Genomic DNA, 72089 nt, shown 5'->3' on the forward strand with positions numbered 1-72089 from the left:
AGAACAAATCCTTTGCCCCCTTGCACTGCGGAATGTAGAGGCCCTCCGCTTCTTTGAAACCTTGGGCATTGGCATCACCGATCTTCTTCTTCAGATCGGCTATTTCGGCGTCTTTTTTGCCTTCGAGTTTGGCCAACTCGCGCAAGTATTTATCTTTCACCGTTACTGCGATTTTTTGTTTTTCAGCTTCAGCCGAGCTAACAAGTCCGGTCAAGCAACCGTTCTTGAACTGTAGCTCGGCTATCTACTTCTTCGCTCGCTCAAGCTCAGCTGTCTTTGCCTCGGCTTCCGCCATGGCATGCCTGGTTGTCTTGCGGAGCTTCAACACTTTCTTATGTGCAATATTGTTCTTCTGAATGGCCTGCAAAAGAGTAGTAACTCTCTTTAGCCGGATTGACAGTTGGGAAAAGTTAGACAAAGAAAAGGAAGAGCCACTTACCAGGATCATTGATTTTGTTGAAGACCGGATGGCCTTCAGCTCAGTGTTTAGTTGCTTGTTGTGGTGCTCCATATATTTCGGAAGGCAAACACTCTTGGCTAGATTGAAAGCCATCAAGTGATCCTTCTTAGCAACGACCGAGTCAGTCTCTTGGATATTTCGGTCTTGAAAGGTGAGATTTGGAGCCCATTTGGAGGAGTCAGCTCGGTCAGATTGCTCCGGTTGAAGGATGGGTTGAGGACTTGATGGAGTGATGGATTCGTCCTCATCCACAAGCTGTTGTCCGGTCGGGGTAGATCGGGCGCGCTTAGAGGGGCATGATGAAGAAGGCTATTGAGAAGGGAGGGCCACAACGGCGGGCTGCGTTTGGCTTGGTGGCGGCACTTCGGGTCTGTTAGTTTCGGTTAGAAGCGCCCTTGCTCTGTTCCTTTTAGCCATTTCCTCTTCGGCAGTTAGTGGGATTAGTCTGATTTCTGGCAAGGTTGGGTCCGGTTCTAGGGCCTTCTCAAGCAGAAAGTCGGTCACTCTCGCTTTTTGGCGGCCGCTGTATCGGTAGGTCGGCTCGAACTTTAATAGCTTAGCCCAACTACGTTCTGGATACCGTAGTGCGGCGCGCAAAGTCGCTAGATTGGGGTAGCTGTATAAAGAATGGAGGTGGGTAGAATCTGCGAAAGAGGGCAACTGTTAGTTCGGTTGAAAGATTGACAAACTGAAATATAAAATAGTACGCAAGAAAACCGAAGTAAATTTACCAAGTTCTCCTTTTTTCTAGTTTATACGTCAGCCAGGAATCTGGGCTTGATGATCCTCAAAATTCCTAGACACCCAGAAAAAATCGTCGTCATTTAAGTCTTTATCCGGTGTGTTTTTTATTATTTTCTCATGACGGCGGCGTATTCTGAGATAGTGTACTCAGCCGTCTTCCTTCGAACCAATGGAGTATTGGTGAAAGATTTCGGCCAGACCAAGGTTGAGACCGGCTTGCCGGTTTAGTTCGGCTATTCCCATTCATATGCGGTATGAATTGGTGGATAGTTGGGTAGGGCATAGTCTAGTTTGCCTAAGAAACTCGCAAATCAAAGGTTGGACTGGAAATCATAGTCCGGTTTCAATTATGGATAAGAGGGTGACGGGGACAAAGCCTTCATTGCCCCAAGGAATGACATCCTTTTCGGCTAAAATCAGGTGGACGTCATCGGGTATATTGTAGTCTTTTCTGAATTCGGCTAGACCGCCCGAAGTGTCTACTAGATATCTATACTTCCCCATTTATTGTATAATTTATGAATAAATTAAAGTTCGGTCCACAAGATTGTCTCAGTAGCTCGATTGAGCACGCAGAGGAGTGCCTGGGCAACCTAAGTCTGCAAAGTAGAAAACAAAGGGGTTAAGCACAGATCATTGGACCGTGCTACAAAATAAAAGTACAAAAAATAGGAGCCCTACTTCGGTTATGTGGATGCTACAGGTTCTAACTCGGTTTCTGCAAGGTGATTTGTAGCTCGGTTTGAGCAAGGCTTTGCTAAGTTCGGGCACGGCAAGCGTCTAGATATCTCGGTTGAGGAAACGGTTCTGTTTGACCGGTTGATCGCCTAGGGGCAGCTTTCTGAGTTCCATCTAAAAAACTAAGAAAGATGGTTTAGCCCCAAAGGCCTAGATCGGTTGGGGTTCAGGTATCTCGGCTAAGGTCTATCAAGAAGTGGTTTGACTTATTCAAAGCTACTAGTGTAAACATAAGTACTAGTCCGGTTGTAAGCTAACTAGACTTTTACCTAGCTTAAACAGTATCCTAGTTCGGTTGCATCAAGATTCTGGATCAAAAGCAAGTTTTCTATAGGATATTTCATATAGTCATATATTCTATGGTTAAGTTTTTTCCATAAGAGTACAGAGCAAAGCAAAATGGAAGAAAATGTTTTGCAAAAACACGGAAAACAGAACACAGAAAGCAACATATGAAACAAAGTAAAAGTGCAATACTAACCAGAAGAAGAAGCAAGAAGCTGAAGATGGAAGCAAAAGGCAGCAAAACACGAGCTCATAAAATAGATAAGTAATGAAGGTTGACAGAGAGAAATTGGAAAGTGCGTTGAAATGATGAGACTCGTTTTAGGTAAAGGGAAAAAAAAGACGGGACTGTTCAAATTGCACGAAGTACGAAGACGGCGTGACAGCCGTCCTCAATCAATCAGTACATGCCACGTGTCCCAGGAAGGAGAAACGATTCAGTTGCTGTGATTAAGGAGACGTTTTGACCGGACAAGCAGAGCCCGGTGTAAAATTAGCTCGGCTGGAAGACTTAAGAGTTTTAGCTCGGCTGGAAAGGCTAAGGGTTTTAGCTCGGCTGGAAAGGCTTAAAAACTTCGGCCCGATTGATAGACAGGTAATCCCAATCATGCTGTGCAGATGGAATTAAGGGGCAATTGAGAGGGTAATTTTGGTGAAAATTGGACCGAACTATGAGATGGTCATTATGGCCCAAAGTACGAAGGGCTGGGTGAAAAGGCCGAAAAGTTACTCCAGGCCAAGAGAGGTAAATATTACTCCGGCCCAAGAGAGGAATAAAGTTACTCCGGTCCGGAAGCGACTTGGAGCTAGGCCAGTCTCAAAGTTAGTCCGGTCTTGGCGTATTGTGGATAAGACGGACAGAACCTTGCTACTCGGTAGCTCGGTCTAACTATGCCATGGGTTGTTCATGAGAAGCCGACGTGAGAGCAGTAAAAAGGAAGAACCGAGCTAAGGATAATTCGGCCTACTCTGCGGCTCAGCATAGCCATGCTTATTTCGGTCATGTTGAAGTTCGGCCATGGTAAAAACCATCTCACTTGGTTTAAGCAGTGGGGGGGGGGGTGTTAGAGGATAAGCATTATCCTTTAGGAGTATGAATCCTAGGAGGACTCTGCGTGGAGGAGTAGAAGTCCTACTAGGATTGTGTCACACGAAACCTATAAAAGCTCACAAACATCACCTTTGGAGAGGTAACACACAACTTTGTTTTCTGAATACACAGAGCTTTTGTCTATTTGTCAAGTTTACTGACTTAGGCATCGGAGAGGTTTCCGGCACACACCCGCCGGCTAGCTCACATTTGTGTTTCCAGGTGATAAAGCGACGACGTACGGAGGAGAGAAGACTTGGTCAACAGGATTATACGAGAAGGTTTATTTTTTTCCCGTACATGTATATTGACTTAAAATGTATATTTATTTTTACTGATTTTAAAATCTACTTATCATTTTTTATTAATTTGTTTTGATTATGTTAATCTTCTTCTTCTTCTTTTCTTCTTTTTTTTTTTAAAAAAAAAGTCAATATAATTATGTTAAGAAGTGCTATTTATCCAAATATTATTTTAATATGAGGTCGATTATTTACAAATATCATAAATAAATCATTTTTTTATCATAACTAAAAAATAAATAAATCATAACGAAATAACTTTTTAAATTAAATTAATATTATAATATTAATAATTAAAATCATAAACTTTTCTATTTTTATAAAGAAAAATGATTGATCCACATAAAATAAAGAGAAATTACATGCAAGTAGGAGTTGGCAAAAAATTACACACATGAGAGGTGCAAGTGTGTCTGTAGTACAGTGTAAATGAAAATTATGCGGGTGCAAGTGTCACTTGCACTCTTTCATGTGTTAATAAATTTTTTTTTTCTCAACTCCCACTTATATGTAATTCCTTCATTTGTTAGTAAATTTTTTTTTCCAACTCCCACCTACATGTAATTCTTTCTCAAATTTCAAAATGAAAAATGTTTGGTGGCCACAAATTTTGTAGCTCAAATGGCCCGAATATATCAAAACGACGTCGTTTTGGGTGTTTTAAGCCATTTGGGCCACCAACCATTGCCGTTTCAAAATTTAGGCTGCAATCCCGCTACATCCACACAAAAGGCCCAATTCAAATCCCATGACTTAAGTGGACTGTGAGGATGGAATTTGTAAACCACATACTATGTTGTGCATGAGACACACGCACAACAAACCCGTCTCTCTCTTTTCTTTTTTCTGAAAAAAAACAAACGGTCCTCTCTTTTTCAAACAATGACTTGAAGCTCTGGTCCTGCAGGTTCCTTTTTGGAAATACTCTTGCATTGTTTGGATCATAACTTTGTTTAAAAAAAAAAAAAAACCCTAGAAATTGAAGATCCAAATGAACACACCATGGAACTAACTTTTTCTTTTATGGAATATATATATTTTTTTGGGTTTTCTTATTGTGATTTGCATGAACAACTTCTGGATGTGTTTATCCCAAGTTTGGCTATAACGCCCTCAAAATAATACATATAAATCAATCCTTCAAGACATCCACAGTCATAAAAGAATAAAACATAATTCCATTCATCAGAGTATTTAGTTCAAAAGTATTACATGTTGACAACAAAAGTAAATGCCCTACGGGCTTACAACTTTCCAAGTTAACACTTGGGTCCAACAAAAGAGAGTTTTAACTCTAAACATATTAAGCCCTTAGCTTGAATTACATGTAATACACAAAATAATCACAAAAGTAAGCCTTCAACTTCGACAACCTCCCAAGCTATATCCTTGGAGGCGGCATATCACCTGTACCTAAAAATGATGTCCCATATAGGGTGAGCCAACGCCCAGTAAAGATATGTTAAACCTAATATGAGCAATAACTAAATCATTAGCATTTGATAAATGTTTAACTCATATAAACAAACGTACATCCATTTCATAACCAATCCATAATCATAGATACATATACATATATATATATATATATATGATTTTCATTCCTTTCCATTCCATAATCCAAACCAAATCATAATCATGATTCTCTGTTCATCCAGACAGTATATAATGAGACTACAACTCATATCAACAACACTTCAATTCCAAATGAGATTACAACTCATATCAACAATACTTCAATTTCAAATGAGATTGCAACTCATATCATTAACACTTCAATACTTCCATTTATCTACGTTATGCAAACGCAATAAAGATTTCGGGACTTTCACCCTGGACACTCCGGCCAACTTAGTTATCATTGGAGTCTATCCCCTATCTCCTCCCATACATTCGATTTAGGAGTACATCCCCTATCTCATCCAAAACCGTGGAGTACATTCCCTATCTCCTCCCAAACAACATACATATACAATGTATTAAACACTTATCATATAAAATGATCAAGCAAAGCACATATTCAATGTGCTATTCCATCCGTCATATTCATGACATATTCAATTGATTAGTTTTAATTCGCTTAATCATCATGCAGTAACTACAATAATCAGACTATTCTTCACCGATAGCCCAAAGTAATTATTTCTAAATAGATAACAAATGTGTCAACAGATAAATTATCCACATATTCAAAAGTGAGTGATTAATCAATCCAACTCCACTATTCATCCTCATAATATCCCAATTTCGTTATTTCCAAACCAATTTCACCTTCCCATAATTAATTTCATTAATTACACAAATTACTCACTTATACCCAACTAAGGTATTTTTCCATTTTTCTCAATATTGATCCAAAGGTCCAAATATCATCAACAAACATCAATAAACTCATTTTAAGACCCAAATACACATGTATAGTTCAAAGGAACAAAAACCTCTCTTTTATAATTTCAAGTTTCAAAACCCTAACTCCCAAAATTTCCTAACTTTAATATCAAACCAAAAAGACAACATGTTTATGTCAATGACCATAAATATGAGTAGTTATCCCTACCTCAAGTTTAGAAGGGGAAGAAGGAAGAAAAACCCAAAAGTCGACGGAGGAGAAGCCAAGCTTTGATCCGATCAAAATGAAGCCCTTGACAAGTTCTACACTTTATCTTAAAGGAGCAAGGTGAGTAGAGGTCTTCAAACAAGTAGATCTAAGGATCTTTGAGTGAAAAGTGCCTTAAGAGAGAGAGAGAGAGAAGGTGTCTCACGGTTTAGAGAGAGGAAAGGGAAAAAAAAGTGAGAGAAAAAGCCAAGTGAGGGCCTTTATATAGTACTAGGTCAAAAATAGATATAAGCCCTAAAGTCAACTCAAAATATCTAGTCAAAATATTCCCAAAAAGTAGGCCCAAATTGGCAGAAAAATCTGGGAAAAAGTCACAGGTGTCGACCCCTACAACAGTGGTGTCGACACCAAATAGGAAAAAAAATCTGGGAAAGCTTTGACTGCACTGCAGGTGTCGACACCACCCCAGACTGGTGTCTACCCTATCTTCCAGCAACCAATACACAGACAGAAGATGGTCGACCCTCTCCCAGTCTGGTGTCTACCCTATGTTCTAGCAACACTTTCAGAACTTCATCAACAGGTAAGGGTCGACCCTAGGAAGGCTGGTGTCGACCCTAGAATGGAATTTCTAAGTCTCCAAGGAACTTTTGACAAGAATAAGTGTGAACAACCAAACCCAACAAGTTTAAATCAATTTGTACTCCTCCAAAACTAAAGTACAACAACACCAAAGGTTCCCAAAATAGAATAAAGGGTTCAAATACATTTACCAAAAGCTTTAAACAACACAAGTGCTACATTGGCTTTTTTTCTCATGTCATGATGATATTTAGCACTTTCACTTTCCAACCTTTCATCTTCCTCTCTATTCTCTCCCATGTTCTTTCACTTTCCTCTATCTTTAATAGCTGCTCTATACCCACAAAGGCATTAAAAAAAGTTTCAGAATTTTTAATTTTTTTTTTCTGGGTTTGTGATGATATGCCTGGAATGTTCAGAAACTTGATTTGGGTATGAAAGGGCAATTTATGTCTAAATAAGGCCGAGCTAAGGCCATCCATTGCATGGACCGAGCTGGGTTCACTCTTGGCCATTGTGCCGCACTACGGTGAAAGTGGAAGTGGTTTTAGCTCGGTCGTGGATTGGAAGGGTGTTCGGCCCAAGGCTTGAACCGAGGTGGTTATATCGGAACAAGACTGGGGTACGGTGGTGCGGGCGTCCGAGGTGGTTATCTCGATCAAGGACTACCCTGGTTCTGTCTGGTATGGGGTAAGGCCTACCTAGCTCAGTTGAACTGCTACCGAGCCGAGATAAAGAGACTTGTGCCATCTCACTTGGCTTGCAGTAAGAAGGGTGTTAAAGGATAGACATTATCCTTGGGAGTGTGAGACTCTTATAAGGAGAGTTGGAGTCCTACTAGGATTGTGCCAGGTGGAATCTATAAAAGCTCATGACAGAACCTATGTACAGGTATCACAATTCTTACTCTAAAATATTAAAAGCTTATTGTGTCATTGTCTATTTACCAACTTAAGCATCAGAGAGGTTTCCGGCACATAGCTGCCAGCTAGCTCATGTTTGTGTTTTCAGGTAGTAAAGCAACGACGTTTGGAGGAGTGCAAACTTGATCAACAGAATTATATAAGAAGATTATTTTACGCTCGTACAGGGTATATTTCACAAAGCTTGATTTTTTTGGATCTTCAAATTCTCACTTGGGTTTCAACAATTTATCAGGTAAATACAAGAAAGGAAAGTACAATTTGGGACTTTCGAATCAAGAAGTTATGAAGGAAATCCATTTCTTTATGGACCGCCATTGGAGAAAAATTGCACAACCATTTCTTACTTGCCATCGCCAACAACAGCATCTTCAGATGAAACAGAGGGGAAATGGTATGATGTTAATCCAATTGTATTTTATGCAAGTTTTGTCTGAATGGACATCACTTTCTTGTTTGGATCTGCTACTCTTCTTTACATCAGCCCATACTAGCAACAAAGGTGGTTCTATCTGATTAAGGGAAGTATGTATGCTAGTTATTATTTTGTTTCTGATACTCTTCACAAGCTATTAAGACTTTCTATATAATTAGCTATGATTTGTTTCCTTGGAAAATATGGCAAATGTTGTGTAATAGCTATTATTTTGTTTCTAATACTTTTTACAAGCTATTAGGCCTTTTGCATTATTAGCTATTGTTTGTTTCCATGGACCAGTATGGCAAATGTTGCAATAGTGCTAGCTTTGTGTTGCTTATGAGTGAAGAATAGTGAATTAGTAACCATTATTGATAACTTTAGTTTCATTTCCTTTATTTGCTAATTGGAATATTGCTAGGAGCTTTTTATATTATCCTATTTATTGTTACTCATAAGCATGCTGACCAATTAAACAAATACCTTTACTGTCTCACTGGTGCTTTTGTCCCTCTACATTCATGCCATTTTTATTCTGATTTACTTGTGGCGAAAGTAAAGGGTGGAAATCATGTTGTGTTAGTCACATTCATGTTGTGTCATTTAGGATTTGTGTCAGAATTTTCTCAATAACATCTCAACTGATTTATTTTTTGTGTTATTGTGTCATGTTCGTATCTGTTTATGCTGTGTTAACATTTAATGTATTAAAACTAAATTTTGAAACTGAAAATTGAATTATAGTGCCTGAAGTTCCCATGCTGTCAATTTAAACTGAAATATTAACGATTGTACTTTAGACACGGCTTCTGTTAAACTTACATAAACGAGTATTTTACAATTAGTTATATGATTTATTTTGTATCGGTAAAATCCTTGATTTCCAAATACCTCTTTCAAACTTGAGATTGTAGTCAACCCATCCTAATTGCTTTGTTGTTTCCCTCTCCAACATGTAATGTAACTCACCCTTTACCCCTGCTACTTTCGACTTTCAAGGCTTTTGTGGCTTCTTGTTGAATAAAATGATTAAAAAAATAATTTTCAAGAGGCATGAAATTCTAAGTGATGATTCAATAAGTATCAGTTGAGTAAACTTATAATTTTTCTCCTCAAAGAATATCATACTTGAAATTATTTGCTTAAACTTGGCTGCAAACAAACCGAGCTATTCATGAACAAGCTCGAGTTCGGCTCGTTAAGGCTCGTTCGAACTCGGCTCGATTAATAAACAAGCCGAGCTCGAGCGTAAATTTCAAGCTCGATTAATAAACGAGCCGAGCTCGAACTTAACATTGCTCGACTCAAACAGGCTCGCGAGCTCAAAATATAAATATTAATTTATATTTTTATATTTTAAATATATATATTATATTATAATAAAATATGTATATATTATATTATATTTACTAAATTAAAATACTTTAACTGGTCCATCAAAAATGATGATGCTTATTATTTTAATATAAAAAATATTCAAAGGTTTGCCTTGGCTTTTCTTTCGTTGACAACTGTGCCAACAATTCACCACTTTATAAGCATTTGGACACAAAAGTGTTTCCTCTCCCAGTGATGTGGGACTCAAAGAGTGGACGAAAATGTTGCACCAAACGACGTCGTTTGGTGCGTTTGTTGGAAGTCCCACGTCGATTGCAAAATACATTTTAAGGTGGACAAACTTCTATATAAGTGAAAGTGCAGAGGGTTAGCTTATGGCTTCCATGGTTCTCTCTTGGCTTAACGAGCCATTACGAGCCGAGCTCGAGTTATATAAATTTTAGACGAGCCAAGCTCGAGCTTAGATATTGTAGTTCGTTTCGAGCTCGAGCCGAGCTCGAATATTGTAGAACTCGGCTCGGTTCGGCTCATCTCGTTTGCAGCCCTACTTAAACTATAGCAAAGGGACAAGATGATTTACTGCCAAATTGTTTGTAATTGTCCAATTATATAGTTTATGGGAAGACTAACATTACGTAGGTTTTGTTGGAAAATTTTCACTGTATTTAAATAAATAAATTCTGTTTGTGTACTAAACTACAAACAAAATACAAAAGAAAAATAGGAAATGAGAGAGAATGTTTGATTACAAAAATCAAACTAGAATTAAAATAAAATAAATAAAAATAGATTTGTATTTTGTTACAAAAACAAAATTAAAATCTGATTTAAATAAACAAAAACAAACAGAAAATAAATTAACTTACTCAATTAATTTCTTGAACAAAATTCTGATCAAGTCCAGTGTTTGACACTGTGTCCTTAAGACAGATTCGTCCTCTCTACGTCTATCTCCCAGGATAAAATGATCTATCAACGAATAAATGAAGCTCTACAATTTATTCGAACAACGAACACACTAAGTGTTTACACTCTTTCTTAGAAGGAAAATAATGCAGCAAAAATGCAGAGAAGGCAGGCAATATTTAGAACAAAATTATTGAATGAAAACATCAAATGGGCTAGTCTATTTATAGATGTATTGGCACCCTTTTATTTTGAATTGAACAGGTAGCATACCTGTTTGAACAGGTACTGAACCTGTTGGTTTGAATTGGTACTGTTTGGATTCAAATTCAAACAGATAAAATCGAATTGCACAGATTTAATTATGTCCGGGTTTTTTTGAAATTTAAACAGATCCAATTTTGTTCGGGTAAGAGAAAAACGGACCCAATTTTGAATTTTAATTTCTAAAAAAAAATTGAAAAAATTTGAATTTAATTTTAGAAAAATAAAATTCAAATGTTTTTTCCCAAAAAGATAGGGTATTGGGCCGAACAAGCCCAACCTCACACCATGCACCTGATCCCAGGCTCAGCCTAGCCTGCCTGGACGGAGGCAGCTTGCGCTTGTCTGGTAATTTTTGGGTCCAATGGGTCTAGCCCATTTTGCCCATAACCTCCCTCTCTACAAAGCTTGGGGGTCCCTTGGGGCCTACCCTAAGTTCCAACTCCAAGCCTTATAAACTCATTCAAAACTTCTCACCATATCAATGTGGAACAAGCCATTTTTCAAACCTTTAAGGATTTTCCACAAAAACTCCATTTTCATTGAGCACACTTTGACTTCAATTTCCCATTCAACCGATAATGGTTTTGAGCAACTAAATATACCACGTAAATCACAACGCGGCATAGAACGCATTATCACTTAGACCCGCTAACTTTGGTGTACGAGTCCCACCTAAATAATAGACCAAAGTTAGGAAAAAAAAATTCTATTTTTCCAGAATTTCCAAACCGTTTCTAATAGGTTTGGCTCATTTTCTATGCAGAATCAAATACAATTAAGACAAATATAACTTCTTCTTTTTTTTTCCTTTTTTCCAACGGAAATAAATATATTAAAATACTGATCAATATAAAAGACAGTCACTCTTGTTCTAAGAGGACTTATTTATTCAACCAATCAACAACGAATTCAAAAAATATGAGTAAAATTTGACCTTGCATAAAAGGTTGTTATCGGCAGCACAATTAGCGCTGAGCAGAAAACAAAATTTACAAACTGAACCGGTTCAGACTAATTTGGCATGTTTGAATTAGTTTTTTAATTCTTGGTTCAGTCTTGATTTGAAAAATTGGGAAACTAACTTCGGTGGTCTTGGATTAAGGTTCATGATTTCAAATTTGAACCGAACTATATCGTATAACTTAAACCATATATATTTATTTACTAGATATTATATTTATTTAAGTTAATGGTAGAATAATGCGCATAGCTATGTTTTGAAAGTTTATGTTTCAAAATATGATGACAGATTAATGTTGAACAATATTTGTTTAATATTATATTTTTACAGTGAACAGAGTAGTTTGTTTGAAGGGAATGTTATTATTGTTTTATAACTTAGGATAAGTTAATTTTTTTTAAAAAAAATGTTTTATGATATTTCTTATGAATAGATTATGTGAAATTGTGTTTCCAAATCAAATCGATCCGTGTTTAAAAGGTTTGATTCGGATTGATTTCATAATTTTGATGGCTTTATTTGATTCCAATTTTTATGAAATCATAAACAATGAATTGATCCTAATTTCATCCCAAACTAATCCAAACTAATTTCATCCCAAACCAATCAACACCAAATGCCCCTAAGCACAACCGTCGATTCTAAGCAAGAATTCCCCCTCTTTTTTTTTACCACGCCGCTCTTCCCTGTATTGTTGTGCATTCAAAACAACAAATTATGAAAATATCTGAATTTTTGTACTTTTTAATATATATATATATATACATATATATCTGTATTCAATAAGTTTTTAAAAAGAATTTGGATAAATTTTTACTTTTTAAGTATATTTAGATTAAATGAGTTTAAAAATTAAAAAAAAATTGATTCAAAATATTTTTAGAAATTCACTAAAAATAAAAAAATATGGATTAAAAATTCAAAAATTTATTTTTGAAAACTCCAAATCAAACAGATTCACTACAAGAATAGTGGGATTTAACGGCGTTTATTTAACGACGTTTAAAAAAATGCCTCTGTTGTTAACATTTAACGGCGTTTTTATAAACGTCGCATTTTGTTTAACGGCGTTTTTATAAACGTCACATTTTGTTTAATAATACGACCCCGTTTTAATTTAAGAAGTCGTTTTTAAAACGCCTTTGAATGTGTTCTTTTATTTTTTTTTAATATGTGAGAACATAATGCAGCGCATTCACTCTCAGTCTCCCTCTTTCTGTCTAAACCTTGATTTCACTCTCTCTCTCTCTCTCTCTTCAAACCCCTTCGTATTTGTAGAACCGCAGCTGAACCCGATTCATGTATTCGAAGATTGATTTATAATCTATTGATCGATTCATGTATTCGAAGATCGATTCAAGTATTATTCACTCTCAGTCTTGCTCTCTCTCTCTCTCTAAACCCTTGATTTCAATCCCTCTCGCTTCAAACCCCTTCGTTTCAGAGACAACCCTTCATATTTGTAGAACCGTAGCTGAACCCCTCGTATTTGCAGATCGATTCAAGTATTCATAGATCGATTCAAGCCTCTTCTCTAGTTCGTGTTTGCGTTCGCGTTCGCAGCTCTTTCTTCATAGTAAGTATTGATCAGTCTCATCTCTAGCTTCTTACTGACGGAATCATTCAATTCAAGTATGCTAGGTTTCATCTACTTTATCATTCTTAGATCAGATTGAAGATCTATTGATTCGATTCAAGTATGGTAGGTTTCGATTGAAGATCTATTTATCGATTGAAGATCATAACGTGTATTGTAGATATTTGTATAGTTTTCACAGGTTAATATTCATTTGTTTTCTTATCAGATGGATGATTTGTAAATTTCTATGGTCTCAAAACATAATATGGCATTAATAGGATGTTTCTATGATGAGCTACTCTTTGGAATGTTTATGCTGCTAAAAGTGTTAATCCCAAATTAGCTGGGTTGGCTTGGCTTGGATATCCATTTTTTGCTGACAATCTTGACTGTGAAAGTAAAATGGCACTATTATTGGAATAAGTAATGTTCATACGTTAGTGCTTAATTTGACTCTGTTCATGCAGATGGTGATGGCTGTTTTCGCATACATCTATCATCAGTCATTTGTTGCATCAAAAAGTTTATCGGTTGAGATGATTTTGGACCAGGTAAGTTTGTGTACTAGAATGCTGATTTGCTTGTGGATATATTTTTACATTCAAATTCAATCAATAAACATTGGGAATTATTTTGGTGGCATTTCTGTGATGCAGATATTGATGAACCTCACTTCACTTTTTTTTTCTTTTATTTATTTTATTTTATTTTATTGTTTGTAGGAGATTTCAGGGAAACTCCTTTGGAGGTCCAATACCAACAACATTTTCCAACTTAACCTTGATGGAGGACTTGTGAGCATTAACTCTTTCAACATCTTTTGTTCATATTAGCATATCAATAAAACTAATCTTCTTTTTTTATAATAAACCCATGCTCATCTAGGAGAATAAGTGATTTATCTAATGGAAGTTCTTCATTGGCGTTTCTTAAGGATATGAAGTCTTTGAATCTCTTGTAAGGCGATATGGTCAAAGATTATCAAAGATTGTGGTTATGGTGTGGTCTATGATTATGTGTTACTTTCTGTTTACATTATTATTGTTGGTAAAATTGTCATAGGCTGAACTTTCTTTTCTTGCATTGTACTTGTATAATTTGAAGATATTGATCATGGTGGTTGTTCATTTTGAAGTGATGGCTCTCATTTCTGTACGATGTTGAGTGTTTTATTTTGATTTGAACAGGGATTGTGGGCAACAAGTGTATCTGGGTAAGGAACTTTGATCTCTGAATTTGATTGGACTTACATATCAATCTGGTTAGAAACTTCGTATTGTTACGACTAATGTGTTGCTAAATGTGCTTCTTCCTTTAAATATGAATGATTAATTGCGTAGGGGGATTTGACACTGCACATGCCGCAGCCAGGTAATAATGGTATTGGGTTGGAAGTTTAAACAATTTTATCCTCTGAAGTTTTTCTGTGATATGGGTTCGGAAAATTATTTTCAATTATCTTTGTGATCTCAGGGCATATGATCGAGCTGCAATTAAGTTCCGTGGAACTGATGCAGATATCAATTTTAATATCAGTGATTATAATGAAGATCTTCAACAAGTGGTTGGGGTTGATAAATGTCTAGTTGATACAAAAGCTTTCTTTCTATAAGGAATGTAATTGTGTTTATCTGGTTTTGATCTTTATGCAGATGAAGAATTTGACGAAGGAAGAATTCGTGCATGTACTTCGTCGCCAGAGCGCCGAATTCTCCAGGGGTACTTCAAAATACAGGGGTGTTACACTACACAAATGCGGACGATGGGAAGCTCGAATGGGGCAGTTCCTTGGCAAGAAGTGAGACAACACTGAACTGATTTTTTACATTTTCTAGTCAGATGTGACTCAAAATTCTATGTGATCTCCCAAATTCTGTATCAATTTTATTAACTTATATTATTAATGAACTGTGAAAATGGTCTTCATTGGTTTGTATCCAACACATTGCCTACAGGTATATCTATCTTGGGTTGTTCGACAGTGAGGTGGAAGCTGCAAGGTCATGATGATTAAAATTTTACTTTTCCTTGCTCTATATGTTATATTATATTATCTATTCTCCATCCGATCCAATTTAACTTTATGTTAATCAGGGCTTATGACAAGGCTGCAATAAAATGCAATGGAAGGGAAGTGGTGACCAACTTTGAGGCAAGCACATATGAAGAGGAGTTAAGCTCTGAGATTGAGAATGGAGGTATCACTTGTTTAATTTTTTGTGCTAAATCAGAAGTAGCAAGTTGTTGTTTAGATGTCAAAGCCAGTAATGTTGATTCTCGCCTAGTAGCATTTGATGGATGCATCTCTTTGAAGAGATTTTACAGTGCAACACATGGTTCCCCAAATTTCTTTATGGGGTGTTGCAGTTTTTCTTCACAGGCTGACTCAAAAAGCAGTGCACAAGAAGAAGATGATTTGGAGGATGGGTTTTCTGAGCTTGAGACTGCAGCTAGTGCTGCTGATATGGTTCAAGACAGCAATGTTGACGATTTAAACGAAGATCAATTGATTTCCGAACCAGAGCTCTCTGAAGAAGAATATGATGGTGATAGTGCAGAAGAACCTCAAAATGAGCTGGAATTATTTGATACTAAGGCAGAAGTAACTGAGAAAAGACCTCCACAAAAGAGAGCTTATTCGGCATCGTTCAAGGCTATCATGGCTGCTCCAGGTTTGTCTGTTCAAAGTGCTTTGGATAAGTGGGTTGAGGAGGGAAATGACTTGAATCAACCTGAGATAGCCTTGGCCATGCTCAACCTTCGGAAACGTCGGATGTATGGGAGGGCCTTGCAGGTAATTTGTCTCAATTCTTTTGTTGCATATGATTAATCTGAGTTAGCTTGTGTTAAGAGTATTTGTGCTTAAATCTTCACTTTTAAATTCTAGCAGTCTGTAATCTGGTTTCAATAAGTAGATGCGGTATACTGAATGTGTTAACCAGCCTTTACATTGATTTATTTATTATCTTTCTTTTTAATGTATTGTGGCTCTAAATCAGGATAACAAAGTTGGGAAAACTCTTAAAAGAATAAAGACCCTTCAAAAAGTTTTCTACCCAGAAAAACTATCATCACACCTTTATGTTTTTTAGAAAAGAATTCTAAGTTTTACTGTCGTACTGAAGATAACACTCCTGAGGGTTTCTGTTTACAACCTAGCAACAAAGCCGTAATCGCAAGTCCTAGGGTTTAAAGGATAATTTTTCCTCTTATGGAGTAAATAAAGTTTTAAGATTTTTTTTGTCCATTATTAATCAATCTTAGCCACTACTTCATGCAGTGTGGTTCTTCATGGTAATCTCTTTATATAATCATGCAACATGATATTATACATTCTTAATAGGGTGGAAAATATGCTGCTTGTATCTTTCTTCATCAATTGAATTAGTTGTCATTCTTTTTTTAAGTTGCAATTCATCAGAGATTAATCATTTTTGCCATTTGATTTTTATCAACAGCAACATATTTTTTAGACAACCCTGCTATGTGTGCAAGAAAATCATGTAATAGGCAAGGCAACAATCCTAGTACCCTTGAAACTAAAATTGAAACTGACAGTTTCTACATTGACTTGTACCCTTGAAACTGAAACTGACATTGAGATTTGCTGAGGTGTTAAATGCAGTAATTTAGTGGCCAACAACTTCACAATGGAAAGTTCAAACAACAGGTGATTCTCTCCCTGCTGTATGCTTTTGTTTTTATTACATACGATTCTGAACATTCAGTGAAACAACAACACTAAATGAAAGTTAGTTTCTTTCCCGTTAAATTGTTTTAGCATTGAACAACATGAGTTGGTTATCAGCACCTGCTTGAGCAGTCAAACATACGTGACAGTGCTGCTGAATGCAATAGTTTTTTGAACTTTTCATGATGCTGATGTGTGCTCATAAATTTATGTGAAATAATGATGATGGCACCTTTCTAGTTTTGAAGATATGGAATATTTCATTGATCTTATCTGTAGCATGCTGAGACGACCTGTAGAGGAAAGAAGAGCTTGCCAAAAAACCAAACATGACATGCTTGGTCTCCTAATGAATGGGGGTGAAGAAAACAGATATAATCTAACAGATGAAGAGATAATTGATCAAATGATAGCAATTTTGTATTCTAGATACGAGACTGTATTCACTCAAAAAACTCACTATATAAGATTTTTATTGGAAATTTAGTCCTCTTATATACAATATATTTTGACTGATAGCAATTTTGTGGCTTTGTATACAAAGTAGTAATTAATTTTTTGGTTGAGAATTGTGAATACAATTTTTCAATATGTTATTTTGGGGGTAATATTAAAATATCATTTGTGGATATGTTATTTTGTGGATAATGGTGATTGGTGAATGGGAAAGTGAATTAATGATGCATTTGCTATTTGAATGTAAGTTATTATTTCATATTAGTGTTATTCATTTTTATTATATGTATTTTTTTAGTTTAATCACATAAATTAGCACAATTTCAAAAAAAAAAAAAAAAAAGGAGATATCACGGCGTTTTTAAAAAACACCACTTAAAACTCAAAATATATTTTTTAAAAAAGATATGACGGCGTTTAAAAAATGTCGCTAAATATCATAATGACGTCATGGTATTGTCAAGTAAGACATTTAGCGGCGTTTTTAAAAACGCCGCCTATACTAATATAACGACGTTTTTAAAACGTTAGGAAGTTATAGCGACGGCCGCGTCCTCGGCGCTTGATGCTAAGCGTCACAAAAAGAATTGACGGCGTCTTTAACACTTATAGCGGCATTTTTTAAACGCCGCTAAAAGCTGAATTTCCTGCAGCGATTTTAGAATAAAAATGCTCAAAAATTAAAAGATTAAAAAATACTAAAAACAGTTTAAAAGATTGACTGAAAAATAATTATATATTTCAACTATTTACATCTTCCTAATAAAACTACACTTTGTTTGTTTCGACGAAAAATTTTTGTTATAAAAAAAAAATTAAAAAAAATATTCTCCACAGAAAACGTTTTCTTATGTTTGGTTGCATTCTTGAAATTAATGTACTAATGGTTGCATTATTGGTGGTGATAGTGGCGGCAGTAAGATAGAGGTGATAGTGGCGGTGACGCGGCCGTGGAGCGGCGGCGGCGGTAGTAGTGGCATGATGGTGGTGGTGGTAGTAATAGTAATAATGACGTAGAGATGATAGTGGCGGTGGTGGCGGCGATGGTAGTAATGGTGGCTGTGTTCAAGGTGGTGGTGGAGATTATGGTAGTGGTGGTAATGTAATGGCACGAATAAAATTTTTCTTCAGAAAATGCTTTTTGTCTTTTAAAAGTGAAGTTTTTTTTCCATCGAAATAAGCTTGTCTTCCATTTATCATAAAAAATGTTTCAAAAATGCTTCGGACCCCCACTGGGGGTCGACCCCCAGTGAGGTGGCGCGCGGTGATTAGGCAAAAAAAAAAAAAAAAACTGTTTTATTTTTTTTTCTTTTTTAAGTTTCAGCCAGTGGGGGCACGCCACCTCACTGGGGGTGCGACCCCCACTGGGGGTCTGCAGCATCATTGAAAATGTTTTCCGCTAACTTTTGTTTTCCATTGTACCAAATGACAAAAAATACGAAAAATATTTTTCGTCCAAACAAACAGAGAAACAAGTCATTTCCAAAACAGGTCTTTTTTGGATTTTGAGTTTTTGAATTTTTTGTTCTTGATATTTTTGTTTTAGTAAATTTTTTATATTTTAATCAATTTTTTGTACGATACATTTAAAATAGGGGGAAAAAAAATCAAGACAACGAAATACAAAAAAATAAAAAATAAAAAAAATAGAAAACTCACAAAATGTATTTAAAAATTCAGAACTAAACAAATGCTTAACTGTTTTTTTATCATCATAAAAAAATAAAAATAAAAAACTCACTTAAAACAAAAATAGATAAATTACAAATACAACATATAAGATTTGCTTAAAATATAAATTGTTTCCTACAATCTAATTACATAATAGATGACTTATTTTATTAATAAATTATGAATTCAATTAATAATTTTTAATAATATCATAAATATATTTTAATTAATAATTCAAATAATTTTATTATTGTTTAGGAAAGTAGTTATAAATTTTATTTTTTCTAATTAATTATGTTAATTCTGTTATTTTCCATTGGATTCGTAATTGAAACAAATTGAATTGATTCTAAAGAGAGAGGGAGAGAAATGAAAAAAATAAAAGGATTTGTTTGTTGTTGGTGGTGGTAAAAAGAAAGAAGAGGGAAGAAATGAGATGGGTTGATTAAGATTTTGATATCCATTATGATTAGTTTATTTTAAAATATAATTATTATTAAAATAAAATTTTATTAAGTATTTACACTGAGATAGGTAAGTAAGCAGTGTTTGAGAACAAATTTTTTAGGTTTTTTTTTTTTATTTTTTTCACTAAAAGACAAATTGATTAAAAAAATTAAAAAAATAAATCGAAATAAAATATCATATTAAACTCCATAATTATTTCACTTTTCTCTTACAAACATCATATCAAATTATAAAAAAATCTAATTATCTTTCCAAATACAAAAAAATTTCTTCAATAAAATCCTATAACTAAAAAAACTTACAAAAAAAAATTTACTTTCCAAACGGCCACGGTAGGTGTGTGGAAATAAACGTTGCACGCGTTTCCACTCCCTATTAGCAAGGCTCCTTTGCGTGGGACCAATAAAGGCTGTCCATCAATTTATTGGGTGGGACTTCTTTGGCGAAGGTGTTATGTTTATGGGAAAGGAAGAAATATACTTACTCAAAGTTTTGGCTTCTTCGATATATTTTTTCTTTTGATTTGATTTGAATTTTTTAATTTATAAAAAAATATTATATATTTGCAACTACTAAGACAATGATAATTTATTATTTAAAAAATTTAACAATATATGTGTAAGTCTAACATTAAAAAATATGACATAATATAAGAAAGACAAATAATAGGAAAGAAATGAATAATTAATTTTATTTTTTATATTTTATAATAGGTAGAAATAATTAATTTTTACATTCGACAATGATTAATTCTTGATTTGTCAATTAAGAAGGCATGCATGAATTTAAAAACAAATTATTTTCAATTGTGACATTGACACCTTTATTTATTTATTTATAATTTAATAATTAAAAATGCATTAAAATAAAAAATAATAAGATTCAAAGATAGATTATCCCGTATTAATAAGCCTCCGTTCGGGAAGTGGGTTGATTTTTTGGCTTTTTGACATTTTTGGCTATTTTAGCCTGGGCTAAAAAGTTTGGTTTGGGAAGGGCTTTTTGGTTTTTTGACTTTTTTGACTTTTTTTATGAGAGAAGAATGTAATGATTATGGATTGGATGTGATATCACTACTAGAAAATTGACCTTTTGCGTCTAATTTTTTGCAACTGACTATTTAACTGTCGCAAAAAAAGAAAATATTTGCAACCGTAAAAAAGATGGATGCAAAAAAATAAATGAATGAAAATAGGCCAAAACTACCTGATTTTACTTTGGTCAATTTATTATTCCTATTTCTTTTATTTATTTTATATACCAATGCCCTAGTCCCTTTCACTCTCACGACATTCACAAACTGTCTCTCTCGCTCTCTTGCTCGCCATAGTCGTAGCTCCAGCGGTATGAATCTCTGTCTTTCGGTCTCTCACTTTCTTTATCATGCTCTGTTTCTTTGATCTTCAATTTCATTTTCCGACTCAAAATTTGATTTTCTAAGTTGAATTTTCTCGAGAAAGATGCAGCCTCTACGAGATTTGATCGACGATGAAACAGAAATTGTTGAGTGAAATTAGGTTAATTGTTTGATCGGGCAAAGAGAAAAAAACAGAGAGATGAGAAGCACGAACAACATCGCTCTAGATACGATAAGTGCTGCTGTGACTGCGATTGCGTCAGCTGGGACTCAAGCTTCAGTTCAGGTAAACAATTTGATTCGAATGTTAACTATAATTTACGTTGCTTGTTGTGGTTGATGATTTGATTATCTCAATTAGATACATGAATCTCTTGAGTTTCGATTTCTAATTCAAAGCTCTGTATAATCTGAACATTTAGGTTCAAGGTCTGCTGATTATATATATGTTACGTTGATCATTTCACTTTGTTTGATGTAGTTTTTGGAAATTATATTTATTTAATGCTTTTTAATTTTTTTATTTATTTGTTGTTGTTGTTGCTGCTGCAAGTCATCCTCATCATCTTGAAATCGAGAAGGCAAAGAAGCTGCTGAATGTAAGAACTGAGATGTATCCTACAATATATATATATATATATATCACTTTGTTAACGTTATTGTTTGGCACTAAGTGCTTGAATGAACAAGTACTAATTAGCAATACAAATGGTAAATTATTATTTACGATAGCCTTTGAAGGATTTGGTTATGATAAATTTTATTTTTTTCTGTTTTGGAGGAAATAGCCATTGACATTGACAACTTGAAGCTCATCTTGTCATAATAGCTTGTGGCTTTGCTTTGGAGCTAATTTATATTGTTGTTATCTCTTTTGATAATGTTAATGTTGGCCTAAATTAAGAGTTAATGTATTCTCTGAAGCTCCATCATCGTTACTCCCAAAAAGAAGCACTCCTCGATTGCCAGACTTTCAAGTGCGTGCTCAAACTTGTGTACTGCTTGTGCATCTATGCATGTACAAATATCATTGTTTTGAGTCTAAGTTTGGGCCATATCTTGTGCAAATAAAATCTCTTGCCTCTTTGTGTGGCTAAAATATTCCTTCATCATGTTCCTTCTTAGGAATTTCACCTGAAGATGGTGGAGAGGGCTATGCAACATACATTTGCAATTTCATCATCTTCGGTTTCTTGCAGTGATACTGATAAGGTTTGTGATTGAATTTACCTACCAAAAAAAAAAAAAATTGTTATTGAATTTAATGGATACTTAAGTATACTCTGACACAATTAATATATTGTGTCCTTGATTGCGACTCTTGTGCCTAAGAAGGACACAACCCAGTTCCAATTAATATATGTATGTTTATGTTTATTTTAAAATGTTGTTAAATAAAAAATTGAGTTAAAAATTGAAAACTAGATTAAAGTAGTTTGATGATTAATTTTTATAATAATAAATTAAGGTAGTTAAATTAATTATATATATATATAATCTGTATATGTAATTTAAAGTGTTATTAAATAAGAAATTTAGATTAAAGATAAAACAAGGTTCGTTTCGTTTTCTTACATTGAAATTTAACTTTGACTAATTTTTTTTTCCCCTTCTCCACTCTCAAAATATGCATGTGAAACAAACTCTCTATTAGTTTTGATGGAAATATAACTGTAGCATTTTAGTTCAAAACCATATGGGAGGTATGTGGCTATTTTTAAAAGATATGGAGGTAAAGTGCTATTTGGTCAGTAAAATGAATTTTGCCCAAATATATATATATATATATATGCTCAATGAAATTTTTTTAAAATCAATTTAAATAGAATACATAACTGTTAACATTTAATTAATTTGATATGGCAACCACCAAAGCATGATTATGTCATATCAATGTCCATGAATGTTGAATAATCTGTTACTAATAACAATGCTAAATATGTATTATGGATTTTTTAAATGGTTGAGCTTCTGTGCCTAGAAATTCTTTGCAGGAAGTTGCTGAACCAATGCACATGTATAACATCTTCACATAACTTTAAAATATATACAGGACTTTTAAATTATTCTACATGCTTGGTTGTGGTCCCTTCACCTAAGAATGCTTGCTGACATGATCTTCTCCTTTATTGCAATTATTATATACTTGAAAATTAACAAATGTGGAGCTATGCTATGAAGTGATGCGTTGAGGATTTATTCATTTTAACAGGGACAAAATTTGGTGGTTATGGTTCATTTCTACCCACCTATCAACGCTCTCCTGTTTGGTCTCGTCCAATATCTCCACCAAAAAATCATAACTACAGCACACCCAAATCCCCAAACATTTTGCACCTGGAGGTAGAAAATTAATGAATTTGGGCCTTCTTTTGTTTTTGTGAACTGTTCTTTGTTGTTAAGGAGGAAGTAGAACTGTCTTGGTTAAAATGGGAATTCTAGTTTACCTGAACACTTTGAGTTGTCTAGTAATACAGGGTAGCCGTCATAACTCTGTAGTTCCATCTAGTGCATCTCTGTCAGCGAGACATGGGTTGTCTTCTACAAATGCCGCATTGCTCCATTCGCTGAGGTCTTCCAATAATGATTTATCAAAAAGAGACATAGGCATGTCATCAGCACATTGTGCTGAGGAATCCAGTTCAAGATGTGAACTTGCGAAAAACTGTGCTCAGCCTTCTGACCAAAAAACATTGAAGGTTCAAATCAAAGTGGGTTCTGATAATTTGTCGACGCAAAAAAATGCTGAAATCTACACTGGTCTTGGCCTTAATATCTCGCCCTCTTCCTCGTTGAATGAAAGCCCCACCGACAGTGAAGGGTTTTCACACAAACTTTTGGATGCCCCAGAAGAATCCCCAACTAGTATTCTTCAGGTAAGTCATGTCCTTGTATCAGTTTAGTATAGTATTCCAGTTTCTTTTTGCCTGAATTGACTTGAAAATTATCAGATTATCTTACTTGTTTTGGCTTATATGTTGGAGCAGATTATGAAATCATTTCAAGTGCATGGCAATCTATTGTTATACCCTCGTCCGGATGATCTGATTTACATGATTGAAAAGGAAAAGCTTAAAGGAGACATTAAACCTAGACGTGTGATCAAGAGTAGCCAAGAAAGTTCAAATGGATCTGATTTTGCTAGGGGCAATGACAAAGTTTTAGGAGGCAAGAAACTTAAGTCATTTGAGAGAAATGCCTTTTCAGTGGAATTGAAGAATCACATTGATAAGGGCACTCAAAACGGCATTGGTGTTCCGTTGAAGAAAGAAACAGACATTGACACTTTGGCTTGTGAAGAACTTGTTGCTAATACTCTGAAGCTTCGACTTCTATCTAATTCATATTCTGATGTTGCCAACCGTGACAAGGGTACTGCAAGAGCGGCTAATAACTCTATGGTAGCTAATAAGGTGAAGGAATAATCTTTCTTTGATCTAGCTAAAGTGGAAACCTTGGAGAGATTACCGAACCAAGAGATTGGCTTGGTTGAGAAGCCTAATGGAAAGGCGGTGTCCAATGTTAAGGTTTGGGAAGAGAAGAGCACATATGCCAATAATTATCTGTCTAAAGGTGAAGTGGAGGATTTCAAATTGCAGAAGTATCTATTCATCTTTCTGGACAAAATCTGTGTGAAATCTTGTCCCACAACATTGTTGGTTATACCATATATCAGCAAAAATAAAGGATATTCTGATATTATTTTTTACATCTTATGTGAATTGTATATTTTCCCTCTTGCTGTATAGAAATAGGAAATAAATAATGTATATAAAGCCTTATTGTGTATATATGTTCCTAAGCATACATATGCATGTATGAGATTGTTACTGTTGGATACTTCTGTTCTTTAATCGCATCAACTGGAATTATGAGTAGATTAATTCTTGAAGACAAGAAAAATCCGAGAAGCTGAAGAGGCTACCCGCAAATCAAGGATGACAAAGGTTTGTGTTAGATCATTTGTGATATATATCTAATTAAAACTAGTTTAGACTTCCTCTTTTTTCTTTGCTTTTTGCGACGGCAACATAGCGGTCGCCATAAATAGTTTAGGCGGTCGCGAATAATTTGCGACCGTTGATTTGCCATAGCAAAAAGTATTTGCCACCCCCACATTCGCGACCCCCATTTGCCGTCGCATGGGCTGTCGCAAAAGGTTTTTTGCGACTGTATTTTTATTATTTGCGTCGGCTTGTAGCGGTCGCAAAAAGTGTTTTTTTTAGTAGTGTATTTTGTTTTTTGTGACTAAAATAGCCTATTTTGTCTTTTGTGACTAATATAGGTGTAAAAAATCTAACATAAAAATTAATTATAGAATTAGATACAATTTTTTCAAATAAAATTAATCTCACCTTTTTGTAAGTTTTGCACTTGTATAAAAAAAAGATAAAATATATGTTCAAATTTAAAATTAATTTAAGTGTGAGTAAAAGTAAAGTCACGTGGACGGCTGGTTTGTTCCAAGTTCCAACTAGTGCTAATGTGGGATGAAGAAAGAGATGGAAACGCTTGAAGGTCAAGGAAAAGAAGACTTCCTTACAAGTCGAGGAAAAGAGGGACATCTTTCCGGAGGGAATATTGAAGAGGAATCCTGAAATCTGCCCATTTGATATTTGCTTTATCCCATGCAGAAATTCTAAGTTTCTGGAGAATATTTTGAAATTTAAACATTTTCACGTCCTTAGAGTATCTCCGATCATTGTTGTTATAATATTATTGCTATAATTTGACATTATCAAATTATAGCAATGGTGCTCCAATGGTCATTTGTTATTCTGATAAATCTCAACCAATTTTTCTTCCAAGTTTGTAGGTATTGTTTGGATATAAGTTTTTTTGTGAGTTTATTTTTGTTTATTTTTTATCTTTTGTAACATTTTTTTACTTGTTTGTAAATTTTTTTTATATATTTATATTATTCCCAACTAGACAAATATAAAAAATAAAAAAATTGAAAAATTGAAAAAAATAAATAAATATAATTCACCCCACCAAAAAACATCTCATTACATATTTAATAATTTTTTTTAACTAGACATAAAAAATAAACAATTACTAATTACCCACCAACAATCATCCATCATTCACCCTTCATTCATTCAACAACAACCAACCACCAACAACCATCCATTATTAACCCAGCATTCATTCACCAACAATTATCCACCCAATAACCATCCATTATTCATCCACCAACCTACAATCACCCATTATTCATCCATCCACCCAACAGCTATCCATCATTCATCCACCCACAATTTTCTCTATAAATATAACACAATGTTTTCTACAATTTTCATATTCACCTCCCCATCATGTTCATATCTTCTAAACTCTCTGTATCTACCCAAAAGATTTTCTATAATTTTCATATTCACCCTCTCACCCATCCACCTATAATGAACAATTTGACTAAAGCCATATTGAAAGGAGATTTTGATGAATCTTTATCATTTGATGATGATATCATCATGATGCAACTGTCCACAACGCAACAACAAAGAATACAGACATTAAACCTAAACCAACAAACCAGACGTATTTGTTTCACAAGTGGTCGTCGATACATTAATCGTGAGAGGGACAAAGGCGACGAACAAATTTATAGAGATTATTTTGTAGATAATCCTGTCTATCCAGAAGAATACTTCTGAAGACGTTTTCGAATGAGGCGGTCATTATTTGTTAGTCTCTTATATGATATTCAACAAGTGAATGAGTACTTCATCCAAACCCGTGATGCCACTGGTGCTCCTGGATTATCTGGTGTACATAAGATAACTATAGCACTTCGGATCCTGCAATATAGCATGCTTGTTGATGCTGTAGATGAGTACATTAGAATCGGCGAAAGTACTACAATTGCTGCCTTGAATTTTTTTACCAGATCAATTGTTGCTACCTATAAAGCCGTTTACTTAAGATCCTCAAATGAAACAAATGTCGCTAGATTCTTGCAAGAGGGAGAGCAATGCGGGTTTCTTGGAATGTTAGGGAGTTTGGATTGTATGCACTGGCGTTAGGATAAATGTCTAACTGCCCAAGCCGGTGCTTACACTAGACACTACCACAAACCAACAGTAGTAGTCGAGGCAATTGCCTCCTGTGACTTGTGGATTTGGCATGCTTTCTTTGGCATGCCTGGCTCTCTAAATGATATTACTGTTCTTGACAAGTCGCCTTTATTTGCTGAATTAACTAGAGGGCATGTCCCTGCTGCCAACTACACCATCAATAATCACACGTACACCATGAGGTATTATCTTGCAGATGGTATCTATCTTCGTTGGGCAATGATTGTGAAAACAATATCTCAATCTCAAGGCGCAAAGAGACAACTATTTGCGAGGATGCATGAGGCATGTCAGAAGGATGTCGAAAGGGCATTTTGAGTGCTCCAAGCACGATTTAATATTGTTAGAGTTCCAGCTATAGGTTGGAGTGATAAGGATCTGTACTACGTCATAAAGACGTGCATTATTTTGCACAATATGATCATTGAAGACGAACGTGATATTCTAGAAAATGAACGCAGTGTAGCCCAAGTTGAGACTAATACCAGTAATACCCGTTGTCAAGTGTCATGCGATTCGAATGAGGAGTATGCTCAATTTATGTTGAATCGGAAAATGATTAGATCTACTGAAGCCCATAATGCAATTCGTAATGATCTAATTGAACACTTTTGATCTCGAGCTGGAGAGTTAGATTAAGTTTGTATTTTATCTTTTTAATGACAGTTAATGTCATTTAATGTCTTTTTATTATAATAAAATTATCTTCATTTAATGTCTTTTTATTTTATCTTTTATTACCTTCATTTGAAAAAATATATTTATTTTTTTGCATTATACTTTATTGAAAAATTTCATTACATTGTGAAGTAGAAAATAATAATAAAAAAAATGAAATTTCATTACAAAATAAAAATTACATTGCAAATAAAGACTAACAATTACATCAAAAACTAAATGACATTGCAAAATTTAAATATACATTATCCCGTAATTATTCATCAGGCGATAGGGGAAATAAAAATTTGGGCTGCTCACATTTGAGGACCATTTGGCAAAAATCTTATTTTTTCGCATTGTGTAATACACTTTCATCTGAGGATCCAAATGAGAAATGTTCGTAGTCATTATTATGTGTTCTTCCTTTTTCATCTTAAAGTTATGTTTTTTCATCTCAAGTTATTTCATCTCTTGCAGTGCTTGAATCCTTTTTTCTTCTCTTTCCTCTTTTTTCTTTTCTTTCTCAGCAAGGTATTGGTTAAATGTCTCCAATTGTATGCTCATTTTTTAGACTTTAGTTTCAACGACTTGATTTCTCCCAAATAATTCTTTTGCAACTTTCCTACCCATAGACCTTTTACCCCTTACAGTGACACTACGCTTACCAATAGTTGGATTGTTACCAACACTTGGACTGTGATTGTCTTCAAGAGAAATGCAATTATCCATAGGGGAATCGGGGGCTGAATTAGGGATAAACGTTGTATGCATCCTTGACTTTACCGTAGGAGCTACATCTTGCCACCTGATATTGTCTTAAAAGATTGGCCAACAATGTTCAAAAGCAAAATGTTTGTTTTCATCTTGAAGCATTAGTTTAAAAAAAATTGAAACATTATTTAATTAGTTAATTTTAATACGATACAAAAATAAGAAACTAAACATAATAACTGAAGATGAAAACTTACTATATCAACTTAAGAAATCCCACTTGGGTGAAGATTTTCAACTTGCGCAAAATACTCCCGAAATTTGTTACAACATTTCATGATTATTGTCGCGCCCCACTTTTTATTACTCGAAGTATTACCAATTTCATTTACTTAATTCCATTTCAGAGATAACATGCGGAAATAAACTCGTATATTCAATTCGTAGAAGTGAATAACATTACTCTTATTCGTATGCAAATAAATACAACATGAGTATATGTAGACGCCCCCGAACGCCCCGGGAGGGACGAGCTCCCGTTCCGTTCATTTGGGGTCACTACAGCTCAGGACTCTCAAATTTGTCACGGTTCTAAGTCTGAACCAAAGAGTCCAAATCCGGCAAATCGTTTTGAGAAAACAAATTTTTTAAAGAAGTGCCAAACATGGACTGCTTTGCCAGATACAGAGTCGCCACCTAAATATTTTATTTTGGGGAAATTTAGGAAACCCTGACTCGTTTGCCTAAGGCCACGTGTCCGTCATCACCAAAGTTGCCTCGGCTCGGGAACTTGGGTACGATTGGGGAAGGTCACTTCGTGAGCACCCCCGCTCGCCCGATCAAAGATCGGCCTCTACTAACCATGATATCTAGTTTTGAAAACTTTGTATGTCCTTATTCCGGTTATTAGCCTAGGTTACTATGTGATGCACACAGCATATAAGTATAGATCGGGTCGCCCGAATTGGAACAAAACATTTCATGTTTGTTTTGGAAGATGGTTTGCTACTCGCAAGTAGGCTTAAAATGTAGATTTTGCCACCCTCGGGTGGGCTTAGAAAAGATGGTTTTGCCACTATCTAGTGGGCTTAAAACAAACATTTGATGAATTGTCCCAATCCAAATAACCCAACCTTCACCCACAGGCATTCAGGCAGTTATATCATATAAGCATATAGCCTCATGGTAAGCATGCTATTCATGGCAGCCATTTACACGCATGCAAGGATGCTAAAGCATAAAACTTACCGAGTACTCCAAGCTAAAACAGAAGCTTATTAGAAATTATGCATGAATCCTAAGTATACAGAAATGCCTAATGCAACACATGCAAAAATGCAAATTATAGCAGGCTCGGCTATTCTAAACATGGCATATGGAATGTTACAGCTAACATGTATTCAACTTGGAATTGAAATACAAATGCAGTTAGTATGATGCGCCGAGCCCGGTGCATGCAAAACAGATGAATGATGCAAACATGCTGTCATACTGTATGCTAATTGAAATATGCCCTAATCTAACAATTCATAGCCAGGTAAGTAAAAGGGAAGAAAGACGTGGGGTTGGAAGACATACATCGCACTCACCCATACTTATTACAATTATGCCCTCGCGCAGAGGGTCTAAATAAATAATACAGTCCAAATAATATACAAATTCCTAATTAATTAATCAAATTAACTAAGAAAGCTGTAAAACTGGCGTGCAAGCCAGGGACTGCCTTGCTTCTGATAATGATGCATGTCTGGGCTGCCTTGCGCGGAAATCCACTAGGATGCCCCGATTAGCCTTTGTTTTGTGATTTTTCTTGGAAAGCGCGCCAAACTCTGGAAGTTTGCTGATTCTTCATTTGCTGCAACAGAGAGCAGGAAAGGGGCATAGCAATGTATTTTCACAAATGTATGCATGCCTCGATCCTCGTGCACCAATCACGCATATCGATGCATGATGGCCAAGGAATCGAAATGTGCAACTCAATATGGAATGAATGCACGTATAAACACAACAAAACCTAAATCCATCATGGGTAATCCGGAGTGTCGATGACTGGGGAATTGAGACGTGTTCCGTCACTCGGAGTACGAAACGCACCTCGTTTCCGGCGCCCGGGCTAACTCCTATTTCGAACGCAATGCAATATGCATGACATGCATGAATGCAACTAAGATACAGCCTAGTATGCACTATACTGTGAAAATGAGATGCCTCGAAATGCGTGCACACGGGCACGCAAACCGAGACAATGGCATATGCAATGCAATATGGTTAAAATGGCATATAGAATGCAACATGGACTTATACTAACATGAGAGAGCCTCAGCCACACTCACATAAGAGGCTGGTGGATGAAAATGAAGCGCCTCGAAATGCGTGCACACGGGCACGCAAACCGAGGCGATGGCATATGCAATGTAATGGCATGGAAAATGATATGCAAACATGCTAATGGAATTTCAGCACTGAAATGTGGGGGAAAACAGCCCCGAAATGAGGCGAAAGTACACCCGATGCATGGAATAGTCCCGAAACATGAATTTTGGCACCCGAAATGGCCTATAGCTATACCAAACATGCACAATATGGACATGAAATGAATAGACAGTAGCAAGGAAGCCCAAAAATAAGCATTTTTTCAGTTCAAAGCATGGCCAAACAGAAAACATAAATAGGGCAAAACTAGTATGCAAAAATGGCCCTAAATATGAGGTTATGAAGCAACTCACAGTTTCTGACCCCAAACAGGTTAGGGCCCTTCAACAACATTGAAGAGGGGCCAAAAATATGATACTTTACAGAACTATAAAAACCCCAAAAACGAACATAGGTATGGCTAAGCTCTTATGCAAGAATTGGACCGAAAAATGGACAAAGAAGCAAGTGGTAGATGCAAAGCCCAAACAGAAAAAGTGTCTTCTATAACACTGAAGAGGGGCCAAAGATATGCACATTTACAGTTTATGGAAGCCCCAAAATCAGTATACAAACATGCTAGAAATGCAATGCAAAATGAGGCTCAAAAGTGGCTATAACATGAGGTATACAAAGAATTCACCAAACAAGAAAATACCCTTAATAAAATATGTTAAGAAGGTCAAAATAAGGCCACTTTCAGTTCTGATCATGGTCCAAAAATATAAAAATGATAGGTTAGTGAAGCATGCAAGAATATTGACATACAAGGAGATATTGAAGCAAGTGCAAGATGGGGGGCTCAAACAGTGTTGATCCCTTAAGAAAAAGTGAAAAAGAGCTCAAAATAAGGCCACTTTCAGTTAGGGCCGAAGTTCAAAACAGCAAGCATGTATGGCTTACAAATGATACAAGAAATGGACCCAAGAAAGGGGAAATGAAACTCACCCTTGAAGACAAGTCTTTAACAACTCTTGGCTTGAGTTTGTAGCACCCTTAGGCCTTGGAGAACACCTTCAAACTTCTGGAATGGAGGATGGAAGGGTGGGGGTTGGTGGTGTAGAAGAAATGGTGGTAGAACTTAGGAAGTTTTTTGCTTGAAAGAGATAGATGGAAGGGGATTTTAGTATGCAAGCTTGAAGGTAATTTTTTCTAACCCTTAAAACAAGTGTTGGCAGCTGGTTATAAGGACCAAGGAGAGGGGGAGCATGGAGGGAAAGGGTGGGGGAAAAGGACCAAGTCCTTTCCCCAAAAGGTGTCCCCCGGATTTAGATATTTCTGGGGGACAACAGTTATACAGCTGTAAAGTTCATATTGTGAGGATCATGGCCGACCACCTTTTGGAGCTGCAGGTGGCCGGCCGGCCACCTACCCTAGCCGGCCGGCTAGGGGTCAAAAAGGTCAAGTTGATTTTTTGGCCGGCCACCACAAAAGGGTGTCCTCCCTGGTCCCCTCATCACAACCCTATGGTTCGAATTTGGAAATTGTAAAACATGAGAGAGGATAGGCCATTTTTAAGAGGGGTTCCAAAAGGGTCAAATGGAATTTCTGGCCGGCCATATGATATTAGGATCCTCCCATGTGTGTACAACACAAATATGTGGTTTGGGGTTGAAGAAAGTGGCCCCAAGGTGTTCAACATTGGCTCGGAAGTGAGAAAAACGGGTGCCGGAGGGCAAAAATGGAATATAACTGGTTGCCAAGATAATTGTTGGCCTCCCACCCTCCTGTAACCTTCCTGGTGATAAAAAAGAGGTACCTGCCAAAAATGAACGAAAATCGATGCAAAACGAATGCTCGGGGGCCAAAACACGCAGTTTGGGGTTCCGAGAAATGGGCTGTTAAGCACCGAAAGTGGCGTTCGGCCACGAAGTGGGTCTCTCAGACCTCAGCGTCCCTCAAAAGGGAGAAAATAAGATGTACGCCAAAAATCAGAGCGAATGGAGATGGTTGAGCGGTCCCGAACCGAGGCACACGGCCTGACGGCTCCGAAAATCGGGAACCGGGCTCCGAAATGGACAAAATGGCCTACGACCACAAAACGTAGCCCACGGCCACTGAGAGATGGTCCACGGGACCTCTCCCTCCCCTCAGGAAAAGAAACAGAGAAAACTGAGTCTGGTTCGCAAACCGAGGCAAGGTACAGAAGAGGGTTTGGAAGTCCGGAGGCAGGGTTCACAGCCGAGACTCTGAGACTTCTGAACGAGCATAATATGTAGTATCACCGAGAGCTCAACTGGTGACGTCTAAGTCTTAAGGTCGGTCAAAAATGGGGTGTCTACAGTTGCCCCTCTTTGACAGAACTCGAAAGTCATAAGTGACGGGAGTGAATGTCAAAGCCCAGAGACGACTCATTTTTGACAAGGCCGAAGACTTAGACAAACATACAAGATAAACGGAGACGTGCCCGCAGGCATGCCCGCAGGCAAGGGGGCAAAATGCGAATGATATGCACAGAGCCGGAGGTAACTCAATGATTATGCAAATGTAGCAAGCTGTAATGAACCAAGTATTCGCAAATAGATGCAACAGTTTTAAGCAAGAATGCAAAGCAACAACTACATTTCATACAGTTATGATGCAGTCTTAGCGAGCATGTGTGATAGATACACAAAAGTGAAGAGAGTGTGCTGAATACACTATATGAATAAAGTGTGATTGATACACTGAGTGAAGCAAAGTATGATGGATATACAAAAAGTGAACGCAAAGTGTGATGGATGCACTAAGTGAACAGAGTGTGACTGATACACTGAAGGTGAACACAAAGTGTGATAGATGCACTTAGTGAGCAGAGTATGATTGATATACTGAAAATGCGAACACGAAGTGTGATAGATGCACTTAGTGAACAGCGTATGATAGATATACTGAAAATGAACACAAAGTGTGATAGATGCACAATGTGAGTAGAGTATGATTGATATACTGAAAGTGAACACAAAGCGTGATAGATGCACAATGTGAACAGAGTATGATTGATATACTGAAACTGAACACAAAGTGTGATAGATGCACAATGTGAACAGAGTATGATTGATATACTAAATGCGAACACGAAGCGTGATAGATGCACTTAGTGAACAGAGTATGATAGATATACTGAAAATGAACACAAAGTGTGATAGATGCACAATGTGAACAGAGTATGATAGATATACTGAAAATGAACACAAAGTGTGATAGATGCACTTAGTGAGCAGAGTATGATTGATATACTGAAAATGAATACAAAGTGTGATAGATGCACAATGTGAACAGAGTATGATAGATATACTGAAAATGAACACAAAGTGTGATAGATGCACAATGTGAACAGAGTATGACTGATACACTGAAGGTGAACACAAAGTGTGATAGATGCACTTAGTGAGCAGAGTATGATTGATATACTGAAAATGCGAACACAAAGTGTGATAGATGCACTTAGTGAACAGAGTATGATTTATATACTGAAAATGAATACAAAGTGTGATAGATGCACAATGTGAGCAAAGTATGATTGATATACTGAAGATGTATGAAGTGTGATTGATACACTAAACGAGAATGTATGTGATAGATACATGAAAGTGAATATGCGCATGGTAGATACACAAAATGAGAATGTGTGTGATAGATACACAAAAGTGAATGAAGAAAGTGTGATAGATACACTAAAGAAATGATCTTAAACCGAACTTCTTTGAATGAACCGTACATACAATATCATGCATGAATGGGAAAGAAACCTGATAGGTACAATGCATGATGTTTAAGGAACGCAATAAACAAGCATAGCGGGGCTTTTAGAAAGCACCTCATGGGGTGAGTGGCGATGAACCGCTCTACTCTGACGGGGATCTCCCCTCGTGCTCTTCGAACACTTACCTTCAACTCACAGTACAAAGGCTCTAAAATACTGACAAAGATTCTTCATGTAGAACCCTTTGGACGTCGCTTTTATTCCTAATCACATTCACAACTTTCCCTATTCTCCAACAGGGTGACAGACTAGGTTGGTTCAGTATCCAGAATTGAGGTGCATACACGCTATCTCAACCTATGGGGCTTCCATACAGATTTCAAGCCGAGGACACGCCTCTGGGTATTTAAACCAGACTTTAGTCTCGGAAATCCCGAACCTTTGTGTTCTAGGCATCAGCCATTCGAACTCTAGTTTCCACCGTCGCAGTTGGTCTCCTAGGAACTCATTGCGAACACAGCCAAGATGCCTCTGGCAGGGAATGGTACTCAGGGAGAGCACTTTCGATCGCCATTCTGGCTTGAAGCAGGCTTGATCTTGAGCTTGAGGTAGAGGCACACTCATACTTCGGAGCATCGGCAAGACCTGAAGAGGTACACACGGAATGTAGTCTCGGAACTTACTGAAGTTGGAACAAACTCAGATACCTGATATTTCCTCTTTTCTTTTGCTTTGTAGTCTGGAACCCATATAGCTTCAAATAGGTCCTAGTTTTACTGTTCCCACATGACTCAGGTTGAACCCTGCGGTTTTTGAAAGAACAAAATCTTGTTTTGCACAATGTAGAGAACAACACGGCACTATGAGCGCAAGACAATTTTTTGAAATTAAGAAATGCGTTCCTAACTGGGTATTGAGCTTACGACTGAACACAGCGAAGAAGACTGAACAATGGAAAAGAAAAGGTAAACAACCTAAATGCATCGAGACACACTCGGAACGACTCAAAGCCAGAATCGAGATAAAACAAAAAGACACGACACTCAGACGTGCACAGGGAGCCTGTTTCACCGGGTAGTGTTTCCCACCCTTTCTCATTTGTGGTTCTCACATCACTCGGCCCTCAAGCTCTGTTTTTCTGAAAAAACCCTCTTCTCACTTTTCCTCTCATCGCACGTCTCTCTATTCTTCAATCTCTCATTTTTTATCCCTTCCCTGCGTGGTTGATGGATAAACAGCAAATTGTGGGCTCGTGCCCCTAGCATAATCAGCTCGCAGCTATTTCCTTCGGTGACATCTGTCGATGCGCCGGATGAGGGAATAGAGCATCTCGATCCATTCCAATTCGTGCTTCGCACTCGGCTTGATACCTTGCGGCTTGGAGGATGAGAGAGCTTTCAGCCCCTTGTCGTTAATTTTAGTTATCCCCTTTTCTGGTGGGTAGAGTGTCCTTTTTGGCAAGTATGTTGACCATGGAAAAGACAGGAAGCCTGACTCAATTGTGCCCCTAGTTCATTATCTTGACCATTTTTGTTTTGGTTTTCTACTAAAACAATTTTGACCAACATGAGAGTTAGATTAACGCGCTTGTTCAATTTTCTGATTTAAAATCATGCAAGTTAGGCTATGAGCACAGAGAGTTTTCCTTTTTTGGGTCCGAGAAAAGGTCCAGTTTTGAAAAAGATGGAACAATTTTCGAGAAAATTAGTCAACCTCAGTAAAAATTCTCAAAAATCATTTTTGCGAACGGCCGATGCTTAACAAGTACGGAACCTACTCTTGAGACGCACAGCCTCGGATTGGGAGGAAAATTGCCCCCTTGCTCGAAGAGAGCTGCATGGCAACGGAAAGTTGCCCCTTGTTTGAATGGCACCGCAGTGCATTGAATGGCAACGGAAAGTTTCCCCTTGTTTGAATGACACCGCGGTGCATTGAATGGCAACGGAAAGTTGCCTCTTGTCCGAACGGCACCGTAGTGTATCGTAATCAGCCTTCAGAGCGATGATTGCAACCGAACTCCCGGATACAGAAAAGACAAAGATGACCAGAACCATCGCATGGACACAATCGAATTTGAAGTGTTTTACGGCTGGACTTCAGAATGAAGTTGCCTACGTATCCCAAAGATGGGAATCAAGCCTTACGTAGTTCGGGGTTAAGGTACACTCGGGTATTTAACCTCTCCTTTTACGCTCTAACTTTTGCCAAGGCGCCCGTTACGGGTTTTTGACCTTGCGAGCTTTGTCCTTTTTTTTTTTTTTGTTTCAATTTTTGTGTTCTTTTCATTCTTTTTCATTTTTTCGATTTTCTTTTTTTTGTTCTTTTCTTTACATCTTTCTTTTTTGTTCTCTTTTCTTCTTTTCTTGCTCTAACTTTTGCCTGGGTCGCCCTTCCGGGTTTTCGGCCCAGCGAGCCTCTCAAGGGTATAAGTATAACGAGTCCATGCCAAATGGTTTTTGAGATCCTGAATTTATCTGAATCCAGGAGAATGGCTGCTGTTCTAGCTTCGTAAGTTTCTTCTGATGAGATCTGATCTTCTTGACCTGACTTTGGGTGCCTCTTGTTCGAGGGCTGCTTAAAATCTGGCCACACAGGCCTCACATTATAGTTGACCATTGAACCTTCTGATTTCAAGTTCAAGATTTGGAAGCGAAGGGGTTGAGTCTCGAGGCCGAGAGCGATCCTAGGCTGCACAATCTCAGGAGCGATTCCACACAGGTCTTCGCAGGACCGCGCAAAACATTTTGTTTTTGAAAGTTTTTAAGAAAGCGACAAATCGCTCGCGCTGAAGATAGTGTGAAACCAGTCTGGATCAAGCCAGGGTCCTTCTCAGTACTCACCCTAACAAGCATGATTTTATTCATTAAGGGCTTAGCACGCCTCTCTTTCTCTCAATTTGATCAAAGTTTTGCAAATCCCGAGGAATTCCTTCCTCTTTGTTTTTACCATAGTGTTTGAAAATTTTTGAAAAACTTAGGTCAATGCAATAATTTCAAGGCACAAGAGAGCAGGTGGAATGCACCGCCGTTTCGTTCAAATCCTGGCACAACTAGCACACGGCAGAAGCAAACACAAGAGTGTGAAAATCACTGCTGTTTCATTCAAAATCTGTTGGTACAACTGGCTCCGTGGCAGAAACAGACTCAAAACAAAACGAAAAGACAAATACAAAACAAAATGGTGATGCCCGAGGTAACACCCCCCGGAATCACCCGACTCCTATACAACAGGACTGACTCGATACGACAAGATAGACCCAAAACAAAAAGAGACTGACTCAAAAAAAAAAAGACAGACTCAAAATAAAACAAAAAGACTGACCCAATACCCAAGTCAGAAACTAGCATTCGCAAATGTTCAAAACAGTGCCTGTCCTTCCCCCATCTGGAGTAAATCGAGTGCCACCCGCAGCCGGTTCAATCTCTGATCAGATCACATTATCCCCCCACAAATTCACTGATCGAGTGCCGATAGACTTTGCTGGACTGGCGCGGGGATGACCCTGTTGTCAAACAGATCTTGTACATCATGGCGCAGACGAAAGCAACTGTCAGTGTCATGACCGGTTTGTTGATGGTACGCACAGTACCTAGTATGGTCATGCTTTGGAGGGAGAGGATCAGGTAAAGGCCGTTGTTCCAATGGCTTCAGATGTCCTTTTCGGATTAAGGCCTCTAGAGCTTTTGACAAAGGCATATAAAGCGGGGTGAAAACCCTCTTGACTCGGGGTGGATATTTGGTTCCTTGTGAGCTACTTCCGGACGCATCGGTGAATGGGGTAGCTGTTTTTGATACGGTGGTAGTCACCATGCCCACATCAGAAGATCTTGCAGCTGTATCACCACTGGTGGTCGCATTCGAACTGTGGGAAAATGCCCTCCTGGGCTGCTCCTTCTCCTGGTCAAAAAGGCCCTGCTTCATAGCGTCCTCGATCTGTACTCCCATCTCATGCAAATCTGAAAAGGTAGGGAAGGGGATCACGATCATTTTCTGCATTAGCTTGGGCTAGAGATTGCGCACAATCATCCGAATTTGATCTTTGTCAGTGGGCCTAAGGGTCATCATTGAAGCCTTGGCCCCCCAGCGGGCTACGAATTCTGAGAAGCTCTCCTTCGGCTCCTGCCTCATCGTCTCAAGATCACGGGTCGTAATCTCGATTTGGGTATTGTATGAATATTGTACGACGAAGGCCTCGGCCATCCTCCCAACTTCGTTTCACTGAATCCTCCAATTTGGCATACCAGGTGACTGCAATACCCGACAGGGTCCTGCCAAAAAGGGAGAGCTTCTGTAATCTTGTCAAGCCCATCGAGCGCAAAACATCTGAAAACAAGCTCAGGTGGACCATGGGATCTCCCGACCCATCAAAACGGTCGATATGAGGCATCTTGAACCTGTCCGGCAGAGTTACAGCTGCATCGGTGTACCCGTCCTCAATGCTCGGGATGGACTTTACCCCCTGGGATTTCTTGAACAACTTTTCAAGCTTGCTCAACTTCAATGTTGTGGGGTCGACCTCGAACTCGAAGGGAGAGTCCGGTAGATTGGTAGGTGTTTTGGATAGTTGAGGTAAAATTGGGGGCGGAGCTGGCCCGCCTGGAATGTCCGTATCATCCTGGACGTTTGGCGTCTCCCCAGGTTTTGGAGCTCCTGCTGGGGGAGGAACTTGTTGTGAAGCGGACGTGGCGCTTTGCTGTTGCAGCTTGATGATGAGCTCGGCCTGCTGAGCCATGATCGCAGCCTGCTGTTTGGCAAATTCCTCCTGACGAGCAGAATCCTGCTGCATGAGTTTCATACTTTTTTGCATCTGGCGCATCATCGCCTCCATCCCTGATGTGTTCTGCTGATCCATCTGACTGATTGGTATCTATCCCTGCAGTAGAAACTGAGACCTCAGCCTAACTGTTCACTGGTGGGGTGGATAAGGGCCGCTGACCTGGTAACTGCTGAACCGGTGATTTGTGCCCGACTAGCCCTTTTTACCTTGCCTCTGGCGAAGGAACACTGATTGCCCTTGAACTGAATCTCTGACCTAGCAAAGTCTATCAGCACAAGTTCGATGAACCTCGGGGGATATCGGAGCCTTCTGAAGCTATGGTTCCCAGACTACCTAGTAAAAGAGAAAACAGACAGCATCTTAGCCTGATTCCATCTGAACAGATACGAGCATTGTTGAATGAGTGTGCCTTCTACTGAATTTTGCCCCAAAATTCGGCCTCAAAATCTGAGTCTGATACCCACAGGTAAAGCTGACTCCCAAATACTGATAGTAATGCCCGCAGGCCTGATGCCCCGACTTGCAAACTGATACATGCATTCTTGTGGAGACGCACTCTAAAAGCACATAGCAAGCAAGTGAGAGCCAAAACACCCCTATGAAGGGGTAGGGTTTCCCTGTCCTATTTTGTCAGGAGCTAGGGTTTCGCTATGCACACAGCAGTTTCAAACAACCTATAAACGGGTAAGCAACCTGTCCTAGTTTGAAATGGTCACTATGGATCCGAATATGCACTAGGTCGAATGGTCAAAGAGGGTGCCCTGGTAAAACCGGGGTTTGTGTTCCCATACTGGCAGAGCCCACAACCGGTCAGCCTTATGGTCATGCCTTGACAAGACAAGCCTCCGGCAAACCGTTCAGGAATAGCAGATGGCAAACACGGTGTCCTAGGCGCACCAATGCAAATGCAATGCAAAGAAACACACAAGTGTAGTCAAAAACAGATATCACGAGTTCGAGTCAAGTTCTCTAAACTCCCCAGCGGAGTCGCCAGAAACGGTAGACATCCCCGAACGCCCCGGGAGGGACGAGCTCCCGTTCCGTTCATTTGGGGTCACTACAGCTCAGGACTCTCAAATTTGTCACGGTTCTAAGTCTGAACCAAAGAATCCAAATCCGGCAAATCGTTTTGAGAAAACAGATTTTTGAAAGAAGTGCCAAACATGGATTGCTTTGCCAGATACAGAGTCGCCACCTAAATATTTTATTTTGGGGAAATTTAGGAAACCTTGACTCGTTTGCCTAAGGCCACGTGTCCGTCATCACCAAAGTTGCCTCGGCTCGGGAACTTGGGTACGATTGGGGAAGGTCACTTCGTGAGCACCCCCGCTCGCCCGATCAAAGATCGGCCTCTACTAACCATGATATCTATTTTTGAAAACTTTGTATGTCCTTATTCCGGTTATTAGCCTAGGTTACTATGTGATGCACACAGCATATAAGTATAGATCGGGTTGCCCGAATTGGAACAAAACATTTCATGTTTGTTTTGGAAGATGGTTTGCTACTCGCAAGTAGGCTTAAAATGCAGATTTTGCCACCCTCGGGTGGGCTTAGAAAAGATGGTTTTGCCACTATCTAGTGGGCTTAAAACAAACATTTGGTGAATTGCCCAATCCAAATAACCCAACCTTCACCCACAGGCATTCAGGCAGTTATATCATATAAGCATATAGCCTCATGGTAAGCATGCTATTCATGGCAGCCACTTACACGCATGCAAGGATGCTAAAGCATAAAACTTACCGAGTACTCCAAGCTAAAACAGAAGCTTATTAGAAATTATGCATGAATCCTAAGTATACAGAAATGCCTAATGCAACACATGCAAAAATGCAAATTATAGCAGGCTCGACTATTCTAAACATGGCATATGGAATGTTATAGCTAACATGTATTCAACTTGGAATTGAAATACAAATGCAGTTAGTATGATGCGCCGAGCCCGGTGCATGCAAAACAGATGAATGATGCAAACATGCTGTCATACTGTATGCTAATTGAAATATGCCCTAACCTAACCATTCATAAGCAGGTAAGTAAAAGGGAAGAAAGACGTGGGGTTGGAAGACATACATCGCACTCACCCACACTTATTACAATTATACCCTCGCGCAGAGGGTCCAAATAAATAATACTGTCCCGAATAAAAGAATATTACAGTCCAAATAATACAGTCCAAATAATATACAAATTCCTAATTAATTAATCAAATTAACTAAGAAAGCTGTAAAACTGGCGTGCAAGCCAGGGACTGCCTTGCTTCTGATAATGATGCATGTCTGGGCTGCCTTCCGCGGAAATCCACTAGGATGCCCCGATTAGCCTCTGTTTTGTGATTTTTCTTGGAAAGCGCGCCAAACTCCGGAAGTTTGCTGATTCTTCATTTGCTGCAACAGAGAGCAGGAAAAGGGCATAGCAATGTATTTTCACAAATGTATGCATGCCTCGATCCTCGTGCCACCAATCACGCATATCGATGCATGATGGCCGAGGAATCGAAATGTGCAACTCAATATGGAATGAATGCACGTATAAACACAACAAAACCTAACTCCATCATGGGTAATCCGGAGTGTCGATGACTGGGGAATTGAGACGTGTTCCGCCACTCGGAGTACGAAACGCACCTCGTTTCCGGCGCCCGGGCTAACTCCTATTCCGAACGCAATGCAATATGCATGACATGCATAAATGCAACTAAGATACAGCCTAGTATGCACTATACTGTGAAAATGAGATGCCTCGAAATGCGTGCACATGGGCACGCAAACCGAGGCAATGGCATATGCAATGCAATATGGTTAAATGGCATATAGAATGCAACATGGACTTATACTAACATGAGAGAGCCTCAGCCACACTCACATAAGAGGCCGGTGGATGAAAATGAAGCGCCTCGAAATGCGTGCACACGGGCACGCAAATCGAGGCAATGGCATATGCAATGTAATGGCATGGAAAATGATATGCAAACATGCTAATGGAATTTCAGCACTGAAATGTGGGGGAAAACAGCCCCGAAATGAGGCGAAAGTACACCCGATGCATGGAATAGTCCCGAAACATGAATTTTGGCATCCGAAATGGCCTATAGCTATACCAAACATGCACAATATGGACATGCAATGAATAGACAGTATCAAGGCAGCCCAAAAATAAGCATTTTTTCAGTTCAAAGCATGGCCAAACAGCAAACATAAATAGGGCAAAACTAGTATGTAAAAATGGCCCTAAATATGAGGTTATGAAGCAACTCACAGATGATGACCCCAAACAGGTTAGGGCCCTTCAACAACATTGAAGAGGGGCCCAAAATATGACACTTTACAGAACCGTAAAAACCCCAAAAACGAACATAGGTATGGCTAAGCTCTTATGCAAGAATTGGACCGAAAAATGGATAAAGAAGCAAGTGGTAGGTGAAAAGCCCAAACAGAAAAAGTGTCTTCTATAACACTGAAGAGGGGCCAAATATATGCACATTTACAGTTTATGGAAGCCCCAAAATCAGTATACAAACATGCTAGAAATGCAATGCAAAATGAGGCTCAAAAGTGGCTATAACATGAGGTATACAAAGAATTCACCAAACAAGAAAATACCCTTAATAAAATATGTTAATAAGGTCAAAATAAGGCCACTTTCAGTTCTGATCATGGTCCAAAAATATAAAAATGATAGGTTAGTGAAGCATGCAAGAATATTGACATACAAGGAGATATTGAAGCAAGTGCAAGATGGGGGGCTCAAACAGTGTTGATCCCTTAAGAAAAAGTGAAAAAGAGCTCAAAATAAGGCCACTTTCAGTTAGGGCCGGAGTTCAAAACAGCAAGCATGTATGGCTTACAAATGATACAAGAAATGGACCCAAGAAAGGAGAAATGAAACTCACCCTTGAAGACAAGTCTTTAACAACTCTTGGCTTGAGTTTGTAGCACCCTTAGGCCTTGGAGAACACCTTCAAACTTCTGGAATGGAGGATGGAAGGGTGGGGGTTGGTGGTGTAGAAGAAATGGTGGTAGAACTTAGGAAGTTTTTTGCTTGAAAGAGATAGATGGAGGGGGATTTTTGTATGCAAGCTTGAAGGTAATTTTTTCTAACCCTTAAAACAAGTGTTGGCAGCTGGTTATAAGGACCAAGGAGAGGGGGAGCATGGAGGGAAAGGGTGGGGGAAAAGGACCAAGTCCTTTCCCCAAAAGGTGTCCCCCGGATTTAGATATTTCTGGGGGACAACAGCTATACAGCTGTAAAGTTCATATTGTGAGGATCATGGCCGGCCACCTTTTGGAGCTGCAGGTGGCCGGCCGGCCACCTACCCTAGCTGGCCGGCTAGGGGTCAAAAAGGTCAAGTTGATTTTCTGGCCGGCCACCACAAAAAGGTGTCCTCCCAGGTCCCCTCATCACAACCCTATGGTTCGAATTTGGAAATTATAAAACATGAGAGAGGATAGGCCATTTTTAAGAGGGGTTCAAAAGGGCCAAATGGAATTTCTGGCCGGCCATATGATATTAGGATCCTCCCATGTGTGTAAAACACAAATATGTGGTTTGGGGTTCAAGAAAGTGGCCCCAAGGTGTTCAACATTGGCTCGGAAGTGAGAAAAACGGGTGCCGGAGGGCGAAAATGGAATATAACTGGTTGCCAAGATAATTGCTAGCCTCCCACCCTCTAGTGACCTTCCTGGTGATAAAACAGAGGTACCTGCCAAAAATGAACGAAAATCGATGCAAAACGAATGCTCGGGGGCCAAAACACGCAGTTCGGGGTTCCGAGAAATGGGCTGTTAAGCACCGAAAGTGGCGTTCGGCCATGAAGTGGGTCTCTCAGACCTCAGTGTCCCTCAAAAGGGAGAAAATAAGATGTGTGCAAAAAATCAGAGCGAATGGAGATGGTTGAGCGGTCCCGAACCGAGGCACACGGCCTGACGGCTCCGAAAACCGGGAACTGGGCTCCGAAATGGACAAAATGGCCTACGACCACAAAACGTAGCCTACGGCCACTGAGAGATGGTCCACGGGACCTCTCCCTCCCCTCAGGAAAAGAAACAGAGAAAACCGAGTCTGGTTCGCAAACTGAGGCAAGGTATAGAAGAGGGTTTGGAAGTCCGGAGGCAGGGTTCACAGCCGAGACTCTGAGACTTCTGAACGAGCATAATATGTAGTATCATCGAGCGCTCAACTGGTGACGTCTAAGTCTGAAGGTCGGTCAAAAATGGGGTGTCTACAGTATAATAAATAAATAGCCCTTGGGCTTACATCATTAACAAATCAAGAAGAAGGGTACAACCCTTTTACACATATGGCATTCCGCCAATACAAGAGAGGCCCCGTGGCCAACAAATAAGAAGATCCAAATCTTGCAGCACATTTAGCTCAACACCTGAAAAAGATTCAACAACATGGGATGAACATATAGTCCAGTAGGGATCTCAACATGGTCCTTAACAATAACAACATACAGATAGCTATCATCATGAATACCTAATCTCATACTAGAATAGTAATGTGATAGTTTATACAAAATATACATAAGTATGAACTTTCCTTGAAAACAACCATTTCAATCAACGCCATAGACGATTCAATTTTCTTTTCTTTTCATTAACCCCCCGTTCCCAATCTTTCATAACATTAACAATACCTTAGGAAATAAATTCACTAAGCCCACTACTCTTTTCCATTTTCCTAACATACACAGATATGCCTTTTCAAAACATATATCTCTTTAAAATATCCGTTCTCCTACATACTTTCCAAAAGACAAAAAAAATGACATTTTGGCTTCTTCCTGATACAATCAAATCTAGACATGCACCACTATAAAGAGGGAGATAACAACTCACCAACATAAATAAGATAAACCAATGAGGCAATTCGCCCCTCCAAAACCGTAATCAACACAATCCATGATATTCCCAGACACACAGAAACATCAATAACAAAACTTTGCTCTACTAGCTATGTGCATAGTAAGCCAAAGATATACTTCTAACAACAACATGCTAGTTTACCAGGCGCTAGCTGGAAGGGTATGGTGCCTTATATTTTTAGCACAGTCAGTTCTCCAGGCGCTAGCTGGAAGGTCACGGTATCTCTGATTTTTAGCGCAAGGTATAAGACCACCAATCAAAACACAACAGGGCATAACCAACATGTATAACACATATACATAAACCATCAAGATACAAGCAGTGTGTTAAAGTATATGAACACATAACTACACCCGAACAGGTATACATATATAATGTATTTCAGCATTTCATCACGTACAATGTTCAATCAACAATGGTATGATGCATACACGACAATTCAACACAACCATGTCATCCTCCACCGATGACCAAGGACAAAACCTCTAGATGCAAGTATTTAGTACATCTATTAAAGACTCAATTATTATGAGGCCACAAACTCAACAACAACACTGACACGGTAGTTAAAGATACAACCCCCACATGTGTGTATTTAACACTCAAGAAACAACAATGCAATTTTCGTACTTATATGAAAGATACTTTTCTCATTTCACAAAACAAATTCTATTTTCCTTTTTGTTTTCACAAAACCAACTCCACCCCTTTTGTTTCCACAAAACCAATTCCATTCCTTTCATTTTACAAAACCAATTCCGTTGATAATAAAGCCATAACTCACATTAGTCCACTACATTCATTTCAAAACCATTCCAAAGCCAAAGTTAACCCCTTAGGCCCTAACACTTTCACCCAACTCACATTAACAATAGAGATTTACTACATGGGTTAACTGCCCTCCATTTTAATTTACCAAATCAAAATATAATTTAGGGCTTTTTCTTCTTTCAACTACAACACGCTAGTTTACACTCCAATTAGCCCAAAACAACCACCAATGATAAAATAACTATTTTCAAACAACCAACCCTAGGTTCCTTCTCATGATTTCAAACAAATCCAACGTGGATATGATTTTCATGCAATACAAAACTACCACATGTCTATCTATAGATGAAGTATTGAAAAAGAACAAGGAAATCCCTACCTCAAATGTAGAACCCAAGGAGAAGAAGAGCTAAACTCGGAAGTGCTCCAAACACCAAATTTCTCAGATCAAGATGTAGCCCTCAATGATCAACACACTTTTTGTAAAGGCCAAAGGTGAGGAAAACACTCCTACTAGATCAAACCCTAGAGAGAAGTTAGGTTTTAGAGTGAGGAGCTCTCAAAAATCGATTTTGGGAAAGTATGAGAGAGAAAGGAAATGTAAAAAGTGATTTAAAATAGCCTAGTTGCCAACTGATATACGACTCTCCCGCTCAAGCGGAGAACACAACGCTCGAGCGTCAAGGACAAAAAACTAAGCACGCTCGAGCGCAAGAAGGCCTGCTCGAGCGCCAAGACACAAGAATAAAGTACACCCGCTTGAGCGCGAAAACCAGTCCGCTCGAGCGTAGATTTTCCTCTCTCAGTATCTTCACCGACAATGCTCACCCCGCTCGAGTGCCAATAGACCCGCTTGAGCTCGACCCGCTCGAGCGTAACGAAACCCGTTCGAGCGTGAAAAACACACCTGCAGAAGTTTTGCAGAGGCACGAAATACTAGAACTGTGAAAACCCCGCTCGAGCGTAAAGAGACCCGCTCGAGCGTACCACCAAAAATCTGGGCGACAATGAATGGGACTAAGGCTCAACCAACCTGTTCGAAACACGCCCAACACAACCCAAAACTCTAAAACAAAGAGTAAGGGATAGAAATGAGGATAAGACAACAGCAGAACTACAGAACCAAGTCTGGATTACAGTTCAACAATACCAGAGAAAACTGGGATCGCTATAATTATACCCCATCGATATTGAATAGACACTTGTGTTCTGGACTAATCATTCTGAAGCAAGCAATAATTTTCATAAATTCTTCCCCAAAAGTGAGCATACGATTGCGACTTGCCACCAATTGGGTCTTTATAAATGTTTGTGACACCCTGAACGTTTAATTAAATACCACCTAAATATTTTTAGTTAAATATAATTATGGATGTATGTGATGATATATTATTAAATAAATATATAAATTTAATTGGGCATTGGGTTATCAAATATGGCATTAATTAGGGATTATTATATGGGGCCAAATTAACACAAATATGGAATTATAATACTAGTTGGGCCAAATTAGAGTTAAAGATAGTAAATACAAATAATATTGATAATAATAATAATAATAACAATAGAGATAATAATAAGCTACCATATCTGATAAGGTTAATAGTAATTAATGAGGTTAATTAACTAGCATTTAATTAAGGAGATTTGTAAATCCTCCAGGAGAAGGATGATACGCCACCTGTATTGTCTAGGCCCTAGGAGAGGTGAGTCACCATTTGCTAGGCATCAGGTGCTGTGTATATATAAGAGAGAGTGGGGCTATGAATTGCGTAAAGGAATGAGAAGGGAAAAATATATATATATATATATATATATATTTACGTACGTTTTGACTTTCCATAATTTAAGTATCGAGAATATAGGAAAAATAGAAAGGAAATAGTAAGACTCAATCTTAAGGTGAGTTATATTATACCTTGAGGTACCATAAAATAAGTTACGTATGTTTTGACTTACCATAATTTATTTTATATAAGTTATATTTTATTAGTTATGTTAATACAAGTTATGTTTTATAAATATTTCAATTATGTAGATTAATTTCTAAACTCTATTTGTTAAAATGAAAATCCATGGATATGTTTGTTTAAATTTTAAAAAATATTTGACTATGACCTTATAAACAATTATGTTTTATAAGTACTACCATGGCAATCCCACGCATTTGGGGACTTAAATAACTATTGGTCTCTGTTTGGTCACTTTGTGATCCTCTGTTTTGTCATGGATCCATTGACCTCTATTCTGATTGTCGCTTCTGTAACCTCTGTTATGTTATGTTCTGTACCGTGGTTATGTTATTTATTTATATAATTTCTATATTTCAGTTTCTGTCACTTAAATGATTTATTTACCAAATTGAGTTATGTAAATGTTTTGGCTTAACTAACTATCCATGGTTGTTTTGTATTCCCTATACTCTTGGCATAATATTTCTTACTCTACTATGTGCTTATAGCTGTTTCCATTTCAGGTGACGAGATCTAAAGGAAACCCATGACCTCACGTAATGGAACCCGCACGAGGATTGATATTGAACCATTATTTTTTATTATTATATATTTTTGCCCCCTTTTGTTCTACTCGGGGCCGGTCACTGAATAATAAAATAATAAAAGCCCTATAAATGTATTTTCTCTTATTAAAATAGTAAAATGGAGTAATTTCCTATTTAATTATTTTTATTTCCCCTTGAGTAGTTTAATTTGCTACAAATAGAATAAGTTAGTAAGTTGTGATTCCAACCTTAAGCCCTGGGGTTGGGTCGTGACATAGGTGGTATCAGAGCATTGGTTCAAAAAAAAAAAAATGCTATTTTAATTTGATCAGGAAGTTCGAAAAGTTATAAATAAATCTATAAATAAAACTATATAGCTAAATAAACATAATAAAATAAAATAAGATAAAACAATAAAATAAATAATAATAATAATAAATATTTACCTGCAACGTTAGTCATTTTGTGTAAAATCTCACGTTTATTCTGGTGATGTAGGAATGTCAAAGATTAACCTTGATGATGCGCTTTGGGATGAGCTCGGGCCATTAATTTAGATGAGATTTTAGCCGAGCACCCTGCCCCCGCCTCACCTGAGGGTTGGGGAGATTTAAAGGATATAATTAGAGGACTTCATCCAGGCCTTGCCCAGTTGATAGGTCAGCCAATCTATATACAGGCTGATCCTACTGATGTCCCACATTTACTATGAAGGCAAAGCCATGTCGACACATGCGGATGTTTTCTTGGACCCACTCGTGTCCTTGGCGTTGCCCCGGGACATGACTGCCAGCACTATGTCATAGGCCCTTTCCTCTCAGATTTTGTGGCCAGAAGGGGGAACGTGTACCCTGAGGACTATATTTTTACCACTGTCCCTAACCCGCTGGAGATAATTAATATTCAAAATGTTGACTTTAATAATGACTTGTCATATGTCGAGACACCCGGCTAGATTGTCGATCGAGCATTTTTGGAATATATACAGTCCATTCTTATTTTCATAGTCCATGCACCGTGGATGTGTTTTGGTGTAGTCCAGTTAGGATGGGAATTTGAGCTTTTTATGCAACACTGTTTCCCATGGTTGTTTGGCCCATTTGACTCACCACTCTAGATTTGGTAGAAGAAAACCTTTTTGTATGCTGACTATGATGTGTTCTAATCCCTTTTTTTGTTGTCTTTTTGTTTTTGTTTACCACAGGGATAAGACACTAACATATTCTGACTTTTGAAACAAAGATGTAACATTAATTGTAACAATAGTAAATTGGCATTTTATATAGATATAGATTGCGCTACACATGCTTACATATATGCTGCGTTGTAAATGTAATGCCTCGTTTATTACTATGTAGAATGGCCAATAATGGTAACGGAAGCGAGTCATCAGTCAATGGCACTGAATCAATGGAAAGAATAATGGAAAGAGCGGTTGTTAGCTTTTTGCAAGCCTTGCAGACTAACATCAACAATGGGATGTCGAAACGGCGAGAAGAACCGGTTACCATAAAACAGTTTCAGGATCTGAAACCCACCACATTTATCGGCAACCCAGACCTAATGATAGTAGATGCTTGCGTTAAAGACATGGAAAAGATTTTCCGCACCTTACCCTGCACCGAATGACAGTAGGTAACCTTTGCCACTTTCACTTTCAAAGACAATGCATAGGAATGGTGGCTTCTCACTCTGGAGAAAGAAGAAATTGCGACTTGGGCAAGATTCTTAGAAGTATTCTATGAAAAATACTTACCAGATTCATTGTGGGAACAGAAGGCATCTGAATTCATACATCTAAAGCAAGGAACCATGACGGTGGCCGAATACGAGAGCAAGTTCACTTAACTCGCTCGGTTTGCAACATACGTCATCCCCATCAAAACTCGAAAAGCAAGAAAATTTAAAGCAGGATTGGATGCTGAAATTAAAGATAGGCTCGAGGTCTTGAAATTTCCAACCTATACAAAAGTGGTAGACCGGGCGTACATTGCAGAAAAAGGGATTAAAGCCTCACGTTTTGGGGAACCAAGCCAAAAGAAGTGATTCTGGGAAAGAGATAACAGAAGACCCGGTGTTGCGCCTCCCGAAAAGGTGAATACGGGCATAACCAGTTCAGGCCATTAAGGCCCCACCAACTCCGAGGTGGCACTGTTCCAGTTTGTCCCACTTGTGGGAAGGCTCATTGGAGACAATGCCATCGAGACACGGGAGCATATTTTAAATGCGGTCAAGTTGGCCACTTGCTAAGAGATTGTCCAAAGCTGACTAATCCTACAGCCAGCCCCTCTAGCCCAGTCAGGAAATCCGCAGGACCTGGAGGAGAGAGGAAGGACCAAAAACGTCAAGGATAGGCTTTTGCCTTGGTACCTGGAAAACTAGAAGTTACCGAAAACGTTGTGTCAGGTAAACTTTATGTCTGTGGTCATTTAGCTCATGTCCTTATTGACTCTGGATTAACTCATTCTTTTGTTGCACCACACTTTGTTGCCAAGTTGGCATCAACACCCGAACCATTAGGATATATATTGTCTGTGTCTTTTCCTTCTGGTAAGTCTACTTGTAGTACTGTTGTGTACAGATCTTGTGCTATATTCTTAAAAGGAAAAACCTTATATGCAGACTTGATTCCCCTCCGCATTGGGAACTTTGATATGATCCTAGGTATGGATTGGCTGGCTGCCAACCATGCCTCTATTGATTGTAAAGCCAAAAAGGTCTTCCTTAGGTTACCAAACCAACTCGCGCTTGGCTTTGATGGGACTGGAGTTTCCAACCCTCCTTGTATTATATCCTCCATGACAGCCCAATGACTTCTAAGAAAGGGTTGTGGTGGTTATATTTGTTATGTGATTGACACACAAAAAGAGGCCCCCACCGTTGATACGATCCCCATAATACGAGAGTTCCTGGATGTTTTTCTTGAAGATCTACCCGGTATCCCGGTTGATCGAGAAATCGAGTTCACCATTGAAACCCAACCTGGCACACAACCAATATCAAAAGCTCCTTATCGCATGCCGATGGCAGAATTGAAAGAGTTGAAGGCTCAACTCCAAGAACTACTGGACAAAGGTTTCATTCGACTTAGTACTTCACCCTGGGGAGCTCCAGTATTCTTCGTGAAGAAAAAGGATGGCACGATTATATTATGCATCAATTACCAGGAGCTGAACAAGGTCACCATCAAGAATCGGTACCCTTTGCCGCGAATCGATGACTTGTTCGATCAATTTCCAGGCGCCCAAGTATTCTCCAAAATCGACTTGCGTTCTGGCTACCATCAGCTAAAAGTCAAAACAAAAAGCATCGAAAAGACTGCATTTAGAACCCGTTATAGGCACTACGAGTTTCTTGTCATGCCTTTTGGCGTCACAAATGCCCTAACAGCCTTTATGGACCTCATGAACCGAGTGTTCAAACCCTATCTTGACGAGTTCATCATCGTCTTCATTGACGACATCCTCATATACTCCAAGTCACCAGAGGCCCATAAGCAGCACTTGCGAACGGTTTTACAAACACTACGTGATCACAAACTTTATACCAAGTTGAAGAAATGCGAGTTCTGGATCACTAGTGTACACTTTCTCGATCACGTCATTAACAAAGATGACATCTCAGTTGACCCCCAAAAAGTTGCAACAATCGTGGACTGGCCACGACCTACTAATGTGTCAAAAATCCGAAGTTTCTTGGGTCTAGCTGGCTATTATCGACGCTTCGTGCAAGATTTCTCAAAGATAGAATCACCCTTGACCTATCTAACTCAGAAGAATACAACCTTCGAATGGACTGATAAACAGGAGCGTTGCTTTCAAGAATTAAAAAGTCGACTTGTGTCAGCTCCTATACTAGCACTCCCTACAGGAGCAGATGGGTTCGTAATTTATAGTGATGCCTCATACAATGGTTTAGGTTGTATTCTCATGCAAACTGGAAAAGTCATTGCTTATGCGTCGCAACAATTAAAGACTTATGAGATGAACTACCCGACTCATGATTTGGAATTGGCTGCGGTAATCTTTGCACTCAAAATCTAGCGTTATTATCTCTACGGTGCAATCTGCGAGGTTTACACTGATCACAAGAGTCTTAAATATCTGTTCACACAGAAGGAGCTAAATATGAGGCAACGGCGGTGGCTAGAATTTATGAAAGACTATGATGTAGAGATCCATCACCATCTAGGCAAAGCAAACGTGATGGCAGATGCGCTAAGCCGAAAGACGACCAAAGGTTTGGCATGTACTCTCGTTTCCTGCAAGATCAATGGACTACTCGCTAACATAACCATGGAACCTACATTGATTGAAGAAATTAAAGTGCGCCAATGGGAAGATAAACTTTTGAAGAAAAAGTACGAGGAACAAAGGAATACACCTGACCCTGATTTCACTATAAGCAATGGGATACTGAAATTTCAAAATCAAATTTGCATACCCGACATCCCAAAACTCAAGAAGAAGATATTGGAGGAAGCTCATAACTCAAGATTTGCAGTCCACCCTGGCAACACAAAGATGTATCATGATCTTAAGGAACACTACTGGTGAACGGGAATGAAAAGAAACATAGCAAGCCATGTCTCCAAATGTCTGCATTGTCAGCGTGTTAAAGAAGAACATCAGAGACCTGCGGGACTGCTGTAACCACTCCCTATTCCTGAATGGAAATGGGAACACATTACTATGGATTTCGTGGTCGGGCTACCACAGTCATTTTTGAAGAATGGTGCAATATGGGTTATAGTAGACCGATTAATGAAGTCGGCGCATTTTCTACCAATCAAAATCATGTACTCCTTTAATAAGTTTGCCACTTTATATATCAAGGAAATTATTCGTTTGCATGGTATCCTAGTTTCGATCGTGTCTGACCGAGACCCCTGCTTCGTGTCTCACTTCTGGAACAAATTGCAAGAAGCTTTGGGAACCACACTGAAGTTTATCACGGCTTATCATCCACAAACTAATAGACAATCCAAAAGAACAATTCAGACGTTGGAAGACATGCTACGTGTGTGCGTATTGGACCTCAAAGGTAACTGGGATGAGCACATACCTTTAGTGGAATTCGCCTATAACAACAGCTACCAAGCAAGCATTGGAATGGCACTGTAGGAAGCTCTATATGGAAGGAGATGTCGATCACCTCTGTGTTGGACGGAAGTCGGGGACAGGAAATTGTTAGGCTCCGAGATCGCGTAAGTCACAAGTGAGAAAATTCAACTCATCTAACAGTAAATTCACACTGTTCAGAGATGCCAGAAAAGTTATGCAGATACACGGAGATGGGACTTGGAATTTTAAGAAGGGGATTATGTGTTCCTTAAGATCTCACCAACAAGAGGAGTTATCCGATTTGGAAGGCGAGGAAAGTTAAACCCACGTTATATCGGCCGATTCGAGATATTGGAAAGGATTAGTTCTGTAGCTTATCGCCTTGCACTACCATCTGAACTATCCAATGTCCACAATATGTTTCACGTTTCAATGCTTCGACGGTACCTCCGAGATCCAAAGCATGTTGTTGATTACGAGGATCTGGAAGTTGAAGAGAACCTCTCTTATGAAGAGTAACCTGTGCAGATTCTCGATCGTCGTGATCAAATTCTCCGAAGCAAGACCATACTGTTAGTAAAAGTCTTATGGCGAAATCATCGTATCGAAGAAGCTATATGGGAGACAGAAAGTCAAATGCTAGCCAAATACCCACACCTCTTCGAAAATTTAGGTACATCAAGTTTGGGGACAAACTTCTTTTTAGAAAGAGAGAAATGTGACACCCTGAACGTTTAATTAAATATCACCTAAATATTTATAGTTAAATATAATTATGGTTGTATGTGATGATATATTATTAAATAAATATATAAATTTAATTGGGCATTGGGTTATCAAATATGGGATTAATTAGGGATTATTATTTGGGGCCAAATTAACACAAATATGGAATTATAATAGTAGTTAGGCCAAATTAGAGTTAAAGATAGTAAATACATAATAATATTGATAACAATAATAATAAATAAATAATAATAATAGCAATAGAGATAATAATAAGCTACCATATCTGATAAGGTTAACAGTAATTGATGAGGTTAATTAACTAGCATTTAATTAAGGAGATTTGTAAATCCTCCAGTAGAAGGATGATACGCCACCTGTATTGTCTAGGCCCTAGGAGAGGTGAGTCACCATTTGTTAGGCATCAGGTGTTGTGTATATATAAGAGAGAGTGAGGCTACGAATTGTATAAAGGAATGAGGAGAAAAGGAAAAAAAAAAGAAAAAGAAAGAGACAAAAAGGAGGAAGGAAGTGATCTCGAGAAGATAGGAAAAATAGAAAGGAAATAGTAAGACTCAATCTTAATGTGAGTTATATTATACCTTGAGTTAACCATAATATAATTTACGTATGCTTTGACTTAACATAATTTATTTTATACAAGTTATATTTTATTAGTTATATTAATACAAGTTATGTTTTATAAATATTTCAATTATGTGGATTAATTTCTGAACTCTATTTGTTAAAATGAAAACCCATTGATATGCTTGTTAAAATTTTAAAGAATATTTGATTGTGACCTTATAAACAATTATGTTTTGTAAGTACTACCATGAGAGTCTCACGCCTTGGGAGACTTAAATAACCATTGGTCTCTGTTTGGCCACTTTGTGGTTCTCTGTTTTGTCATGGATCCATTGACCTCTGTTTTGATTATCACTTCTGTAACCTCTCTTCTATTCTGTTCTGTACCGTGGTTATGATTATTTATTTATATAATTTCTATATTTCAATTTCTGCCACTTAAATGATTTATTCACCAAATTGAGTTATGTATATGTTTTGGCTTAACTAACTATCCATGGTTGTTTTGTATTCCCAATACTCTTGGCATAATATTTCTCATTCTGCTATGTGCTTATAACTGTTACCATTTCAGGTGACGAGATGTAAGGGAAACCCATAACCTCACATAATGGAACTCGCACGAGGATTGATATTGAACCAATATTTTTTTATTATTATATATTTTTGCTCCCTTTTGTTCTACTTGGGGCCGGTCACTTAATAATAAAATAATAAAAGCCCTATAAATGTATGTTCTCTTATTAAAATAGTAAAATGGAGTAATTTCCTATTTAATTATTTTTATTTCCGCTTGCGCAGTTTAATTTGCTACAAATAGAATAAGTCAGTAAGTTGTGCTTCCAACCCTAAGCCCTGGGGTTGGGTTGTGACAATGTGATACCAAGATTTACAAATTGCAATATCTTCTTCAATGGTGAATGATTTTCCTTTCTTTGTTTTTGATGAACCTTCCATAGTGATTGGATAATAAAAAAAACTAAAAAGAAAATAATTTAAGAGGTTTGTTGTGAAATCAAATTTAAAGAAGAGATGAGAAAAGAAAAATTAAATCCAAATGTTTGTGTGAAATAAAATTGACATGGAGGGTTTCAATTTATAGAAATTTAAAATATTACTGTTTGGGGAAGTAGTCGTTTGAAGATAGCACAACGGTTTTTTTTGTACATAATGAGAGCATTTCCACCATCCACGTATAAAACCTCAATGGTTGATATGCACCGTCTAGAATAATCCACCGATATCCACCCTCTTCCTCTCTCTCTCACTCTGTTTTCCTTTCCTCAAACCACTCTCCTTTCTCCTCCTCCATGATCGAAACCCCTCTCTCACTCTGTCTCCCTCTTACTCTCTCCCTCTTTCTGTTTTCACTCTTCCTCTCAATCTCTCTGTCTTCCCTCTCTCAAACCATTCCCTTCTCCTCCTCCATGATCGAAACATCTCTCTCTCTCTCTCTCTACCTATGAAGCTGTTTTCACTCTCCTTCTTACTTTCTCACTTTCCTCCATCATCCAAACGTGTCTCTCTGTCTATGTCTCAGTGTCTCTGTCATTGAGCTCAAGTCTTCACCGATCTGTCTACTCTCCGATCTCTTTCTTTCTAACTCTCGTTTTGTCCTTGGTTCCAAGTCTTCGCCTCCGATCTATCTACTCTTTGTCTCTAGTACGATCTCCATCTATATACATACTCATATATATATATGCTTTGATTTCTTTTCTTTATTTTTCTGGTTGTTGATGTGGATCTGAGGTGATCATGATTTTTGAAACTCAAATCTGGCGATGGATTCAAACCGGATCTTCAAAGAACTCAAGCATCTCCAGAAGTTCTTCAAAGAACACAATTTGGTATTTTTTTTTTCTTCAAATTTTCTTAATTATTTATTTTGATTTTTGGTTTAATTTTTTTTTTATCTATCAATTTTTGTTCAGCCATTTATTTTATTTTGATCTTCAAAGAACTGAAGCCTATTTTGGTTTGGTTTATTGTGATAATATCCATCTGATTTGGTTTGGTTTATTGTGAATGCATACCATCTGATTTGGTTTGACTGATTTGGTGATAAATGATTAAAAAAAATTAAAAATTTTAGGGAAACCGAATTTGGGTTTGTCAAATTGATTCTAAACTTTGTTAATTTGGCAACAAAATAGAAAATTGGGTTTGATTCTGAAAATTACGTTTGATTCTGAATTTTTTAGGTTCCCTACTATTTCAATTCTGTTTTTTTGAACTGAATTTGGTGCCAAATTCCTATTGATATCTGATGATCTGGCAAGTTTGGGAGCTACTATTCCACTTGCCAAATTTGAGAAAAGATATGGCATCTGCTGTCTTTGGCAAGTAGAATAGCAGGCCATTGGAGGCCCTTTTTTTGCCATTCCTGTCAAATTTTAGCTTTGGCAAGTTGAATAGTAGCTCCATTGGAGATGCTCTTAGTACACTGATATATTAGCACTACATGGTTTGTAATACAGAAAAAGGCAAATTATAATTCAATAATTTTTTACTTTATCATTTTGAGCTATTAATTTGTATTAAGGATAAATTTCACTTTGCATATTTTACATTTAATCTCATTTTGTTCGTGACTTTTCAATTATCTCAGTTAAACTCTCTAAAATTTGAGTCAAGTTGCAATTGAACATAGGCGGTGTTTGGCAACAATTTTTTTTGGGTTTTTTTTTTTTTTGATTTTTTTTTCACTAAAAGACAAAGTTTTTGCAAAACCAAAAAAAACAAATCGAAACAAAATATCACATCAAATCCCATAATCATTTCACTTTTCCTCTCACAAACATTACATCCAACCACAAAAAAAACCCAACTATCTTCCCAAACACCAAAAAGTTTTTCCCCAATAATATCCTGCAACTGAAAAAACTTACATAAAAACCCACTCCCAAAACACCCACCTAGTTGTATAATTTCATATTGAAAATTAATAGAGAACATCAACGTAATAGTCTTAATTACACTTAGCACTGTTGTACTTTTATTAAAATCTCATTTTTGTCTCTTTTTCTTTCATTCTAGTCGTATCACGTGACCATCTTTCATAAGTTTTTGAAACAACTTTATACAATTAAGTTTAATTGCAATTTGACTTGAAATCTGAGACGAGTAAAAATAAACCTTTCATTAAGGATTTAATATATCCATTTACATATACCATTAGTTTGCTTTTCGTACTCCTCTCGGATACGATTAGCCCTACAGTTCAGACTCCCGTGGTTCTGAATCTAATTTCACAAGTGCAATGTGAAATAGATACACAAATGAGTTCAAATTTGGCAAATCTTTTGAAAAATCGATTTTGAATAAAAAATGCCAAAAATGGACCGTTTTGCCAGATTACGAAGTCGCCACCTAAATATTTTTGAGAAATTTAGGAAACCCGTGACTCTTGCCAAAGGCCACTTATCCGTCATCACCAAAGTGTCTTGGTTCGGGAACTTAGGTATGAGAGGGGCAAGGTCATGAATTGAGTACCCCACTCACCCGATCAAAGATCGGTCTCTACTAATCATGATGTGATTCTTACATACAGTATATGCTCTTGTTCTGATTATTAGACTATTTTTACTATGTAAGGTACACAAGTATAGACTAATTCACAAAATCTAGAATGCTTTTATTTCATGTTTGTTTTGAAAAGTGTTTTGAATATGTGCGACTTGAAAAAGTGGGCTCATATTTATATTAATCAAATTATCCCAACTTAAGTGAAAAGGCCTTCATCCACCGGCATTCAAACATATATATCACTTAAGCACTTAGCCTCATGGAAAATATGGTTGACATGGCAACAATCGCATGCATGGGATATGCTAAAGCAAAAAAAATGCTTACCTCAAGTAGCCGAGGCGAGCCAAAAGAGAGGAAATAGTTAGAAACAATGTATGATCCTAATAATGCAAATAACTAATGCAACACATGCAAAAATGCAACTAATAGGTTCGATTTATTTAACATGGCATATGAATCAATTTGATAGCATGAGGTGAAGCACGTATTCACATAATTAATATACGACCATAAAGTTAGAATAATGTACCAAACCCAATGCATGTAAAACATGCATATTTAAGCATGTTAATGATATGAAATAAAAAATATGATGCTACCATTTGAAGCAAGTAAATAAAAGGGAAAAATAAATGAGAGTTAGAAGTCATACACAAATTATTACATATTTGTCCTCACACAAGAGTGTCCGAATAAATGCCATACTTTAAGCTAATTATTACAACGTCAAAATAACTGCCAAAATAACTAGCTACACTAACTTAATTATTTACAAATTGAATGAATCTAATTAATTAATTACAATATGAAATTAATTAACTAAGCTATTACAAGTTCAAAGGATTTAATTAATCTAGGTACAACATACTACTATTAGCATAATTTAATGGGCCACGGGGAATGAAGAATTGCTCATGCATGAATGCTAATTTCCACCCGAAAATGCCCTCTGTTTGGTTGCCAGAATGGTTATGTTTTGTAGTCAGAAAATTGAACTGTTCTCACCCTAGCCTCTACTCTGTTCTGCTATGAAAATGACATTGTTGATCTAAAATGACGTGGCCAGCCAGCCTTGAAAAGTGGTAGGCCGTACAGTGAGATGGCCAACCGGCCACTAGTTTTTGCCACTGCCCTGCTACAACAAACATGAAATAGAGCACAAATAGAGTATTTTCAGGGGATTTTTGTCCACACTGCCTCTTCTTATCATCAAACAGATCAAAAAAGGGATAGACTCAGTTCGCAAATCATCAATCAATGCAAACTTATTGTCTGATGATTTATGACTCGAGGGAAAAAGTCTCAATAAATGATAATGAAAGACCAACAAAACCTCTTCCCTATCATGGAATTACCTTAAGGGAAGTGGTAGACATTGATTCTTGAGCTATTATCATCATTTAAGAGTACGAAATGTCCCAAGACTCAATAGGTTCAATTAACGTCCGATTGAATCCAACTTAATTTTATTATCTTGTTACCTCTTTTAATCCCATTTTATTGCCTCTTTTAATTACCTTTCATTCTTTAGTCATTTTAGTCCAAGAATGAGAATTGAGTCCACTAAATGGAGAGAACATCCAACAAGAAGTTATTTTTGACATGAGAGAGATGTAATGCCTTGGTAATAAGCCTCCGAAGAGATTAAACCATTAAGTATGAAAGGGTCTCTTTCTCATACCTAAACAACACTCATTTGAAATAACTCTCAAACAAATAAAACCAAGAAAGGAGGGAGAGTGCAGAGATGATTATGCAAGTGTGAACATAAGTATGAAAAGTATAAAATAAATGCTATCAACTCAAATAGGTTGGTGTCTAATGCCTAAACCACCAAACCTATGAGGATCACTATACTATAAGCATACTATACAAAGCGTAAATGAAATAAATATACAAAAACATTCCTAAAGACAGCTAAAACAGTGCTGAAATTATCATGAAAAAGCTAGAAAAAGTGAACTACAATAATGGAGAAATGAAGCTAGTAAGCAAGCCTAAGGAGGGGTGGCTAACCCCTCCACTTTTTGAATCTCAAAACCACATTTTTAGGCTCTGAAAAACAGTGGTAAGAAGTTGAGAAAAAGGTAAGAAAGAAGTAAGAAACACAAGGGCAAGAGCTTAGAGAACAAGGTTCAAAAAAGGGTGGTTAACCCCTCCACCTTTGATAGCTTCAAGCCACAAGTTTCAGCCCATAAAAATAGTACAAAAATAGTATAAAAATAGCAAGAAAAGAGAAGGAAGAAGCAGTGTAAAGAAGGCAAAAGTTATACCTCTTGAAGAGAGCTAACTATTAGTTTTACAAACCATAAAGTGTTCACTCTCAAGGGCTGGAATTTTAGCTCAATAATCTCAGCAAGGAACCTCAAATTTTTGGTTTAGGAAGTGTATGTATAGTGTGTGTATGTTGTAAAATAGAGAGGGAGAGTGCTTAGCAAGTTTTGGAGTCTTCACAAATTTTTCTAACCTAAAATCATGAGGGGTGAGCATGTATTTATAGAAAACCAGCTTCTCATATCGTAAATATAGGTATAGAGATAGCTGGTGCAAGGCATGCACATGAGGGGGCAGCTGGCAGTAAAATATTTGCTTGTTGGGACACTTGGCCGGCTGGCCACAAAAATCTGCACTCAAGCCCGTTTTCAAACAGGCATATCTCTCTCATTTAGACTTTGTTTCAGGTGATTCTTGAGTCTAAATTGAAGCCCCAGAAGTCTAATTTCCAATAGTGGTTGCCTCACATCTAAATTATAAGTGTAAAAAGAGATATGCCTAATTTAGTGAAGACTGCTCATTTTCTATCTTAACGGAATGATGCCCAAATTCAAACGGCCATATCTCCCTCACACGAACTTGGTTTTAGATGATTCTTGAGTCCAATTGAAGCCCTAGAAGTCTAATTTCCAATGGTGGTAGCCTCACATCTAAATTCTAAGTGTACAAAGAGATATGTCTAATTTAGTGAAGGCTGATCATTTCTTTCTCAATGGTTCGATACTCTACCTTTCCCCTAACTAGTTTTCTTCCACCCTCTCCTATTTCCTTCAACTCCAAACCTATAAATAAGATGTTTTTAAATATTTTTCAAAGAGTTCACCTCTCTTCCATTTATTTCCACTTTGTCCTTACTTGGTTTACCGAAAAGTGCAATATTTTAAACGAAATACAAGTCTCGGAACATCACATAAACATTTTAAAAAATATTTTGAAAAAGAGGATTTTATGGTTTAAAATAATTTTGGTCTAAAATAGTTTTGGTCAAAAATGGCGTGTAAGGTTTGGGATTAGAGCTTCTTGCTGAAGAAATTGAGCGATTGTACAACATAACTTTTCATCATCGAGTGATCAACCTGAGGCGCTTAAGTTTTAAGGGCGGTAAAAAATGGAGTGTCTACAACCATGTGAGAGTGACTTGAACTTACAAAAATGAGATTTAAATTGTGTTTGGTTCTTGTATTTGAATAAGAATTTACAAACACAAAGCGAAAAAAAATGTGAAAAGTGTGTGAAATGTAATTATATTTCATTTATAATTCACATAACTTTTCCCTTTCTTTTTTCAAATCACTCACTAAATTCATAAACCAAATATACTGTTAAAGATTTTTACTTTTTGTGTAGAAGTGGCTATGTAATATGCCTCTAGTCCAAACAACCCTTTGAATGGTCCTCCCAGCTATCACCTAAAATAGAAATAAAACTCCGGACAGTGGTGCCGGAATTAGCACTCCAACGGACAAGTCAGACTCTTTTAGAAATGGTGGTTTATTTAGGTTTCTTTAGGTTTAAGGTTCTTAGCACATACCCTTATCTTCAGTCTGTCTCCTTCTTTTTTATAGAGTCACCCTCCATGATCTACACTCCATGCAGCTTATCCTTTCATCATCGTTTTGTCAGGGCCCATCTGTAGACACCCCATTTTTGACCGTCCTCAAGACTTGGACGTCACCGTTTGAACACTCGGTGATTATCCATGTTTGTGTTCGTTTGGAGTTCCCGGAGGTCCCGGCTCGCGTGCCATACCTCAGGATCTCCGAACTTGACCGTTTAGTGTCCGATTTTGCACCGAACACTTGTGTTTTGCCTTGGGAGGATAGGATAGGGCTTGTAGACCAACCCCACACACCACCGGCAGTGGCTGGAGGCCGCCGGCTGGCCTCTTTCTTCCATCGGCACTTTTGTTTGCCGGTCGACACACTTTATTGCCGGTCGGCATAATTTGTTGCCGGTCGGCACTGTTTTTTGTCGAAATGACATTTTTGGGCAGCCGACCACTGTTCATCCACTTTATGGAGATATTTTGTGCCAGCTGTGATAGCTGGTACCAACTCCTTCCCCCTCCATACACGTGTATGGAGGGATTTCCCTCTAGCCAAGCTTGTTGAATAAGCTTTGCAAAAGGGATCCTTATAAGGGAGAGGCTTTCCTCTTGGTTCTAGGTTAGAACTTGGAAGCAAAAACCAGCCTCTAGAAATATAGATACATATTATCTCTATACCTCTCTCCCTCTCTCTTCTTGTGTGTGTTTCTTGGCTCAAAAGGTGTGTTTTACCTTACTTTTGCACCATTACACACACCATTACACCTTACTCCGAATTTGAGGGACTTGGAGGAGTTGTTTCTTGAGTTTTGGACTGGTTTTGATCCAAAGAAGGAGGCTAGACCACTTTTTCTTCAAGGGTTCTTCAAGGGTGAGCTTTTTCCCTTTTATTCCCCAAACTTGCAATGGTTTTCTACCTACTTTGTTTACTGTTTTAGCTCTTGTGTATAACATGAAAAAGGCTTAAATTTTCCTGCTCTAGCACTTTCATTAAGGTCATTTTGTGGTTTGAGTACAAACTCACCCTCATAGGCTTTGTTTGGTCTATTTTGGTACCTTTTTGATAAGCTTTTGTTTGCTTCAGCATTTTGATCTTTTCATCACTAAAATTCAGTGTATTTTAGTGTCAAAAAAGTTGGTTTAAAGTCTTGCATAGGGGAGGGACACCCCTCTCCCCTTTTGGTTTTGTTTCCTTACTTTTTGGGCTAAAAGGGATAGCATGTGTGCTTGTTGTTTCTTGGCTTCATTTCAGTATTTTTTTAGGCATCTTGGGTCATATATAACCTCTGTTTTTGGTCGGATTTGGCCCCCCTTGTATGCTCATAATACTTGCTTTGTATCGCTCCATTTTGCCTAGAAGTGTATCTCATGATTAGGCCATGATTCTTGTGTGTATTGGCTTAGTTCCATGAAGCATTTAGCATTGTTTTTCCATGTTTAAAATCTGTTGGTTATCAACTTGATCATGTTTGGCATGTTTGTTATGGTTACTATGCATTTTGGCTTGTGAGCCCTCAAGTATATGAGTCATAAATGCTTTGGTTGGTCTACTTTGATGGATGGAGGTTGTTTGCCATGCTATTTCAGTCCAAACATCATGTTTGTATGTGTGCATGCATGGTCTCTTCTATGTCTTGGAGGTGCCCCCTTTTATGCCTATACATGAGCCTTAGTGCATGTGCATCTTAGGAGTCATCTTAGTTGCCATGCTAGGAGGGTTTGGAGCCTTATTTTGCATGCTAATATTCTGTTTTTGCTCGCCCCAATCATGCCATGGGTGGTCACGTTATTGAGGGTGAAATGTTGCCCTTTTGTGCCTTAAACATAGGACTTTTGGCTTGCATGTTGGCATGAACATTTGTCCATCTATCGGACACTTTTGGTCACTGTTTTGAGGAGGGTGAAGGTCTGCCCCTTTGCCATTTTAAGCTCTCTTGCATGCTTGCTCCATGTTTGTTGCATAGTTGCTCCATTAAGCCTTGTAGCTTATCAATCCCATGGTCAAATTGGTCCATGTTTGCATCATGTCTATATCTTGTATGCTTGGCATTGTATACTTGTCATGTTGGTTGCATAATGCTTGTTGTGCTTTACATCTTAGTGGCATGATACATTTGAGGCTTGTGAGCATTACATGCATTACATTTACTTGGTTTGGGGTGTCAAACCAAGTGTGGGAATCAAGGACCATTCATACTTCAAGTGATGTAATGCGCCTCGATTCCCGGTCATCGGGACCTTTGACTCCAACTTGATAAGGCCTCGGTTTTTCATGTTGTTTGTTGCATGCATATTCACATCAAATGGCAAATTTGATCCATTGAGTCATCATGCACCATTGATGGCTCAAAGGTCGAAGGTCATGCTTCTTTGAGTTCAAAATATGATAAGAAGTAGGACCATGCTTACATGTGTCCAAGAATTCCATGCCATGCACTGTCTGTTCTCTGTTTGCTGTCAAATTGTCTTCTGCAGGAAGTTTCTGCCGACCGGCAGAATTTAGTGCCGACCGGCACTATCTGGAGTGCCGATGAATCCGATAAAGTGCCGATGGTAATTTTGAAGTGCCGGCGTCAATTCTGTCTGGCCGGTGGTGCTCCGCAGGATGCAAGGAGCTTGCTCCAGTACTTTGGCAATTTTCAGAAAGACAAGGCAGTACAAACAGAGGCAACAGGAGTATAGTACGGGTTTTCCGGGCAGGACGGATTCGAGCATGCATCATCTACTTACCCCGAGGCGGAGGCTGTGGCCACCCTCTTCTTTCTTTTGCTTCCTTTCTTTTAATTAATTAGAAGGTTTTGTAATAATTTTATTCGTTCTTTATTTTGGGACTGTAATATTAATTCGAACCCTCTGAGTGAGGGTAAACATGTAATAAGTGTGGGTGAGTGTGTGTATGTCTTCCAATCCCCATTTCTTTCTTCCCTTTTATTTACCCGCTTATGATGGTAGATTAGGGCATTTTTGAAATTAGCATACCTTATGATGTGCATGCGTGCATTCATGCATCTGTTGACATGCACTGGGCTCGATACATCATACTAACCGCATTCGTATTTTCAACTTCCAAAATTGAATACATGAATCAGTTGGTTGCATATCATATGTCATATTTAGGTTAATCGAGCCTAACTAAAATCGCATCTTGTATGTATTGCATTAGTCATTTTAACATGAATTAGGACATGCATGTTTGCTAACTAGTTCACTGTTTTGGCATGGAGTACAATGTAAGTAGTTATGCTTTAGCATCCCGCATGCGTGTGAGTGTTGCCATGATAATATGCTTACCATGCGGCTAAGTGCTTACATGTGATGAACTGCTTGAATGCCTGTGGGTGGAGGTCAAAATCGCTTAAATTGGGACAATGCGTTAAAACTATGTTTGTCTTAAGCCCACTAGATAGTGGCAAAATCATCTTTTCCAAAAGCCCGCTTGAGAACGGCAAAACCAGCATTATAGCCTACTTGTGAGTAGCAAATCAATTTTAAAACAAACATGAAATGTTTTTTGTTCGAAATTGGGCGATTTGGTCTATACTTGTTTGTTGCGCGCACAACATAGTAATTCTAGGCTAATAATTGGTTTAAGAACACATAATGTTTTCAAAATTGGATATCACGGTTAGTAGAGGCCGGTCTTCGGACCGGGCGAAAGGGGGTGCTCATAGCTAACCTTCCCCGATCGTACCCAAGCTCCCGAGCCGAGACAAACTCCGGTGATGACGGACATGTGGCCTTCGGCACCGAGTCAGGGTTTCCTAAATCCCCCATTTTAAAAAAAAATATTTAGGTGGCGACTCTGTATCTGGCAAAGCAGTCCATGTTTGGCACTACTTTTTCAAAAATCTGTTTCTCAAAACGATTTGCCAGATTTGGACTCTTTGGTTCAGATTAAGAACCGTGACACAAATCGAGTCCGAACTGTAGCAAGGGTCCCCCGCGAACCTGCTACAGTTTCTGGCGACTCTGCTGGGGATTTTTAGAGAGTTTGACTCGAACTCGTGATATCCTGTTTTGACTTCATTTATGTGTTTCTTTGCATTGCATGTGCATTGGTGCGCCTAGCAATACAGTGTTTGCCATCTGCCATTCCTGAACGGTTTGCCGGAGGCTTGTCTTGTCAAGGCATGTCCATAAGGCTGACCGGCTATGGGCTCTGACAGCATGGGAACGCAAACCCCGGTTTGCCGGGGCACCCTTTTCGACCATTCGACCTAGTGCATATTCGGATCCATAGTGACCATTCCAAACTAGGACAGGTTGCTTACCCGTTTATAGGTTGTTTGAAACCGCTGTGTGCGTAGTGAAACCTTAGCTCCTGACGAAATAGGACAGGGAAACCCTACCCCAACATAGGGGTGTTTTGGTTCTCTTTACTTGCTATGTGCTTTTTAGAATGTATTCCTACAGGAAAAGTGCACATCAGTTTGCAAGACCGAGTATCGAACCTGGGGACACCAGTATCAGTATCGGTTGTAAGAATCAGTTATCCGCGGGTATCGGTTCAGTTTTTGGAAACAGTGATTTCTGGGAATAGTAATCAGTAGTAGGGTACAGTTGTGAGGCTACACCCGTGTTTGATCAGTTTGGGCTGAAATACTGTCTGTTTTTCCTTTCAGTCCAGAGAGTTGCAGAGTTAATACAGAACAGCCAGTATCCCCCTTGCCGAGGCAGGATTTATGGCGGCACAGAATTCAGAGGAGATTGTAGTGATGACGGCTGCATTAGAGCAGGGGACCGCTCCGCAGAGTGAGGCCAACATCAGTATGTCATACCCGCCCAGGTCGCCCGTTGTGCACCCGGTCTGGGCTCCCCAGTTATACCAGGCTCGTGAGCCCACCACCTTCGAATTGATGGGGATGATAGGCGATCTCCAAAGGTCTGTGGCAGACGTCGCCTATGGAATGTCGGCTTCACCGCCAGCGGCGCCGTATGCCGGGAATTTTGTACCACAGGAGCCCCCGCTACTGGGGCGGATTGTGATAGAGCTCAGCCAGCCAGAGGTGGCTTCCGGCTATAGCCACGACATGCCAGCACCAACCCAGACCCTTGATCAGGCTGAGGCCAAAGGAAAGGATAAGGCGAAGGTAGACGCCGACCCTATTGGACAACTGCTGTGGGCAGTCGAGGCTCTGAAAGCCAGAGGGATGAACAAGCAACAAACGTTTGCAATAGTGACCAAAGCTATAGATGATGCTTTCCCCGCTCCAATCAAAGGTAGTTCAAGCCAGGCAGAAAACCGGGATGGGCCCCGTCATGCCCAGACAGTTCCTGTAGTTCCCACCCCTGCACCGGGAAAGGTCCAAAAGGCCAAGGCAGCGCCAGCTGATCCTTTCGCCAGCGCATCTGGCAAGAATCCTCAAACTGCAAAGTACCTGCCCCGAGGGCGTAGGGTCTTTCACGACCTCCACATGCCTCTGTCTAGGGCGTTGCTAATACTGGCAAAGAATGGGCATCTTAAGCCTTTGGAGCCTCAGCCACTCCCGAAGAATCTCCCTGCCACTCATGATGCTACCTTGTACTGCACGTACCATCAACAGTCCGGTCACAGTACCGATGGATGTTCCCGCCTTCGTCATGAAGTGCAGGATTTGATTGATAACAAGGTTATCCTACCACCCACCTCGGGCAAGCCCGTCACCACTCAGTTGTTGGATTTCGAGGGCTCAGATACTGCGAGTATGTAAAGTGAAACGCCTGCGGGCAACATTTGGTACATTTTGGATGAAGCGTCTGGCATGCATTTTTGAGCACCGGTGAAACCGAGTTTTTGTAAATCCTGGCTTGGATATCGAGTCAGTCTTTTGTTTTGAATCTGTCTCTTTGTCTTGAGTCAGTCTTTTTTGCTTAAGGGTCTGTCTTGTTGTATCGAGTCAGTCCCCGTTGTATATAATACCTGGTGATTCTGGGGTTGTTGTCCCGAACACCGTTTTGTTTTGTAATTATCTGTTTTTGTTTTGAGTCTGTCTCTGCCGAGGAGCCAGTTACACCAACAAAGCCGATTGAAACAGCTGTTGCTATCTCAAACTTCATGCCTACTTTCAGCATAAGTGCCAGAAAATTTGATTGGGCTGACAGTACACCTCGCCTGCTCTCCTGCGCGCCAAACTCATCGCATTAACCTAAGATTTTCAGAAAAACAAACTTTTGAACACCGCGGTGATGAAAACGAAGAGGAAGGAATTCCTCGGGTTTTGCAAAATTTTGATCATTTTTGAGAAAAAGAGAGGCGTGCTAAGCCTTTTTATGAATGAAATCATGCTTGTCGGCGTGAGTACTGAGAAGGACCCTGGCTTGATCCAGATTGGCTCCACACTATCTTCGGCGCGAGCGATTCGTCGCTTTCTTAAAAACTTTCGAAAAATGTTTTGCGCAGTCCTGCGAAGACCTGTGTGGAATCGCTCTTGAGATTGCGCAGCCTAGGATCGCTCTCAGCCTCAAGATTCAACCCGTTCAAACTTCGAACCCGTTCAGAACATTCAGAAAGTTCAACGGTCAAACATCATGCAAGGTCTGTATGACCGATTCTGAAGCAGCCCTCGAGCAAGAGGCACCCAAACCGAATCAGAAAGAGTAGATCTCGCCGGAAGAAGCTCGTAGAGTAACCCTGATGGATTCTCTGCAAATCAGCGCAACAGCCGTTCTCCTGGACACAGAGAGGCTTCAATTCAATTTCCAAAACCATTTGGCATGGACTTGCTACACTTTTACCCCTTGAGAGGCTCGCTGGGCCGAAAACCTGGAAGGGCGGCCCAGGCAAAAGTTAGAGCAAGAGAAAAATACAAAAGGAAAGAAAAAAAGAAAAAAGAAAAAGAAAAAAATATAGTACAAAAAAGATGCAACAAAAAAAAGAAGAAAAAAAAGAAATGAACAGCAGAAAAAGAAAATAAAAAGAAGCTCGCAAGGTCGAAAACCCGCATTGGGCGCCTTGGCAAAAGTGAGAGCCAAACAAAGTGAAGGTTAAAATACCTGAGTGTACCTTAACCGGAACTACGTAAGGCTTGATTCCCATGTTTGGGATACGTAGGCAACTTCATCATGAAGTCCAGCCCCCAACGCTATCATAGCGTCTCAGTCCATGCAATGTTTTCGATTTCATCTCAAAGTCCAGTCACCAACGCCTTCCAAGGTGATTGTGTCCATATATTTGTTGTGACCGTGTTCGTCATCTCTGTGTCCGGGAGCTCGACCACCGCCAATGAAGACTGTCTGCGGACTGCTGCGGCACCATCTAAACAAGGGGCAACTTTCCGTTGCCAAAAGCCGTCGTGAGACGCCATTCAAACTAGGGGCAACTTTCCGTTGCCTCCCCCCCCTTCAAACCAGGGGCAATTTTCCATTGCCTCCGATCCGAGGTTGCGCATCTCAAAGAGTAAGCCCCATGCTTGTCGAGCATCAGCTGTTTGAAAAATAGTTTTTGAGAATTTTTACTGAGGTTGACTAATTTCCTCGAAAATTGTTTCATTTTCCAAAACTGGACCTTTGTCTTGGACCCAAAAAGGGAAAATTTTCAGTGCTTACAGCCTGACTTGCATGGTTTTCAAATCAAAAATCGAACGAGTACGCTAATCCGACTCTCATTTTGATCAAAATTGTTTTAGTAGAAAGCAAAAACAAAAAATGGTTAAAATGATGAACTAGGGGCACAGTTGAGCCAGGCGTTCTGTCTTTCCCCGTCATCGATGTACTTGCCAGAAGAGCGCTCTACCCGCCTGAAGAAATAGCTGTGAGCTAACGATGTTGGGCGTGAACCAGCAACTTCCTATTTATCCATCAAATCACCCCGGGGAGGGATGAAAAATGAGAGAATGAAGAATAGAGAGGTGTGAGTTGAGAGAAAAGTGAGGAAAAGGGTTTTGAGAGAAAATCCGAGCTTGAGAGTTGAGTGATATGAGAATCACAAATCAGAAGGGGTGGAAATAATACCCAGATTGAACTGGCACCTCGTGGTCCGAGGTCCCCCATCTTCGTTAACGCGTCTGTGTGTCGTGTCTTTTGGTTTTGTTTACCATAACTCTTGCTTTGAGTCTGTTCCGAGCGTGTCTCGTTGTGTTAGGTCGTGTACCTTTATATTCGAGTCCTCCCTGCTGTGTTCAGTTGTAGGCTCGATATCCCGGTTTGAAAAACCTTCGTTCGATTTCAAAAATCATTTATGCTCAGAATGCTGTGCCATTCTCTGCATTCGAGCGTGTTTCGACTCCAACCGGTTCCGTCTTTGAGCTCCGTCTTGTCAGATTGGGCCGTTTGTTCAGAGTTTGCTGTGTGTAGAATGAACCGAATGCTGTGTTTTGTGCTGTATGCAGATTAATCCCCACAGAGTAAGGGTTGTGCATCCAGAATCAGGCAGTGAGTTGCTTGGGTTATTTTGCTGTTGGCTGTTAAGTTATCTGGCTATTACAGTGCGAATGTTCAATTTTCAGATAACCAATCAGTTCCATTTACATTAAGGTGTAACATGATGAGATGTGATGCAATGCATGAGATGTATAAATGTGAACACTTTTTCGGATAAAAAGTTCGTTTCATTTCACTATCTTTTCAAATGTACAAGCTTTGGAAACAAAACCTGCCTGCGGCAGTACAAGGTAATCTATCTACCAACAAAAAGAAAAGTACAAAGAAAGAAAGAAAAGATAACAAAAATATGCATCTGCGTCAAGCGCCCCAAGGGCCGTCAGTCGGTCCTAGTCCTCTTCCTGGACGAGGGCCCAGGAGCATCATCAGCAACATCGTCAGAGCCCGAGCTAGAACCGCCTCCGGTTTCCTCCTCCGACGACTCGGACTCCGCCTCTGCCTCCGCCTCTGACTCCTCGTCGTCATCGTCCGGGACCGGAGCCCGCGAGCTACTCCCGACGTGAGTACGCCCTCCCCTGGTACGGGGAAATATCCTGCCCTCCTCATCTCTCCCCCGAGCAGGGACAGAAGGTCTGACCGGAGCACCTCCTGCCATGGGAATCTGGAAAGGAGGCTGAAAAAAAAAAAAAAAAAAAAGTACACAAAAGGGAAATGCATCAGTATACTGTAGACAGTTTAAAGGTGCAGAATGCAGTGTATGAATACAGTGAGAATGCCGTGAGCAGTTTATCAGTACAGAGTACAGTGCTGAATGCAGCGTATGCAGTCTATCAGATGCTGTGAGATCAGTGTATCAGGTGTAGTGTCGTGCATCAGATTATGTAAAGTAGTGTATGAATGGTTTGAGGCCAGTGTCAGAAGGACATACCGGTATGCTGTAGACGGCCAGGAGGTCAAAAGTCCGCTGAAGCATCCCCATCATCGAGGCATTCATCGCCAATGCCTGACGGGTGTACGCAGAAGAAGCCTGCAAAAGTATCAGATGCATTAGTATTCTGTGGAATATCAAGTAAACTGAATTGAATAACTGTACGAAGTGCGGTGACACATACCGGAGGTAGGTCAGGGACGTCAATGAACTCATGACCAGCCGGTGGAGGGGCGAAGGGGATCTGATAGGTCGACCCACCCTGCCCCTGGAAGGTCAGTACAGCAGGCAGGGCGGGCCAGCCAGCTCCTCGTCCTCCCCGCACTCCGCCCCTGCCACGGACCCGGGCCCTCCTCGAAGATCCAGCCCCTGCTCCCGCTCCAGCCCCAGTCGCTGATGCCATAGGCCTGGCCCCCTCTGCTCGACGGCCGCTCAAGGGGCGCATCAAGTATGTCCGCACATACTCCCCATAGTCGCCGGTGCCTCGGAAGCCGGTCTCCTCCCAGCCGATGGAGTAGTCATCCAGCTGCTCACGGGTGAGTCCCTCGGTCTCCCTCATCTCTGCAGGAGGGTGAACCGGGACTATCTGCTCAGGTAACCCGCGGGTCTGGCGTAGAAAACGCTCCCCCAGGTACCAAGCCCGACAGACCGGGCCCTCAAGCAGAATCCGGAAACGCGAGGTCTCCTCAGCACCAGGGAACCGACCCCGCATCGCCGACGGCAAGGAAGCCCATGGCCGCCAAGTGATCTGAAAGTGACAGACGGTTTGTTGTCTACTGTTATTGAAACATGCAGTGGGAAAGCGAAGCTAAATGAACTGAAAGTAAAGCATACCTCAGCCGGGGTGATGGTGTCGAAATATCGGCGGAAGAAGCCGAA

The 72089-nt window shown here is 38.9% G+C and overlaps 3 protein-coding genes across 14 annotated transcripts; all 3 read left to right on the top strand.

The window, feature by feature from the left end:
- The first annotated feature begins 20587 nt into the window (after positions 1–20587).
- Positions 20588–24477, top strand: LOC114280768 (cysteine-tryptophan domain-containing zinc finger protein 7). 12 transcript variants are annotated; one of them, XM_082909417.1, is made up of 7 exons: positions 20588–20780; positions 20878–21079; positions 21347–21392; positions 21919–22005; positions 23006–23136; positions 23271–23669; positions 23781–24477. In XM_082909417.1, the coding sequence occupies exons 6-7, from the start codon at positions 23403–23405 to the stop codon at positions 24216–24218; spliced, it is 705 nt and encodes a 234-aa protein (XP_082765543.1). In that variant the 5' UTR covers positions 20588–20780; positions 20878–21079; positions 21347–21392; positions 21919–22005; positions 23006–23136; positions 23271–23402; the 3' UTR covers positions 24219–24477. The 12 variants fall into 12 exon arrangements, 9 of the variants coding, with proteins under 9 accessions (XP_082765543.1, XP_082765544.1, XP_082765542.1 ...); XM_082909418.1 differs by having other exon boundaries at positions 20589–20780; positions 20897–21079; XM_082909416.1 differs by having other exon boundaries at positions 20591–20780; positions 20903–21079.
- Positions 24478–26462: 1985 nt separating this feature from the next.
- On the top strand, positions 26463–27188 carry LOC114280785 (uncharacterized). Its single transcript, XM_028223167.1, has 2 exons — positions 26463–26708; positions 26820–27188. The coding sequence occupies exons 1-2, from the start codon at positions 26463–26465 to the stop codon at positions 27186–27188; spliced, it is 615 nt and encodes a 204-aa protein (XP_028078968.1).
- A 25198-nt stretch (positions 27189–52386) lies between these two features.
- On the top strand, positions 52387–52815 carry LOC145812903 (uncharacterized). Its single transcript, XM_082908134.1, has one exon. It carries the CDS (start codon positions 52387–52389, stop codon positions 52813–52815), a length of 429 nt encoding a protein of 142 aa, XP_082764260.1.
- The last annotated feature ends 19274 nt before the right edge of the window (positions 52816–72089 follow it).

The sequence above is a fragment of the Camellia sinensis genome, chromosome 15 (assembly GCF_055761805.1).
Source record: "Camellia sinensis isolate YWXY chromosome 15, ASM5576180v1, whole genome shotgun sequence".
NCBI lineage: Eukaryota > Viridiplantae > Streptophyta > Magnoliopsida > Ericales > Theaceae > Camellia > Camellia sinensis.

Coding starts and splice junctions, on each gene's coding strand:
- LOC114280768 (XM_082909417.1), top strand. CDS start 23,403: ATGTCATCAGCACATTGTGCTGAGGAATCCAGTTCAAGATGTGAACTT. Junction 23,670..23,780: donor CCCCAACTAGTATTCTTCAG/GTAAGTCATGTC, acceptor ATGTTGGAGCAG/ATTATGAAATCATTTCAAGT.
- LOC114280785 (XM_028223167.1), top strand. CDS start 26,463: ATGAGGCGGTCATTATTTGTTAGTCTCTTATATGATATTCAACAAGTG. Junction 26,709..26,819: donor TTGTTGCTACCTATAAAGCC/GTTTACTTAAGA, acceptor CACTGGCGTTAG/GATAAATGTCTAACTGCCCA.
- LOC145812903 (XM_082908134.1), top strand. CDS start 52,387: ATGAGGCAACGGCGGTGGCTAGAATTTATGAAAGACTATGATGTAGAG.